The sequence below is a fragment of the Eurosta solidaginis genome, chromosome 3 (genome assembly GCF_040869045.1).
Source record: "Eurosta solidaginis isolate ZX-2024a chromosome 3, ASM4086904v1, whole genome shotgun sequence".
NCBI lineage: Eukaryota > Metazoa > Arthropoda > Insecta > Diptera > Tephritidae > Eurosta > Eurosta solidaginis.
The window spans coordinates 199111043-199183131 of NC_090321.1; the positions used below are offsets into that span (position 1 = coordinate 199111043).

The 72089-nt window shown below is 37.7% G+C and overlaps 1 protein-coding gene across 1 annotated transcript; it reads left to right on the plus strand.

Moving 5' to 3' along the window:
- The first annotated feature begins 11403 nt into the window (after window positions 1-11403).
- Window positions 11404-31570, plus strand: Or47b (Odorant receptor 47b). Its single transcript, XM_067777930.1, has 7 exons — window positions 11404-11426; window positions 19888-20076; window positions 20201-20372; window positions 30402-30949; window positions 31024-31228; window positions 31297-31455; window positions 31517-31570. Exons 1-7 carry the CDS (start codon window positions 11404-11406, stop codon window positions 31568-31570), a joined length of 1350 nt encoding a protein of 449 aa, XP_067634031.1.
- Window positions 31571-72089: the final 40519 nt, after the last annotated feature.

Below are 72089 nucleotides of genomic sequence, written 5' to 3' on the forward strand. Positions count from 1 at the left end.
CCCATATCGTACAAATAAATTCTAAAGTCACCCCTGGTCCACGTTTATGGTGATATCTCGAAAAGGCGTCCACATATAGAACTAAGGCCCACTCCCTTTTAAAATACTCATTAACACCTTTTATTTGATACCCATATCGTACAAATAAATTCTAAAGTCACCCCTGGTCCACCTTTATGGCGATATCTCGAAAAGGCGTCCACATATAGAACTAAGGCCCACGCCCTTTTTAAATACTCATTAATACCTTTTATTTGATACCCATATCGTACAAATAAATTATAAAGTCACCCCTGGTCCACCTTTATGGCGATATCTCGAAAAGGCGTCCACATATAGAACTAAGGCCCATTCCCTTTTAAAATACTCATTAACACCTTTTATTTGCTACCCATATCGTACAAACAAATTCTAAAGTCACCCCTGGTCCACCTTTATGGCGATATCTCGAAAAGGCGTCCACATATAGAACTAAGGCCCACGCCCTTTTTAAATACTCATTAATACCTTTTATTTGATACCCATATCGTACAAATAAATTATAAAGTCACCCCTGGTCCACCTTTATGGCGATATCTCGAAAAGGCGTCCACATATAGAACTAAGGCCCATTCCCTTTTAAAATACTCATTAACACCTTTTATTTGATACCCATATCGTACAAACAAATTCTAAAGTCACCCCTGGTCCACCTTTATGGCGATATCTCGAAAAGGCGTCCACATATAGAACTAAGGCCCATGCCCTTTTAAAATACTCATTAACACCTTTCATTTGATACCCATATCGTACAAACAAATTCTAAAGTCACCCCTGGTCCACCTTTATGGCGATATCTCGAAAAGGCGTCCACATATAGAACTAAGGCCCATGCCCTTTTAAAATACTCATTAACACCTTTCATTTGATACCCATATCGTACAAACAAATTCTAAAGTCACCCCTGGTCCACCTTTATGGCGATATCTCGAAAAGGCGTCCACATATAGAACTAAGGCCCATTCCCTTTTAAAATACTCATTAACACCTTTCATTTGATACCCATATCGTACAAACAAATTCTAAAGTCACCCCTGGTCCACCTTTATGGCGATATCTCGAAAAGGCGTCCACATATAGAACTAAGGCCCATTCCCTTTTAAAATACTCATTAACACCTTTTATTTGATACCCATATCGTACAAACAAATTCTAAAGTCACCCCTGGTCCACCTTTATGGCGATATCTCGAAAAGGCGTCCACATATAGAACTAAGGCCCATGCCCTTTTAAAATACTCATTAACACCTTTCATTTGATACCCATATCGTACAAACAAATTCTAAAGTCACCCCTGGTCCACCTTTATGGCGATATCTCGAAAAGGCGTCCACATATAGAACTAAGGCCCACGCCCTTTTAAAATACTCATTAACACCTTTTATTTGATGCCCATATCGTACAAATAAATTCTAAAGTCATCCCTGGTCCACCTTTATGGCGATATCTCGAAAAGGCGTCCACATATAGAACTAAGGCCCACGCCCTTTTAAAATACTCATTAACACCTTTCATTTGATACCCATATCGTACAAATAAATTCTAAAGTCACCCCTGGTCCACCTTTATGGCGATATCTCGAAAAGGCGTCCACATATAGAACTAAGGCCCACGCCCTTTTAAAATACTCATTAACACCTTTTATTTGATACCCATATCGTACAAATAAACTCTAAAGTCACCCCTGGTCCACGTTTATGGTGATATCTCGAAAAGGCGTCCACATATAGAACTAAGGCCCACTCCCTTTTAAAATACTCATTAACACCTTTTATTTGATACCCATATCGTACAAATAAATTCTAAAGTCACCCCTGGTCCACCTTTATGGCGATATCTCGAAAAGGCGTCCACATATAGAACTAAGGCCCACGCCCTTTTTAAATACTCATTAACACCTTTTATTTGATACCCATATCGTACAAATAAATTATAAAGTCACCCTTGGTCCACCTTTATGGTGATATCTCGAAAAGGCGTCCACATATAGAACTAAGGCCCATTCCCTTTTAAAATACTCATTAACACCTTTTATTTGATACCCATATCGTACAAACAAATTCTAAAGTCACCCCTGGTCCACCTTTATGGCGATATCTCGAAAAGGCGTCCACATATAGAACTAAGGCCCATGCCCTTTTAAAACACTCATTAACACCTTTCATTTGATACCCATATCGTACAAACAAATTCTAAAGTCACCCCTGGTCCACCTTTATGGCGATATCTCGAAAAGGCGTCCAAATATAGAACTAAGGCCCACACCCTTTTAAAATACTTATTAACACCTTTCATTTGATACCCATATCGTACAAACAAATTCTAAAGTCACCTCTGGTCCACCTTTATGGCGATATCTCGAAAAGGCGTCCACATATAGAACTAAAGCCCACGCCCTTTTAAAATACTCATTAACACCTTTCATTTGATACCCATATCGTACAAACAAATTCTAAAGTCACCCCTGGTCCACCTTTATGGCGATATCTCGAAAAGGCGTCCACATATAGAACTAAGGCCCACTCCCTTTTAAAATACTCATTAACACCTTTCATTTGATACCCATATCGTACAAACAAATTCTAAAGTCACCCCTGGTCCACCTTTATGGCGATATCTCGAAAAGGCGTCCACATATAGAACTAAGGCCCACGCCCTTTTAAAATACTCATTAACACCTTTCATTTGATACCCATATCGTACAAACAAATTCTAAAGTCACCCCTGGTCCATCTTTATGGCGATATCTCGAAAAGGCGTCAACATATAGAACTAAGGCCCACTCCCTTTTAAAATACTCATTAACACCTTTCATTTGATACCCATATCGTACAACCAAATTCTAAGGTCACCCCTGGTCCACCTTTATGGCGATATCTCGAAAAGGCGTCCACATATAGAACTAAGGCCCACGCCCTTTTAAGATACTCATTAACTCCTTTCATTTGATACCCATATCGTATAAACAAATTCGAAAGTCACCCCTGGTCCATCTTTATGGCGATATCACGAAAAGGCGTCCACATATAGAACTAAGGCCCACTCCCTTTTAAAATACTCATTAACACCTTTCATTTGATACCCATATCGTACAACCAAATTCTAAAGTCACCCCTGGTCCACCTTTATGGCGATATCTCGAAAAGGCGTCCACATATAGAACTAAGGCCCACGCCCTTTTAAAATACTCATTAACACCTTTCATTTGATACCCATATCGTACAAACAAATTCTAAAGTCACCCCTGGTCCACCTTTATGGCGATATCTCGAAAAGGCGTCAACATATAGAACTAAGGCCCACTCCCTTTTAAAATACTCATTAACACCTTTCATTTGATACCCATATCGTACAACCAAATTCTAAAGTCACCCCTGGTCCACCTTTATGGCGATATCTCGAAACGGCGTCCACATATAGAACTAAGGTCCACTCCCTTTTAAAATACTCATTAACACCTTTCATTTCACCTCCAGATCTTGCACCCCCAACTATTGAATTGATAAATCTGTCCTCTCCGAATCCCTTAGCAGTTCAACCATCGACATCGAATGCTCATTCAGCTGTATCTACTGTACCCTCCACAAAAAGGAACCAGGTTCCCCAAAACCCCTCTGCGGAATCTGAACCGCGGCTGGTAGATTGATTACTGTCCCGATTAAAAAGTCGATTTTCATTTCCAGATTCGAGAGAGACACTACAGAAGAGGACCTGAAGTCGTACATCATAAGTAAACTTAAATCTGAAAATGTGTCTATTCGTAAATTTAATTTTAATTATCCTAGAGACATTTCGTCATTTAGGATTGACGTATCAGCGCAACATTTTGAAACAATTCTGAATAATTCATTTTGGCCACCCGGAGCCTTTGTGCGTGAATTCGAGCATAAATATTCGTAATATTGCGACCGTTCCTCAAACCAATAATGCTGCAAAAAACTAAATATTAACCCTGTCTTTAATATATTTTATCAAAATGTAAGAGGCCTAAACACAAAACTAACAGAACTACACTTGAGATCATTTAACTGTAATTACAATATCATCGCTTTTACTGAAACTTGGTTAAAGCCTCATATTTTTAATTCGGAGATTCTTTGCAGTGATTACCAAATATATAGAAATGACCGCTTGAACAGAGTTGGAGGTGGAGTTTTGCTCGCGGTACATTCTTCTATACCTTCCGCTGAGGCAAATTTACCTGTCATTGAAGCTACGGAACTTAAGTGCATTAGAACCCAGCTGGGAATAGGTTTTACCTATGTTGCCATTTGCTATATCCCACCATCTTCAGATCCCTCGGTGTATATGAACCATATTTCGTTACTGAAAGATATCAGTTTATTGTTGAAGCCTATTGACTCGATAATTGTCTTGGGTGATTTTAATCTTCCGCACGTATCATGGACCACATCCGACCATGGTATTGTACCGGTTTCTTCAAAATTCTCCAGCATCGACTTTTTAGCTGAAATAACTGAACTTTGCCTAAGACGGATAAATATAGTTCCAAAAATGTACGGGAGGGTACTTGATTTGGTATTTGTTGATGATACATCAAAATCCATTCTTAGGAGGGGTGAACCTCTTACTGTACCTGAGGATCCTTACCATCCTTCGCTGGAAATAGTTTACGAATTGGAAGAAAGTTCTCGGAGTTGCGCTACCACAGAAAACGACTCTAGTTTTAGATTCGAATTCGCGAAGGCTAATTTTAATAAACTCAACCAAATTTTATCTACAATAGTTTGGCCCAAATACGGTGCAGATATTGACAAAAACGTTTCTGACTTCAACGCCGTCATTCACGCTGTTCTGGACAGACATGTACCTAAGCGTAAACGTGTTTTCACTGAACTAGTCCAAACATGGTACACCAAAGAACTGAAATCTTTAAAAAACAAAAAAACGCATTCCTTCAAGCTGTACAAGAAGACGGGGTCACACTCCGACTACTTGAAGTACTCTATATTGCGTCATAAATATTTTGAATTAAATAAAAAGTGTTACAATACCTATCTCTGTGCCATGAAAAAGAAAATAACTTGCAATCCGAAAGCTTTCTATAATTTCGTGAACTCTAAACGTAAGGTTAAAGGCTTTCCTTCTGCTATGAAATACCGTGATGATTTCTCTAGCGACGATCAAGTTATTGCTAATTTATTTGCACAATTTTTCAAATCTAACTATTCCGCTGAAATAATTTCTTTGTCTAGCGAATACCCGTATGAACTTGACTCACTTAACGCAATTAATATTCCATCAATATCACCAGAAGAGGTTCTTACATATTTAAGTTCTTTGAAGGAATCTTATAAATACGGTCCTGATCTAATTCCCACATGTTTTCTTAAAAGATGTGCAGAACACATTTATCTGCCCCTAACTGATTTATTTAACATGTCCCTAAAACATGGAGTTTTTCCTTTCGCTTGGAAGGAATCTTTTCTAATACCCCTCCACAAAAACGGCAGTAGGTCATGTGTAGAAAATTATCGAGGAATTGCAAAATTGTCTGCCATCCCAAAGGTGTTTGAAGCCATTGTTACTAATCAGCTAACATTTTCCATTTCTGCATTAATTGCAAACTCTCAACATGGATTATGTAGAGGCAAATCTACCATTACCAACCTACTTGAATTCACAACGCATGTTTCTAATGGATTTAGAGAAAATCTTCACACCGATGTTATTTACACTGATTTCAGTAAAGCATTTGACAAAGTTTCCCATTCATTGCTTATCCACAAGCTGGATCGACTTGGTTTCCAACCAGGTCTCACTCAGTGGATATCTTCTTATCTCTGCGGTAGAACGCAACAAGTAATTTTTAAAAATACTCTTTCAGAGGTAATTAATGTTCCCTCTGGCGTCCCACAGGGCAGTCATCTTGGTCCAATTCTGTTCTTGCTATTTATTAATGATATCTGTACCATAATAAAATATTCCACAATTTTAATGTATGCTGATGATGTAAAACTCTTTAGGTCTTATGAGTCTATTGAAGAACGTCCATTGCTTCAAGCGGATTTAAACTGCTTAGTTGCTTGGTGCAACGCGAATTCAATGCCGCTGAACATCAATAAATGTAAGTTCATGTGCCTCTCTCGGAGATCTTTGCCAGCAGCCTCTTACGTAATTGATAATTTTTGTCTTGCATCAGTAAATTATTTTGTTGACTTGGGAGTTACGATGGATGCTAAACTTAGTTTCAACCTTCATATTATGACTACTGCCAATAAGGCTAGAGGTGTTCTATCATTCGTGAAGAGATGGTCTAAAGAATTTAGTGACCCTTATGTAACCAAAGCCCTTTTTACCACATTAGTTAGGCCGATACTAGAATACGTATCAGTAGTCTGGAATCCGCGATATCAAGTTCATGCAGATAGGCTTGAGTCAATACAGAAGCAATTTTTACTTTTTTCTTTAAGGAATTTTACTATATATATATATACATAACAGTAGAAAATTATACATATAGTAAATTGTTAAATAAGTTAAGGATTTAGCATATAAAGATTTTTATTTTTTTTTTATTTTTATTTTGTTACGAGTTAAGATAGGATAGGACAGTTTTCCTTATGGTAAAAAGTGAATCTGTTATATCAAATGAATTCGAGTGAGAGTTAAAATCATAACACAAACACCGGAAAGGTTCATTTAATTCGAAGTTAGTTCTACACTGCCTCAAAAGAAGAGGTTTGTAATGTCTTGACACTCGTGATGGGACATTGAAGTTTACTTCGTTCAAAAGAAAGGGGCTAGAAATTAGTCCATTCAGTAGTTTAGCCATAAATAATACGCCTAGCATTTCTCTACGGCTAGCGAGAGTTGGAAGATTGATAAGCCTTAACCGACTAGTATAAGGTGGAAGATTATATGCAGAGTCCCAATGAAAATACTCATTAACACCTTTCATTTGATACCCATATCGTACAAACTAATTCTAAAGTTACCCCTGGTCCACCTTTATGGCGATATCTCGAAAAGGCGTCCACATATAGAACTAAGGCCCACGCCCTTTTAAAATACTCATTAACACCTTTCATTTGATACCCATATCGTACAAACAAATTCTAAAGTCACCCCTGGTCCACCTTTATGGCGATATCTCGAAAAGGCGTCCACATATAGAACTAAGGCCCACTCCCTTTTAAAATACTCATTAACACCTTTCATTTGATACCCATATCGTAAAAACAAATTCTAAAGTCACCCCTGGTCCACCTTTATGGCGATATCTCGAAAAGGCGTCCACATATAGAACTAAGGCCCACGCCCTTTCAAAATACTCATTAACACCTTTCATTTGATACCCATATCTTACAAACACATTCTAGAGTCACCCCTGGTCCACGTTTATGGCGATATCTCGAAACACCTTTCATTTGATACCCATATCGTACAAAAAAATTCTAGAGTCACCCCTGGCCCACCTTTATGGCGATATCTCGAAAAGGCGTCCACATATAGAACTAAGGCCCACGCCCTTTTAAAATACTCATTAACACCTTTCATTTGATACCCATATCGTACAAATAAATTCTAAAGTCACCCCTGGTCCACCTTTATGGCGATATCTCGAAAAGGCGTCCACATATAGAACTAAGGCCCACTCCCTTTTAAAATACTCATTAACACCTTTCATTTGATACCCATATCGTACAAATAAATTCTAGAGTCACCCCTGGTCCACGTTTATGGCGATATCTCGAAAAGGAGTCCACCTATAGAACCAAGGCCCACTCCCGTTTAAAATACTCATTAATACCTTTCATTTGATACCCATATCGTACAAACACATTCTAGAGTCACCCCTGGTCCACGTTTATGGCGATATCTCGAAAAGGCGTCCACATATAGAACTAAGGGCCACTCCCTTTTAAAATACTCATTAACACCTTTCATTTGATACCCATATCGTACAAACAAATTCTAAAGTCACCCCTGGTCCACCTTTATGGCGATATCTCGAAAAGGCGTCCACATATAGAACTAAGGCCCACGCCCTTTTAAAATACTCATTAACATCTTTCATTTGATACCCATATCGTACAAACAAATTCTAAAGTCACCCCTGGTCTACCTTTATGGTGATATCTCGAAAAGGCGTCCACCTATAGAACTAAGGCCCACGCCCTTTTAAAATACTCATTTACACCTTTCATTTGATACCCATATTGTACAAACGCATTCTAGAGTACCCCTGGTCCACCTTTATGGCGATATCTCGAAAAGGCGTCCACCTATAGAACTTAGGCCCACTCCCTTTTAAAATTATCATTAACACATTTCATTTGATACCCATATCGTACAAACAAATTCTAGAGTCAGGCCTGGTCCACCTTTATGGCGATATCCCTAAATGGCGTCCATCCATAGAACTATGGCACACTCCCTCTTAAAATAGTCTTTAAGACCTTCCATTTGATACACATGTCATACAAACACATTCCAGGGTTACCCTAGGTTCTTTTTACTACATGGTGATTTTCCCTTATTTTGTCTCCACAGCTCTCAACTGAGTATGTAATGTTCGGTTACACCCGAACTTAGCCTTCCTTACTTGTTAAATTTGACTTACAAAAATTTTTTTTAAGTGGGCGTGGTCGTTCTCCGAGTTTGCTAATTTTTATTAACCGTACATATAGTAATAGGAGTAACATTCCTGCCAAATTTCATCATGATATCTTCAACGACTGCCAAATTACAGCTTGCAAAACTTCTAGATTACCTTCTTTTGAAAGTGGGCGGTGCCACGCTCATTGTCCAAAATTTTACTAATTTTCTATTCTGCGTCATAAGTTCAACTCACCTACCAAGTTTCATCGCTTTATCCGTCTTTGGTAATGAATTATCGCACTTTTTCGGTTTTTCGAAATTTTCGATATCGATGGCGACCTTGTGAAAACATCCTCAGTGACAATACCTAGGTGAAAGGCTTAAAATGTAATAATATATCGATGTACCAAATTTTATTCAAATCGGTTAAGCCGTTTCCGATATGGAAGTGGATATACAAAGAAATATTAAAAAAGAAGAAGAAAAATGTCAATAGAAATGGGGGAAAAAATACTTTTCGCTTGGTACCGATATTGACATATCTCATGTAATGCCAAAAATTACCCCGGGTCCATCCGAAACCGGGGGCCCGATCCATAGTAATTCAGTCAAATATTTCCTTTCATAACATAGAAGTGAGACAACCACTTTTTGAACAGAAATAACTGCTGTTTCAATTTTGGCCAGCTAGATTGATCAAATAACCCCACCGTGCGATGGTTGATGTGGCCTTTTTCTGGAAATAAACCTTTTATGCTCTAATGCTATTGTTTCAAGAACGATGTGATGAGTGCACGTTGAATGTTCTAGATCAGTCCACTCTCTCCGTACGTGTACGTACCTATACATTTAAAGTTGAAGGTAACTTTCGCAGTGGTGTGGTTGGCGCATTTTCCGCTTACCATACCTAAGGTCCTGCGTTCAAGTGCAGCGCAAAGCAGTATTAATATTTTGAAAGAATTTTTTTCAAGTAAAAAAAGGTTTTCCAAGCAGTGTCGCTCCTTGGCAGGGCCTTGACAAAGGCTTCGAGTATATTTCTGCCGAGAAAAGCTTCATCTGATTTGCGGCTGCTGTTCGGAGTCCGCATAAAGCATGTAGGTCCAGTCCGCCAACTGTTAGGGAAAAATAAACAAGAGCACGATGTAAATTGAAATAGAAGCTCGGCCTTAAACTTTTCGGACGTAAATGTCGCCAAGTATTTACATTTTTTTTTCATTCAGAATATGCCAATTGAGTTTCTAAATTGCATACAAATTCCAAACCTGTAATTTTTCAATTAGTTGCGGACCCTTAAATAAAAATATTAGTATGTATATTAGGTATATAATGGATTAAACATATGCATTTTTAGTCTTATTCTTCTTTTGTTTACATACATTTGTGTTACAATATACTAATTTCATATTGGATAATTTGCGACGATGTTTACTTATGTGTAGGTATGTACTTGTAGTGAATGAATGCTGTGTTTATGTTTTTGATAGTGATATCGGTGGGTATATGTTCTTTTTGTCAAACGATACCAACTTGCGGCCTTTTGCCAGCCTTTCGCAGCATGAAGAATAGAAAAGCTCCAGAACCTGACGGAATACCCTCCGAGGTAATTATGTTAGCTGCAAATATCTGCAAAGCACTTTTGTTGCACATCTACAACAAATGTCTCGAAGCAAGAATATTTCCTACAAGATGGAAGATAACTCGACTAGTTCCTTCTTCGAAAGGCAAGGGGGACCCCAACCCACCATAGTCTTTCCGACCATGTCTATGTTGGGCACGACAGGAAAACTGATGGAGAGCCCCTTGAAACAACGTTTCACGGCAGTAAAAGAGAACGGGCGGTACATTCTTCTATACCTTCCGCTGAGGCAAATTTACCTGTCATTGAAGCTACGGAACTTAAGTGCATTAGAACCCAGCTGGGAATAGGTTTTACCTATGTTGCCATTTGCTATATCCCACCATCTTCAGATCCCTCGGTGTATATGAACCATATTTCGTTACTGAAAGATATCAGTTTATTGTTGAAGCCTATTGACTCGATAATTGTCTTGGGTGATTTTAATCTTCCGCACGTATCATGGACCACATCCGACCATGGTATTGTACCGGTTTCTTCAAAATTCTCCAGCATCGACTTTTTAGCTGAAATAACTGAACTTTGCCTAAGACGGATAAATATAGTTCCAAAAATGTACGGGAGGGTACTTGATTTGGTATTTGTTGATGATACATCAAAATCCATTCTTAGGAGGGGTGAACCTCTTACTGTACCTGAGGATCCTTACCATCCTTCGCTGGAAATAGTTTACGAATTGGAAGAAAGTTCTCGGAGTTGCGCTACCACAGAAAACGACTCTAGTTTTAGATTCGAATTCGCGAAGGCTAATTTTAATAAACTCAACCAAATTTTATCTACAATAGTTTGGCCCAAATACGGTGCAGATATTGACAAAAACGTTTCTGACTTCAACGCCGTCATTCACGCTGTTCTGGACAGACATGTACCTAAGCGTAAACGTGTTTTCACTGAACTAGTCCAAACATGGTACACCAAAGAACTGAAATCTTTAAAAAACAAAAAAACGCATTCCTTCAAGCTGTACAAGAAGACGGGGTCACACTCCGACTACTTGAAGTACTCTATATTGCGTCATAAATATTTTGAATTAAATAAAAAGTGTTACAATACCTATCTCTGTGCCATGAAAAAGAAAATAACTTGCAATCCGAAAGCTTTCTATAATTTCGTGAACTCTAAACGTAAGGTTAAAGGCTTTCCTTCTGCTATGAAATACCGTGATGATTTCTCTAGCGACGATCAAGTTATTGCTAATTTATTTGCACAATTTTTCAAATCTAACTATTCCGCTGAAATAATTTCTTTGTCTAGCGAATACCCGTATGAACTTGACTCACTTAACGCAATTAATATTCCATCAATATCACCAGAAGAGGTTCTTACATATTTAAGTTCTTTGAAGGAATCTTATAAATACGGTCCTGATCTAATTCCCACATGTTTTCTTAAAAGATGTGCAGAACACATTTATCTGCCCCTAACTGATTTATTTAACATGTCCCTAAAACATGGAGTTTTTCCTTTCGCTTGGAAGGAATCTTTTCTAATACCCCTCCACAAAAACGGCAGTAGGTCATGTGTAGAAAATTATCGAGGAATTGCAAAATTGTCTGCCATCCCAAAGGTGTTTGAAGCCATTGTTACTAATCAGCTAACATTTTCCATTTCTGCATTAATTGCAAACTCTCAACATGGATTATGTAGAGGCAAATCTACCATTACCAACCTACTTGAATTCACAACGCATGTTTCTAATGGATTTAGAGAAAATCTTCACACCGATGTTATTTACACTGATTTCAGTAAAGCATTTGACAAAGTTTCCCATTCATTGCTTATCCACAAGCTGGATCGACTTGGTTTCCAACCAGGTCTCACTCAGTGGATATCTTCTTATCTCTGCGGTAGAACGCAACAAGTAATTTTTAAAAATACTCTTTCAGAGGTAATTAATGTTCCCTCTGGCGTCCCACAGGGCAGTCATCTTGGTCCAATTCTGTTCTTGCTATTTATTAATGATATCTGTACCATAATAAAATATTCCACAATTTTAATGTATGCTGATGATGTAAAACTCTTTAGGTCTTATGAGTCTATTGAAGAACGTCCATTGCTTCAAGCGGATTTAAACTGCTTAGTTGCTTGGTGCAACGCGAATTCAATGCCGCTGAACATCAATAAATGTAAGTTCATGTGCCTCTCTCGGAGATCTTTGCCAGCAGCCTCTTACGTAATTGATAATTTTTGTCTTGCATCAGTAAATTATTTTGTTGACTTGGGAGTTACGATGGATGCTAAACTTAGTTTCAACCTTCATATTATGACTACTGCCAATAAGGCTAGAGGTGTTCTATCATTCGTGAAGAGATGGTCTAAAGAATTTAGTGACCCTTATGTAACCAAAGCCCTTTTTACCACATTAGTTAGGCCGATACTAGAATACGTATCAGTAGTCTGGAATCCGCGATATCAAGTTCATGCAGATAGGCTTGAGTCAATACAGAAGCAATTTTTACTTTTTTCTTTAAGGAATTTTACTATATATATATATACATAACAGTAGAAAATTATACATATAGTAAATTGTTAAATAAGTTAAGGATTTAGCATATAAAGATTTTTATTTTTTTTTTATTTTTATTTTGTTACGAGTTAAGATAGGATAGGACAGTTTTCCTTATGGTAAAAAGTGAATCTGTTATATCAAATGAATTCGAGTGAGAGTTAAAATCATAACACAAACACCGGAAAGGTTCATTTAATTCGAAGTTAGTTCTACACTGCCTCAAAAGAAGAGGTTTGTAATGTCTTGACACTCGTGATGGGACATTGAAGTTTACTTCGTTCAAAAGAAAGGGGCTAGAAATTAGTCCATTCAGTAGTTTAGCCATAAATAATACGCCTAGCATTTCTCTACGGCTAGCGAGAGTTGGAAGATTGATAAGCCTTAACCGACTAGTATAAGGTGGAAGATTATATGCAGAGTCCCAATGAAAATACTCATTAACACCTTTCATTTGATACCCATATCGTACAAACTAATTCTAAAGTTACCCCTGGTCCACCTTTATGGCGATATCTCGAAAAGGCGTCCACATATAGAACTAAGGCCCACGCCCTTTTAAAATACTCATTAACACCTTTCATTTGATACCCATATCGTACAAACAAATTCTAAAGTCACCCCTGGTCCACCTTTATGGCGATATCTCGAAAAGGCGTCCACATATAGAACTAAGGCCCACTCCCTTTTAAAATACTCATTAACACCTTTCATTTGATACCCATATCGTAAAAACAAATTCTAAAGTCACCCCTGGTCCACCTTTATGGCGATATCTCGAAAAGGCGTCCACATATAGAACTAAGGCCCACGCCCTTTCAAAATACTCATTAACACCTTTCATTTGATACCCATATCTTACAAACACATTCTAGAGTCACCCCTGGTCCACGTTTATGGCGATATCTCGAAACACCTTTCATTTGATACCCATATCGTACAAAAAAATTCTAGAGTCACCCCTGGCCCACCTTTATGGCGATATCTCGAAAAGGCGTCCACATATAGAACTAAGGCCCACGCCCTTTTAAAATACTCATTAACACCTTTCATTTGATACCCATATCGTACAAATAAATTCTAAAGTCACCCCTGGTCCACCTTTATGGCGATATCTCGAAAAGGCGTCCACATATAGAACTAAGGCCCACTCCCTTTTAAAATACTCATTAACACCTTTCATTTGATACCCATATCGTACAAATAAATTCTATAGTCACCCCTGGTCCACGTTTATGGCGATATCTCGAAAAGGAGTCCACCTATAGAACCAAGGCCCACTCCCGTTTAAAATACTCATTAATACCTTTCATTTGATACCCATATCGTACAAACACATTCTAGAGTCACCCCTGGTCCACGTTTATGGCGATATCTCGAAAAGGCGTCCACATATAGAACTAAGGGCCACTCCCTTTTAAAATACTCATTAACACCTTTCATTTGATACCCATATCGTACAAACAAATTCTAAAGTCACCCCTGGTCCACCTTTATGGCGATATCTCGAAAAGGCGTCCACATATAGAACTAAGGCCCACGCCCTTTTAAAATACTCATTAACATCTTTCATTTGATACCCATATCGTACAAACAAATTCTAAAGTCACCCCTGGTCTACCTTTATGGTGATATCTCGAAAAGGCGTCCACCTATAGAACTAAGGCCCACGCCCTTTTAAAATACTCATTTACACCTTTCATTTGATACCCATATTGTACAAACGCATTCTAGAGTACCCCTGGTCCACCTTTATGGCGATATCTCGAAAAGGCGTCCACCTATAGAACTTAGGCCCACTCCCTTTTAAAATTATCATTAACACATTTCATTTGATACCCATATCGTACAAACAAATTCTAGAGTCAGGCCTGGTCCACCTTTATGGCGATATCCCTAAATGGCGTCCATCCATAGAACTATGGCACACTCCCTCTTAAAATAGTCTTTAAGACCTTCCATTTGATACACATGTCATACAAACACATTCCAGGGTTACCCTAGGTTCTTTTTACTACATGGTGATTTTCCCTTATTTTGTCTCCACAGCTCTCAACTGAGTATGTAATGTTCGGTTACACCCGAACTTAGCCTTCCTTACTTGTTAAATTTGACTTACAAAAATTTTTTTTAAGTGGGCGTGGTCGTTCTCCGAGTTTGCTAATTTTTATTAACCGTACATATAGTAATAGGAGTAACATTCCTGCCAAATTTCATCATGATATCTTCAACGACTGCCAAATTACAGCTTGCAAAACTTCTAGATTACCTTCTTTTGAAAGTGGGCGGTGCCACGCTCATTGTCCAAAATTTTACTAATTTTCTATTCTGCGTCATAAGTTCAACTCACCTACCAAGTTTCATCGCTTTATCCGTCTTTGGTAATGAATTATCGCACTTTTTCGGTTTTTCGAAATTTTCGATATCGATGGCGACCTTGTGAAAACATCCTCAGTGACAATACCTAGGTGAAAGGCTTAAAATGTAATAATATATCGATGTACCAAATTTTATTCAAATCGGTTAAGCCGTTTCCGATATGGAAGTGGATATACAAAGAAATATTAAAAAAGAAGAAGAAAAATGTCAATAGAAATGGGGGAAAAAATACTTTTCGCTTGGTACCGATATTGACATATCTCATGTAATGCCAAAAATTACCCCGGGTCCATCCGAAACCGGGGGCCCGATCCATAGTAATTCAGTCAAATATTTCCTTTCATAACATAGAAGTGAGACAACCACTTTTTGAACAGAAATAACTGCTGTTTCAATTTTGGCCAGCTAGATTGATCAAATAACCCCACCGTGCGATGGTTGATGTGGCCTTTTTCTGGAAATAAACCTTTTATGCTCTAATGCTATTGTTTCAAGAACGATGTGATGAGTGCACGTTGAATGTTCTAGATCAGTCCACTCTCTCCGTACGTGTACGTACCTATACATTTAAAGTTGAAGGTAACTTTCGCAGTGGTGTGGTTGGCGCATTTTCCGCTTACCATACCTAAGGTCCTGCGTTCAAGTGCAGCGCAAAGCAGTATTAATATTTTGAAAGAATTTTTTTCAAGTAAAAAAAGGTTTTCCAAGCAGTGTCGCTCCTTGGCAGGGCCTTGACAAAGGCTTCGAGTATATTTCTGCCGAGAAAAGCTTCATCTGATTTGCGGCTGCTGTTCGGAGTCCGCATAAAGCATGTAGGTCCAGTCCGCCAACTGTTAGGGAAAAATAAACAAGAGCACGATGTAAATTGAAATAGAAGCTCGGCCTTAAACTTTTCGGACGTAAATGTCGCCAAGTATTTACATTTTTTTTTCATTCAGAATATGCCAATTGAGTTTCTAAATTGCATACAAATTCCAAACCTGTAATTTTTCAATTAGTTGCGGACCCTTAAATAAAAATATTAGTATGTATATTAGGTATATAATGGATTAAACATATGCATTTTTAGTCTTATTCTTCTTTTGTTTACATACATTTGTGTTACAATATACTAATTTCATATTGGATAATTTGCGACGATGTTTACTTATGTGTAGGTATGTACTTGTAGTGAATGAATGCTGTGTTTATGTTTTTGATAGTGATATCGGTGGGTATATGTTCTTTTTGTCAAACGATACCAACTTGCGGCCTTTTGCCAGCCTTTCGCAGCATGAAGAATAGAAAAGCTCCAGAACCTGACGGAATACCCTCCGAGGTAATTATGTTAGCTGCAAATATCTGCAAAGCACTTTTGTTGCACATCTACAACAAATGTCTCGAAGCAAGAATATTTCCTACAAGATGGAAGATAACTCGACTAGTTCCTTCTTCGAAAGGCAAGGGGGACCCCAACCCACCATAGTCTTTCCGACCATGTCTATGTTGGGCACGACAGGAAAACTGATGGAGAGCCCCTTGAAACAACGTTTCACGGCAGTAAAAGAGAACGGGCGACAACTGACGCCATTGGCGTATTTAACATATAAAACCACACATGGCCAAAGAAAGGTTAAGAAAACAGGCGAAGAAAACCCTTGGTTCGCTACTAGGCCCCGATATTTTGAATATTTATAACGACACTCTTCTTCTACGTGGCAACCGTCATAAAAGCATGAAGTTGCTACCTAATAACAGAGAGAGAGAGCGCGGGTCCTCACTATCAGCGATATGAGAGTTTAGGACCAGCAGATAGAAACACGGGCCTCAGCAAAATATCTGGGGGTGAGGCTTGGCAGCTAGCTTACCTTCTCGGATCACTTCAATTCAACTCAGAGGGGTACTGCGAATTACTTCAGCTTACTTCGCAGTCTTCGCAGAAACTGTCTTGGCCGTTGCACGCACCATTCCGATACATCTCCTTGCTCAAGAGAAAACAAATTTACGACAAATGTGCCACACAGGCGTGAGAAGAATCGGTCCGACCCTGGTAGTCACAGCTGAACAGTAGTACCGCGGGAAAGTGGACCAGGAAACTAATTCGGACTTCTACCTTATACAGCTTTTGATCGGACTCGGTTACTTCAGTAAATACCTACACAAAAGAGGAAGGGGGAAACCCCACACTACCTGTACTGCGGCAATAAAGACGATTTACACCACACCTTCTTCAAATGCGAACTTATAGCCCAACAATGAAGGACATTTGAAGAGACACTTGGCAACCTATCCCTGGGCAGTATCATCAGCAACATAACCTGCAAAAATGGCTGCTGGGATATAGTCAGCAGATATATGAGGCACACTCTTTTCGGCAAACGATAAAATGGATGCTTAGAGTAGCCCTAGAGCTCACGTAGCGCGCACGGGACGGGTATGTAATGCTGCATGCTGTACCAGGTAGAGGACATTTGGGGGCCATGGTAGGTTAGATTTTAGAGTGTAGTCCTTCAAATGAAGAAGAAAGTCCTATACTCGGATAGTCTCACAGTGAGACTATAACACCAGCATCAATGCATACAGATTTTCTCCTTTCACGAAACTTAAACAAATAATAGTTTTAGCTACACCAGCACTATTGGTGACTGACGAAGATAAAATAATATTGAATGCGAGTTAGGACGCATACGGATTAGTCACTGGTAAGTCGCGATGTGTGTAGACCCTTTAGTTCCCCAAATTTGCTGATTTTATATTTAACTGGTAAGCTCTGGGTAGATTAGGTTGAACTGGCCGGTCCATGAGCACCTCACATAGACTGAATGAGCTCGTAGTGTTACCAGAAGTTTGTTTAACGACCAAACCGAAAAACTTATCAAAAACCAGGTCCTATATTATAAAATAGCAATAAATACTAGAAGCTTTCTAGGACCTATGCCACTTACTGCTTCTACATCTGACAGCTGTATCACTCGCAATAGCTGGAGCCTTAGCCTGTAAAGCATGAGCACAAAACGTGTTCGATCGTTTCCTCCCCCAACACGCACCTCCTACATCTGCTATCACTGACCATGCAGTGTCCAATCCGAATATCCGTCATGAGTCTACAGTCCTCTCTTTTCAATGATAGAAGCAACTTTGTTAGTCTAAGGATGTAATACCTACACATAAACTTCACCACTTTATAGTTGTTGTTGTTGTTGTGGCGATAAGGTTTCTCTCCGAAGGCCTTGGGGATGTTATCAATTTGATGGTCCTTTGCCGGATACAGATCCGGTACGCTCCGGTAACACAGCACCATTAAGGTACTAGCCCGATCATCTCGGGAACGATTTATAAGGCCACATTAAACCTTCAGGCCCCTAGTTCCATGAGGAAACAGGATTCGCCACGGATAGGTGAGGTTGCCCTGGCAACCTGAAAGGGTTGCGCTACACAGCCCCTTGAATCTGGTATTTTAGTCGCCTCTTACGACGACACTTTACATTCCTGCACTTGTATTCCCGCCTTTCCGGCTTGGTCTATCAAGTGCACCTCTCGACTTCTCTTAATCTCACCAAATATTATTGGGACGTCAACAGAGCCAGCTTCAAAGATGTGCCCTTGTTAGCTAGTTCATTCGGTTGTTCATTCCCATCTATTCGCATATACCCTGGGACCCAACATAGATGTATGCTTTTCCACGTCCCAATCTTTCCAGGGATTGCTTAGACTCCAACCTGCTTTTAGATGCTGCGCTTTGCGAGATTATTGCCTTAATTGCTGCTTGGCTGTCAATTTAAAAGTTAACACGGCTGCAGTTTCTTCCAGTGTTTCTACTGTTTTGGTTACGGCTAATACTTCCGCTTAAAAGACGCTACTTCCGCTTAAAAGACGCTTGTAGGATCTGTTCATTTCTGGACCGGCATAGTATACCGCCGACTCTACTCCTTCCACTACTTTGGAATAATCTGTGTCCACATGTATCGCCTTTTCCGCCATTTGAGCACCCTTAAGCCAACCATCCACCTTTATTGTGGCTTTTAGAGCCCGCTAGAAGCGTAGATAGCGAATCAGGGACTTACTTCACTCCTTGCAATAAAACTTGGCATTCTTCAACTTTAGAATTTCTTCTCAATTAATACCTTTCTCAGAACGCGGTAGGGAAGCGTATTTTCTATTTAAGGAGAAACAAAATCGGAACTTTTCTTCCACAGTCTGTATTTATGTAGGTATGTATCTTTATCTTGCACTCCTACAGAAAGAAATTTCATTTCCATTTCTTCGTGCTTTTTCTGCAAACAGCTACATACTTTCGGTCACCTCCCATTCTCATTAAAAATTCTGAACAGAAACTTGCAGGTGTTCATTTGAAGTAATTGAGACATGTGGCCAATGGTATGTTCCTCCGCAGATAAATATTTATGCTAATTTATGGTCTAACAACTGCGGGAAATTACGCAACTCAAATGCCAAACAAATGATTCCATTAGAATGTGATATAAAAGGAGTCATACATAATCAAAACTCATACGTTTAACCGACTGATCGGCGTCTAAAACTGTGATTAGCGCTGTCCAACAACAGGTTCATCCTGTTGCGAAAGTGAGCAATAACAGATGCTCTTCTGCCCAATAACAACCAACCAAAGCGTCAAGAACCGTTGTATTATTTCACTCGATTAAATGGTCATTAGCCAGTGGCTTACCGCTAACCAACAGCGCGAAGTGCTTTATTAACTGCTGATAAGAGCCTCAAACAAAGTCACGATGATTCTGTACTCAAACGCCAAAGAAAATATCAGCAACACAATTTCTAGCTATAATTCTTATCTAAACAACAACAAAGGCAACACTGGTTGGAGTAAAATCAGCACTGCAGGCAAGTTGCACAGCATTATAGCGCCATATCGTGTGTTGAGGGAGATGTTACGTATCACCGAGGCGGTACATCCACCGCATACTTGTTTGTATTATTGTGGTGTTTATATGCGGTAAGAAGAGGAAGAAGAAGCGTTGATGAAGGGGAGAATGAAGTTTACTCCAACCGTGTGTGTGCGAACTACGTGCAACTGACTAATTATGCCATAATTTTTGCTTTTTGTTCTTTACGCACAGTTTGCTTGGACTTTGGCCAGCTCAGCGTGCTGTCGAGCATCCATTGTACTACGCTTATAATATGCTGATTATGACGCTTTTTAGTTTTTTTGTGACAACCATAATATGTGATCTTTATGAAGCGAGCGCTGATTTTGTGGTGTTGGGGGAGGACTTGGTAGTCGCCTTGGGTGTAAGTATTAATTTATATTAGAGTTGGATTTTTTAGTTCAATGAGAAGATTAGTTCACTTCTAGTCCGTTCAGTCCATCGATCTAGTTGTTTTGGCTCTTAGTTCGGCCACCTAATTGAACTATTGTTCAACCAATTGGACTAGTACAATAGTTCAATTCGGAAGTCAAATCTATTCACTCCCTGATTTAAACATCATATATGCCGCCAGCAACACTTATGGAAATTCGGCAGTACGTGCATTTCATTTTGATTTCTTCACGGCTTTCTTTAAAGGGTTTCCATATTTCACTTCGCTTTGGCATCTGAAACAAATCATTATGTATTAAGCACACATTTTTATACTCAGCTGAGCAGTGCTCACAGAGTATATTAACTTTGTTCGCATAACGGTAATCTATAACGGCATAAACTAATCGAAATAGATATAGACTTCTATATATCAAGATGATCTGGGCGAAAAAAGAAATTTATTTAGCCATGTCCGTCCGTACGTCCGTAAACACGATAGCTTGAGTAACTTTTGAGGTATCTTTATGAAATTTAGTATGTAGGTTCCTGGGCACGCATCCAGATCGCTATTTAAAATGAGCGAAATCGGACTGTAACCACGCCCACTTTTTCGATATCGAAAATTTCGAAAAACCGAAAAAGTGCAATAATTCATTACCAAATACAGATAAAGCGATGAAACTTGGTAGGTGGGTTGACCTTATGACGCATAATAGAAAATTAGACAATTTTTTTAAAGTCAAATTTTAACAAAAAATTGAATATTTTTACAGTATATAAGTTAATTATGTCAACATTTAACTCCAGTAATGATATGGTGCAACAAAATACAAAAATAAAAGAAATTTACAAAATGGGCGTACCTCCGCCCTTTTTCATTTAATTTTCCTAGAATACTTTTAATGCCATAAGTCGAACAAAAATTTACCAATCCTTGCGAAATTTGGTAGGGGCATAGATTCTATGACGGTAACTGTGTTCTGTGAGAATGGGCGTAATCGGTTTAAGCCACGCCCAGTTTTTATACACATTCGACCGTCTGTCCTTCCGCTGGACCGTTAACACGATAACTTGAGCAAAAATCGATATATCTTTACTAAACTTAGTTCACGTACTCATCTGAACTACCTTTATCTTGGTATAAAAAATGGAAGAAAACCGACTATGACCACGCCCACCTTTTCGATATCGAAAATTACGAAAAATGACAAAGATGCCATAATTCTATACCAAATATGCAAAAAGTAATGAAACATGGAAACATTGGATTGGTTTATTGACGCAAAATATAACTTTAGAAAAACTTTGTAAAATGGGTGTGACACCTACCATATTAAGTAGAAGAAAATGAAAAAGTTCTGAAGGGCGAAATCAAAAGCCCTTGGAATCATGGCAGGAATAGTGTATACTGGTACTACATATATAAATAATAGCGTTTTCTTTTCTGGCTAAAGTGTTACGCTTTTTGTACGCCACGCAAGGGTTGTTGTTCTATTCTAAAAAACAGGCAACGCCTTTACGGGGTATTTCGTTCTTTTGTGAAAATTGTTGCCTGCTCGCAACGCAAAAGCGTTACACTTTTACCCTGTATAAAATAGTGGTGTGGCAGTGCAACTCTCTGAAACTCTCAATTCGCTCTTAAGTTCCACATATACTCTGTTCATATGTTACCCAGATTGCGCATTCACGAGTTCAAAATTGCTTCGTTTTGCGCAACTACGTCACAGTTGACTGTTGGAGTGAATGAAAGAAAGAGAGAAAAAAAACAAGAGCCAAGAGCTAAAGGAAAATTACGTAAGAATTGCCCATAAAAGAGCTGACTTAATGCTTACATTCGCAATGCGCAATCTTCTTGTGTGATTGGTGATATGAGTGAATATGGTGAGTTGAAATATTCTTTGTATGCACTATAAATGCTGACAATTTTCTGGGGCAGGAGTAATTCTATTAAGGCTTTACCATTTACTCAGGCAACAATTTATTTCAGAAAAGAAAACGCTATAAATTAGCGGTACCCGACAGATAATGTTCTGGGTCACCCTGGTCCACATTTTGGTCGATATCTCGAAAACGCCTTCACATATACAACTAAGGGCCACTCCCTTTTAAAACCCTCATTAATACCTTTAATTTGATACCCATATCGTACAAACACATTTTAGAGTCACCTCTGGTCCACCTTTATGGCGATATCTCGAAAAGGCGTCCTCCTATAGAACCAAGGCCCACTCCCTTTTAAATAATCATTAACACCTTTCATTTGATACCCATATCGTACAAACACATTTTAGAGTCACCTCTGGTCCACATTTATGGTGATATCTCGAAAAGGCGTCCACCTATAGAACTAAGGATCACTCCCTTTTAAAATACTCATTACCACCTTCATTTTAGTACATGGTGATTTTCCCTTATTTTGTCTCCAAAGCTCTCAGCTGAGTATGTAATGTTCGGTTACACCCGAACTTAGCCGTCCTTACTTGTTCTAGTTAAATTTATGAAAGCAAAATGAAAACACTTACTATAGCATTTAAGAGACTAAACTTCTAAAATAAATTTTAAAACTTCACAAAATGAAGATATGGCTGTAAAAATCGCGAAATTCGATCAGCTGTTTTAATTTTGACAAATAAGTGAGTTGCCATACATTTTGAAATTTCTTCCGTTCTTTAGTTCAATAGATCCCCAAGTCTAATTTATATGTATGTGTGTGATTTGTGAGGAGCTCATTGTCAAAGTTGAACTCAAGGGGATGTTGTCTGCGCTTAAGTGGTGTCAGGTTGGGTTAAGTTGAACTGGTTGGTCAATAAAGACCCCAAATATACCTACTGTGCAACTTGCGTTTGAAGGACAATGAATTGAGGGCATGCACCTGGAACGTCCGCTCCCTGAATGGGATTGGTGCAGATGCCCGGCTGGTTGATGTCCTCGTCAAAGTAAAATCTGACATCACCGCCATCCAAGAAATGCGTTGGACGAAGCAAGGAAGAAAGAAGATCAAAAATTGTGACATATATTGGAGTGGCCATGCGAATAAGCGCAGTTTCGGCGTCGGATTCGTGGTGGGAGAGAGACTTAGTCGCCAAGTGCTGGCGTTCACGCCTGTGGACGAGCGTCTCGCCGCTATTCGAATAAAAGCAAAATTTTTTAATATATCATTCATCTGCGCCCATGCGCCGACAGAGGAGAAAGACGATGAGGTGAAAGACACTTTTTATGAACAATTAGAACGCACATACGAGCGCTGCCCCCGTCATGATATAAAAGTCGTGCTTGGCGACTTTAACGCCAGGGTGGGCAAAGAAGGTGTTTTTGGCCCTACAGTCGGAAAGTTCAGCCTACACAATGAAACTTCTCCTAACGGACTGAGGCTGACTGACTTTGCCGGTGCTCGAAACATGGTCATATCAAGCACGAGGTTCAAGCATAAAAAGATACATCAAGCTACATGGCTGTCTCCTGATCGAAATACTCGCAATCAGATCGATCACGTTGTGATAGACGGACGGCATGCCTCCAGTGTTTTAGATGTGCGAACGATCCGAGGACCTAACATCGATTCGGACCATTATCTCGTTGCGGCCAAAATACGCACCCGCCTCAACGCGGCTAAAAACAAGGAACAAAAAACACAAGGAAAGCTAGACGTCGGAAAGCTTCAATCTCAACAGACTGCCAATGATTTCGCAACTCGACTCTCACACCTGCTCTCTGAGGGCACAACTCATCCTGAAGGAATACAGGAGCAGTGGGAGCATATCTCCAAAGCACTTCATACTGCCGCCGAGGAAAAAATTGGTTACCGGCGGCCACGAAAAAACAACTGGTATGATGAAGAATGCCGCGTTGCAACCGAAAGAAAAGACGCTGCCTACAGGGCTACGTTAAAAGCGAGCGCGACAAGAGGAGTGTGTGAACGCTATCGTGAGTTGAAAAGGGAAGCGAGACGCCTTTTCAGGAAGAAAAAAGCAGAAGCAGAAAGGCGTGAGTGCGAGGAGCTTGAGCTGCTAGCCACCAGGAATAACGCCCGAAAATTCTACCAAAAAATACGGCGACAGACGGAAGGTTTTAAGACCGGGGCAAACTCCTGTAGGAATGAAAACGGCGACCTTGTAACTGATGTCCAGAGAGTGCTTAGATTATGGAGGGAACACTTCTCTGCTCTCCTAAATGGAGGCAGCAATTCACCGCGCAGAGATGAAGAACCCGATCCCGCAATCGATGATGATGGAATATATGTCCCCCCGCCCGATTATGACGAAGTTAGAATAGCAATAACCAGATTGAAAAACAACAAGGCCGTGGGCGCTGATGGATTGCCTGCGGAGCTATTCAAGTTCGGCGGCGAGGAGTTGGTAAGGCGCATGCAGCAGCTTCTTAGCAAAATATGGGCGGACGAAAGCATGCCCGACGGTTGGAATCTAAGTGTTCTTTGCCCAGTCCACAAGAAGGGGGATACTGCAAAATGCACCAACTATCGTGGAATCAGCCTTCTTAATATCGCATATAAGGTCCTTTCAAGTGTATTGTGCGAAAGATTGAAGCCCACCGTGAACCGGCTGATTGGACCTTATCAGTGCGGCTTCAGACCTGGTAAATCTACCATCGACCAGATTTTCACAATGCGCCAAATCTTGGAAAAAACCCGTGAAAAGAGAATCGACACACATCACCTCTTCGTCGACTTTAAAGCCGCCTTCGACAGCACGAAAAGGAGCTGCCTATATGCCGCTATGTCTGAATTTGGTTTCCCCGCAAAACTTATACGGCTGTGCATAATGACGTTGAGCAACACCATCAGCTCAGTCAGAATTGGGAAAGACCTCTCCGAGCCGTTCGAAATTAAACGAGGTTTCAGACAGGGTGACCCCCTATCGTGCGATTTCTTTAATTTGATGCTGGAGAAAATTATACTAGCTGCAGAACTTAACCGCACTGGAACAATATACTATAAAAGCGTACAATTACTGGCATATGCTGATGACATTGATATCATCGGCCTAAACACCCGCGCTGTTAGTTCTGCTTACTCCAAGCTGGAAAAAGAAGCGGTAAAGATGGGTTTGATGGTGAATGAGGACAAAACGAAGTACCTGCTGTCATCGAGCAAAGAGTCAGCGCATATGCGCCTTGGCAACCACGCTACTGTTGGCAGCCATAATTTCGAAATAGTAAAAGACTTCGTTTATTCGGGAACCAGCATCAACACTAGCAACACCATCAGCACTGAAATCCAGCGAAGAATCAATCTTGCCAATAAATGCTACTTTGGACTAGGTAGGCAATTGAAAAGTAAAGTCCTCTCTCGGCGAACGAAAATCATACTCTACAAGTCACTTATCGTACCCGTCCTGCTATATGGGGCAGAAGCATGGACCATGACAACAGCAGATGAAGCGGCTTTGGGAGTGTTTGAGAGAAAAGTTCTTCGAAAGATTTATGGACCTCTACGCGTTGGCGATGGCGAGTACCGAAGAAGATTTAATGATGAGCTGTACGAGCTATACGCAGACATCAACATAGTCCAGCGAATTAAAACGCAGCGGCTGCGCTGGCTAGGCCATGTTATGCGAATGAAAGATGATGCTCCGGCCAAGAAAGTGTTTCTATCGGAACCCGCCTATGGAAGCAGAGGTAGAGGGCGGCCCCCACTCCGTTGGAAGGACCAGGTGGAAAACGATTTAAACTCCCTTGGTGTGACCAATTGGCGCCGGTTGGCGGAGCGAAGGAGCGACTGGCGCGCCTTGTTGGACGGCCATAACCGTTTAGACGGTTAAGCGCCAATTAAGTAAGTAAGTAAGTAAGCAACTTGTGTTAGCAGAATTTTAACCAAATGAAAACATCAAATTATTACCAGGACCACGTCCTGTAGCAGGAACTTTATCCTATTTCGACAAATATAAATTGAACTATTAGTCACAAAACAATTACTTATGATGACGTTGCAGGGGAGTTCAAGAGGTAGCACAACTTTCAGCTCCTTCAACCCATTTGCAACCTCAGGTGAGGCTCTAGCACTCTTCACGGAAGAAGGAGGGTGGCCAGGAAAGTGCAACGCTGTCATAAAATATCTTTCCAGCAACGGTGGGGTTGCAACCTTAATGGTACTGTTCCCTCAGAATGTACTATATCAATATCCGACAGAGAACCATCAACAAAACCTTCGGGGAGTCCCCTAAAAGCTACAAGAAGAAGAAGAAGATATATCCGAAGCTTTAACCTATGGTTTGCTAGATAAGGGCAGAGAACGTTTTGATATCCAAATTAGTAACTAAAATACGGAAGCTTATGAAGCAGACTTGGATCAAAATTTTATTTTGCATTGTCGAGAGAATTTTGACACTTTGTTAAAGCATTCATCCATTGATTTCCCAGAACAAGGATGATCACTTTTGGGATAGAAAAAAGTAGCTGGGTGATAGTATACAGATGGGAGGCAGTGGAGAGTTTTGAGCAGATATGGTGATTGTTACCATGGAGACTGTCTCCCAACGGATGAAAGGCCTAGACCGTTTCCGCGTTAAGATTTACATGCAATAGGAGGGACTAAGATCCGCGGACGCGTTGGTTTGAGAAAACAAAGAAAATCCTTCACATCGGACAAAGGACTACAGTCCATAACCCTCTTTTAAACTTTCAAAGAGCAATATTTCAGTCAATAATTATAATTTGAAATTTATGTATTCATCTAAATTACAGTCTTCACCGAACTAGAGCTTAGATGAAGTTTTCGAGCCACACAGTAAAGCTCTATATACAAGAAAGCCCTGACCGTAATTGGCAATGTAGAAGATCAAATACACAACGTGAGCGCTCTTTGCTGCTCAACCTGGCATTTTCTCTACATGGGGTTATATAGACTTCCATTTTGGAAATATCTCCGGTACATTTGTGGATTGCTTTCGAGATCGATTTACAGTTTTTTCGAGAATATCTTGTCAATGTCTTCATATAACTTCATAATCATTTGGAACCATTTGGAAATCAAATAGGAACTATTTCGAGACTATCACCAAATCATATATACAGGCACTGTCTTAAGTGCTTTTCGATATTGTTCAAGGGACCATTTCGTTACTAAGTTTGTATTTTGTTCGAAAACAGTAAGAAATTGTTTTTGTAATTCTAACGGGACTATTTTGCACTCTTTTAAAATCATTTTACTCAGAACTTCGTAACAGTTTTTAGTTAATTTCGAGATTGTTTTCAGGATACTTGCGGAAATGGTCTCTGATAATTTTTGCAGTACTTTGGTATGATTTTGGGCTTATTTTCGAGTTGTTTTGATAGTACTTCGGGATCTTATCAGTATTGTTTTGGGAATAATTTCGGGTCTATCGCGGCATTGTTTTAAGCCATGCCTCAAGCCAATTTCGAATTATCTTTGTATTTGAGATAATATCAAGATTATTTCGGGACTCATACTATGTGTGGATAATTTTGGGAATATCGTGGAAGTATTTCGCGATTATTTTGGTTTTGTTATCATTTTTCAAATATTCAACTTACAACTATAACTGTTAAACTATCGCTATCACTGAATTAAAAAAAAAAAATTGTGACATCTATTGGAGTGGCCATACGAATTAGCGCAGTTTCGGCGTCGGGTTCGTGGTGGGAGAGAGACTTTGTCGCCAAGTGCTGGCGTTCACGCCTGTAGATGAGCGTCTCGCCGCTATCCGAATAAAAGCAAAATTTTTTAATATATCATTCATCTGCGCCCATGCGCCGACAGAGGAGAAAGACGATGAGGTGAAAGACACTTTTTATGAACAATTAGAACGCACATACGAGCGCTGCCGCCATCACGATATAAAAGTCGTGCTTGGCGACTTTAACGCCAGGGTGGGCAAAGAAGGTGTTTTTGGCCCTACAGTCGGAAAGTTCAGCCTACACAATGAAACTTCTCCTAACGGACTGATGCTGATTGACTTTGCCGGTGCTCGAAACATGGTCATATCCAGCACGAGGTTCATGCATAAGCTACATGGCTGTCTCCTGATCGAAATACTCGCAATCAGATCGATCACGTTGTGATAGACGGACGGCATGCCTCCAGTGTTTTAGATGTGCGCACGATCCGAGAATCTAACATCGACTCGGACCATTATCTCGTTGCAGCCAAAATACGCACCCGCCTCAACGCGGCTAAAACCAAGGAACAAAAAACACAAGGAAAGCTAAACGTCGGAAAGCTTCAATCACAACAGACTGCCAGTGATTTCGCAACTCGACTCTCAGACCTGCTCTCTGAGAGCACAACTCATCCTGAAGGAATACAGGAGCAGTGGGAGCATATCTCCAAAGCACTTCGTACTGCCGCCGAGGAAAAAATTGGTTACCGGCGGCTACGAAAAAACAACTGGTACGATGAATAATGCCGCGTTGCAACCGAAAGACAAGACGCTGCCTACAGGGATACGTTAAAAGCGAGCGCGACAAGAGCAGTGTGTGGACGCTATCGTGAGTTGAAAAGGGAAGCGAGACGCCTTTTCAGGAAGAAATAAGCAGAAGCAGAAAGGCGTGAGTGCGAGGAGCTTGAGCTGCTAGCCACCAGGAATAACGCCCGAAAATTTTACCAAAAAATACGGCGGCAGACGGAAGGTTTTAAAACCGGGGCAAACTCCTGTAGGCACGACCATGGCTAGGCCATGTTATGCGAATGAATGATGATGCTCCGGCAAAGAAAGTGTTTCTATCGGAACCCGCCTAGGGAAGCAGAGGTAGAGGGCGGCCCCCACTCCGTTGGAAGGACCAGGTGGAAAACGATTTAAACTCCCTTGGTGTGACCAATTGGCGCCGGTTGGCGGAGCGAAGGAGCGACTGGTGCGCCTTGTTGGACAGCCATAACCGTTTAGACGGTTAAGCGCCAATTAAGTAAGTAAGTAAGTAATACAATTTATTTTCTTTTACCACTAATAAAAATAGTACAAATTTACACCAACAATAAGTTCCGTTTTTTCATTTCGATTTTAAACTCCATTTAAAGTTGACTAAAGTTTAATTCTTCCACTTCTTCCGCTTTGGCAGAGATGAGCAACAACATTTTATCTTATCTAGCAAATTGGCAAGGTTAAACTCTAGTCAACATAAGCTGGAGTTCAAATTCGTACTAGAAAACCTGGCCTAAGTCACAAATCAAACTTCACGCAAATTCCAACCTTTGCTAACGCTAACATTCCATCGCCAAAAATATCTTAAACAGTATCAAGTGCGCGGAAAAGTATGCACGATGCAAAAGTATAGGAGTTATTTTGTTATTCCTGGTGGCCATATGGTACTAAATGTATATACTTTTGGCGGTGGAGTTTTAGCGTTAGGGAAGGTTGGAATTTGGGTGCTGGTCATTTGGTCTTACTAAACGCCATCTTCTTATAGTTGAGGGAATACCATAGCAGATCTATTGATAATTATTTCATCGATAATTTGACTTTTCTAAACCGTGGAAAAAGTCCCAAACATTTATTATTTTGCACTGCTCAAGATGAGTTTAGGAGCTATCCTTACATAATGTCAGAAGCAAAATATTGTAACGAATTTAAGGAAATTCCGCTTATTTGAAACCTTCTGCAAACGTTCGAATCGCTAAACTGCTGAATAAATCACTCCAATATTCAGTATTGCAAGACTGGTTTTCATTTAGGTTACTTTGGGAGTAGTACTTCACAATTATACTTCGCAACCAATAGCGTGTTTAAATCAAAACTGATTAGTTATTACTCAGCTTGGGCTGCTTTTATACTCTCGATTTCCTCGTTCACCCATTCCTCCTAAGGTCTAGTAATTTCGCAAACAGATGTATGTCATGCTTGGTTAGTTACCAGCTATATACATGTATATCTGTAGCCATATGCGTGTGTATGTGTGAGTAACTACTTCGGCTGATTACTACATGTTTGTGTGTGTGAGATATCTCTTCGTCGCCTTCTACATAAGATTGGCTGCTTGTTGTTGTGCATTTATATAGTAGCAGCTTAGTGATGTGAAAAATTTATTTTCTCTTGGCTTCTATTTTCAGCTTGTTTTAATTCTCTTCAAAATGTTACTATTTCGCGCAGGAAAATCCAAAACCGAAAGCATAATACGCAAATTTGATTTGATTTATGCGAAATATGCCAATATTTCATCCAATACTGAGCTAAGTCGCCGCATACGTCAATGTCAACGTAACTTTTTCGTACACGATGTTTTTATAACAACGGCTTTTATTATACTTAGTCTTTTGCTTTTCGCTGCAATGAGCTTACAACCGTTATTTTCACAACAAGCATTGCCATTTCGATCGAAATTTCCATTCGCTTGGGATAATCCCGATGAACATCTGATTGCTTTTGTTTGCATTTATGCTTTTCAATGTTTTTGCGTACTCTATATGTTGGTTTGTATTGTTGTAATGGATGGATTAGGTGGCAACTGTTTTAACCAGACCACTTTGAATTTGAGAATTTTATGCGAAATTATTCGGAATTTGCCCAGTACTGGGGATGGTAATGGAGACTTTAGTACGGAAATAATTATTTGGCAAGAATTAAGAGAGGCTGTTAAATTTCATCAGATAATTATTGAGTGAGTTAAAATATTGTTTATTGATCTAAACAAATGTTTTTTTTTTTTTGCAAATCTACATAATCTTTTTTTAGGCTCATCGATACTATAAATCATACATTTTATTGGAATTATGTATCACAGATGGGTGCCAGTACTTTTATGATTTGTTTGACAGCGTTCGAGGCACTTTTGGCACACGATCAGCCCATGGTTGCATTAAAATTTCAAACCTACATGTTCTCTGCCTTGATGCAATTGTTTTATTGGTGTTTCATGGGCAATAGGACTTATTACGATGTGAGTGAAACAATTTTTTATTAATTATAATTAAATTTTATAATTACATAAGCTTAAATATTTGACAGTCAATGGAGGTGGCCAGAGCAGCTTTTGAGGTAAACTGTTGGTATGAGCGTTCGCCGCGTCTACAACGCAATCTTATGTTTATAATAAAACGTGCTCAGAAACCACTGGTGTTTCGTGCTAAACCCTTCTTCGGGTTCACATTTGAATCATTTGCGAGTGTAAGTAAGCTTTTTGGAAACACTTTTTTAAGCAATTTTATTTTTCAAAATTTTTTTACAGATCTTGAGCACCTCGTATTCATATTTCGCTTTATTGCGTACAGTAAGTGATTAGATTGTTTATGAATTACTCGAAGAAATTTAGGGGCATGTAATGTACACCGCAGCGAGTCGTACTTTCTCGTATGAACGAGAACTCGTATGATATATGTAAGAGCATTCATTCATCTTAGTGAGTGATAGTAGATAAAGTTGATTGCCTTTGTGAAATTTTTGAATGTGTGTCACGGCGTTATACATAATCTGACCCTAAATAAGTCAAAAATTTAAAGCTGTGTAAAATTTGTTCGGAAAAGCTTTTTGAGAAAATTACTGTCACAAATCACTCCTGACAATTATGCACGAATAAAGATAACCACTGAAAGATAGTTTCTATTTGCAGCATATTTATACATTTTTTTTTGCGGGTAGGGATGTGAAATGCCTAATGCATTATAATTGCTGCTATCGCAGCAACCACTTTGGAACCTTTGCTGGTCCAGCACCGCTATTGCATGACTTCGGAGGTGGCGTTCCATATTTATTAAAGAGCTTAAGGTTGTTGTATTAACAGTGCTTCGCCCCATTCAATGGGCACGGCCAGTCACAAATTGTCATCAAAATCCTCTAACGAGAGTTCAAGGAAACTGGCTGTTTTAACAGGGGCGGACCATAGGGAGATGGGTGTTAGAGGCGTAGGTTCCACATTACAATTGAAAAGATGGTTGGTGTCATGTGCGAACACATCACATGCAGGGCATACATTACGTATGTCGGGGTTGATTCTGGACAAGTAAGAGTTTAACCTGTTACAGTATTCCGAGCGAAGTTGGGCCAGGGTGACTCGTGTTTCCCTTGGTAGTGTGCTTTTTTATTCTGCAAAGGTGGGATATTGCATATTAATAACGGGGTTCACCGGGCGCGTCCTGACAAAGGCGTTTACCGATTCCGTGTGGATTTGGCTAAGGGCCTGCTTATGCTTGCCTTGATCAAACGGCAGTGTTGGCAGGTGCCGGATCTCGTCATAGTGCTTTAGGAAATGTTCCCTTAATCCCTGTGCAGGCGGTGCTAAATCAAGCAGTTGTTTGCTAGGATGTTCTGGTCAATTAAGCAAGAACTGTTTGTTCAGCATTTCATTGTGCTCTTTAATATTAAGCTCTTTGGCCTCACTATGTAGATGGTGACATCCGGTGGCAGTTCTGATTGCAGCATTTTGACAGGCCTGTAACCTTTTCCAATGTGTATTTTTAAGAACAGGTGACCAGACTGGTGACGCGTAGCTCATAAGCGGCCGGCCAATTGCTTTGTACGTGGTTAGCAACGTTTCTTTATCTTTTCCCCATGTGCTGCCGGCAAGCGACTTGAGGATTTTGCTGCGACTTTGTACTTTAGAAACAATCTCGGTGACATAAGCCTTGAAGGTTAGAGTATTATCGAACGTTACCCCTAGAATCTTTGGGTGACTGATAGTCGGTAGTGTAACACCATCGACGCGTACGTCCAATATTTGCGACATCTGTTCCTTCCACGTCGTAAACAGGGTGGCCGTTGATTATGTCGGTTATAGTGCAAAGTCGCGCGAGGTGAAAAACCGGAAAGATGGGGAGATAGCTGTTTATTTCATAGCCAATTCATCAACTGAAGGGCCAGGTCCTGTAGCCATAATCGTCCAGTCGTCAGCATAGGAAATGATTGCGACTCCTTCTGGTGGGGAAGGGAGTTTTGATATGTAAAAATTAAACAGAAGCGGGGATAGGACACCACCCTCTGGAACCCCTGTTTGATTTTTTTAGGTTTAGAAATTTCGTTCCTAAATTCAACCGACGCCTGCCGACCACTCAGGTAATTAGCAGTCCATCTTTTTAGAAAAGCAGGAAGGTGTGAGCCCTCTATATCTTGGAGTAGAGTGCCGTGGTTGTCTGTGTCAAAAGATTTCGACAGGTCAAGTGCCACGAGCACCGTCCTGTGATGGGGTTTTTGCTGATTTAACCCGTAATTAATTTGAGTGTTTCTCTCTCAAAGAGCCTAAGGTTGTTTTCGCGTTCCGCTCCCACTTTTTGCTCTAAGTGCGGTTGCAACGAAGATCCTGATTTTTTCCCATTAAGTATATTTGCTATAACATTATCGATAATGATTTGGCCGATTCTTTGCTCAAGCATTTGTCGTGTCTAGCTCCATCGCGAGGATTTGAAAATGTGTGGTCAGCATTATCCCCGTCTGCATCGCTGTAAGCACTCTGATAACCTTTAGCATTTTTTATTCCGTACAGATATTTTTTGAAGAACCTACGTATGTCCAGAGATCATTTGGGTTACATCATAATTTACTTTGCCAAAGCTTCACTTTGTTGGCCATCTGCCTCGCCCTTAATTTTTCCATCATTTTTGCCACAGACTACTTGACTTACGACTTTAATGCCGGCTTCAGATGTCTACATGTTTTGCCTCCCATAACCTTCTTGCCACCGCAAGTAGGTCCATGGGGACTGTTCCAGTGATCACATGGATGGCTGGTCCTGACTCAGTGCGTTAAACGGAGGTTGTTCGCAGAGCTTCTGTTCGCCGCACAGATTGAAGAAGTACATTGTACATTGTACTTAGTACCTGTGAGTGTACACGAAATCAAAACCGTAGTCCGGCTACGGCGTCAAGAACTTACGCGAAAATGGAAAGTAGTACGAATGCGGTAACTAAAAATGTGAGATACACGACTGAAGATTAGAAAACGGTATAAACTACTCGGCACTGAAAGTATAGCACTACCAGACCGTAAAAGGCAGCTAGCAAGTGGAGACCTCCAGACAGCCAAAGATCAGAGCGGATATTTTAAATTTTGCGATTCAATCATGCCAGAATGGCCGAGCGCATTTGGATGACATTTGAAACAAGGATCAGGAGTTTTCCTTTGTGCCTCAATTATGCCGGAATAGTGCATTTGATTTGGAAGAAGGTTGATGAATAAGTTATATCGGGAGAAATGTACTGCTTCAGTGTTGGGGAGAAGGGGTGTGGGTGGCGAGGGGAGGGCAAAGAGGATGCGAATAGTTTTCCATCGCTCTAAACAGCTCTCAAGGACACCTCTGGTTTAAACGATTTTGGCCGTCCAATAAAACGCGCCGGACCATTTTTGCTACGCTTCCTCGTGCTAATTATTAACACAAAGTCAGATAAGGAGCATCTCCGTTCACACTATGATGGCTTAAAATATTTTATAAAATAACCATTTACTTTTGAAAGGCACGGAAAGACCAGCAGTCCAATCCACACAGTGTAGGTGAAGTCGCTTGCTGTGTCACCCCCGTGAGTTCCGTTGTGGTAGGCAAATACCAAACTCTTGCAGAGGAAGAAAGGAGAGTTACAACAACAACAACAGCTTATGGAGTCATTCGTTTCCGGCTTCGATATCGAAGTTTCCCCGTTAGTTAACATCTCAATCTATCGAAAAGTGCACAGGAGCCAGCAATAAAAATATTCGAGAGTTTGTGAGAAGTCCCAGAAGTGTTGCATTAATTTAAACAAAATGTCAGCCTTATGATCCATAGCTTCCATTTGGCACAATTGAACAAACCAGCTTCCCTCTTCTAGTGAATTTCAACGACTCATTTATTTTCACTATCATTATTTTCCATTTTATCGTCCTCCACTCTTTTGTCTCTCTATTTTTATATCTCCCTGTCGTTAATCTTTTTTGCATTTTCAAGTTAAATGCGTTTTCGTTGAGAAGCTTTGCATAACAGAAATACATTCACACATGCAAATAATAGAACAACTCATTGTCACACCTTTATACAACGTAATTAAAAACAAGTAAGGAAGGCTAAGTTCGGTTGTAACCGAACATTGCATACACAGCTGAGAGCTTTGGAGACAAAATAAGGGAAAATCACCATGTAGGAAAATGAACCGAGGGTAACCCTGACATGTGTTTGTATGACATGTGTACCAAATGGAAGGTATTAAAGAGTATCTTAAAAGGGAGTGGGCCGTAGTTCTGTAGGTGGACGCCTTTTCGAGAAATCGCCATAGAGGTGGACCAGGGGTGACTCTATAATGTGTTTGTACGATATGGGTATCAAATTAAAGGTATGAATGAGGGTTTTAAAAGGGAGTGGCCCTTAGTTATCTGTCGGGTACCGCTAATTTATTTATATACATATGTAATACCACGAACAGTATTTTCATTTTCCTCTACTTAATATGGTAGGTGTCACACCCATTTTACAAAGCTTTTTTTTTGCTTCATCCCTTTTGTCGTATTTGGTATAGAATTATGCCATTTTTTTTAATTTTTCGAAATTTTCGATATCGAAAAAGTGGGCATGGCTTCAACCGATTTCGCCAATTTTCACAGAATACAGTTATCGTCATAGAAGCTATGCCTTTACTAAGGGTTGGTTCTTGTTCGACTTATGGCATTCAAAGTATTCTAGAAAAATTAAATGAAAAAGGGCGGAGCCTCGTATATATTAAATTTTTTGTTAAAATTTAGCTTTTAATTTTTTTTAAGTGGTGTGTTCCTCATCCGATTTTGCTATTTTTTATTTAAGACACATACAGCAATAGGAGTAACCTTCCTGCCAAATTTCATCATGATATCTTCAATGACTACCAAATTATAGCTTGCAAAACTTTTAAATTACCTTTTTGTAAAAGTGGGCGGTGCCACGCCCATTGTCCAAAATTTTACTAATTTTCTATTCTGCGTCATAAGTTCAACCCACCTACCAAGCTCCATCGCTTTATCCGTCTTTGGTAATGAATTATCGCACTTTTTCGGTGTTTCGAAATTTCCGATATCGAAAAAGTGGGTCCGGTTTCGTTCATTTTAAATAGCGATATGAGTGCCCAGGAACTTACATACCAAATTTCATTAAGATACCTAAAAATGTACTCAAGTTATCGTGTTAACGGACAGACGAACGGACGGGCAGGCTAAATGAATTTCTTTTTTCGCCCAGATCGTTTTGATATATAGAAGTCTATATCTATCTCGATTAGTTTATGCCGTTACGGGGAACCGTTATGCGCACAAAGTCAATATACTCTGTGAGCTCTGATCAGCTGAGTAAAATAATATAAGTTTAAAACAAACTTCGGAACGAGCGTAACCGCATTCGTGAGCTTTGATTTATTTCTATAAAGAAGCAAAGTGAGGAAAATTTGGCTGAACGCCAAAGTTGGGCAAAACTTATAGGGAAAGGACAAATGCGATGTGAAAATTTTTCCCACATACCATTGAATGGGAGCATTGATTTACTCACTTCTAGCTCTGTCTTCAAGTTTTGTCAAATCGAATTTATTTCTTGTTTATATTTACTGATGTAACTTGAAGAAAATAAAAACCTTGACGGACTTGGACACTTTTGCACACATTACTAAGTCAAGTAGACAGCGCCAGAAGACATTTTCTATTCTATAGGTAACCAATGGCTGGATACGAAGAAGGTACTAACACCACACATACACAAAGACCTGAAACTTCAAAGCGCCGTTATCCTAAAACTATTTGAGCAAAATAATAGCTGGCGTAACATTTGCATTTTTTTACTGAACTGCTTTGAATGATTTTTTCCATTTCCCAAGTCTTTTTGTTGAAGCACCGACAATCTGCCAGAAGCCAACCAGCGTACGAGCTGAATGCCAATGAACCAGAACAATTTTATTTTATTCCATGTTTTTATTTTAACTTCATAGTAATCCAATAAATAACAAATGCACGCGCTGCCTTTTAATCTACATCGCACAAACACTGGCGCACAGGAGAGATGGGAGATGGCATAGAGTAAAAAAGAAGATACCAATCCTGATTAGCAGCTACTCAACACACACATGCGCTACGCAAAAGTGACGTTAAACATATAGGACAAAAACAAAAACAAAAGCTGTTGAAGCTAGCTAGCATAAGAAAAGGCAGGGATTGCGAATAATTTTTATGTGTCATTTAAATCAAAAGGAAATGTACTGAAAGGTTAGTCTCATCTTTATGGGAAGTATTTTCCTTGTTACACAGACTATCGATAATTGACAAAAATTAATACTATCTAAGATTTTTATTTCACTCGGAGAATAACAGTTATGTTGTGAGCTTTTTAATTCGGTCGAAGTAGAACAGTTATTTTTTTGATTTCGGTTGAAAGTTATTGTTATTTTCAGAGTTTTTTATATCGCCCGGAAAATAATAATTGTTTTTTTAGCTTTTTTCCGAACGCTAAATACCAGTAATTTTTCGAGTTTTTATAGCCCCTCGGATTGCAACAGATATTTTGTGTGCTTTTTACTTCGCTCTTAAAGTAATGGTTTGTAGCCATATTTCGGCGGCTTGACGGTGGATGTGTCCTTTTAACATTAGCTTGCATGTGGCCAGGGGCATACCTAAGCGTGGTTGGGCTGGTTGTACCCAGCCTAGCGAGTTCATCTGCAATGCGGTTTCCATCGATGTTCCTACACACTGAAAGAAAAGGACTGGTAAAATCAACCGAAATACGAGTCCATATATATATTTTGAGGTTTAGTTGAGTTTACCTCGCAAAACTCGGTAAAATGACAAAGTTTAAACGATTCAAGTTTTAACTAACTTTATTTAATTAAACAAACTTAAAACTTAAAGAAATGAAATGTTTTATATCGTTGTTCAGATTTTTGTATCAGCAAGCACGTCCGATCAGGTTGGTTGTTCGCAAGAAAAAGGAAAGATGGAAATTGCTAGGGATGCCAGATCGGAATTTTTTATTTTCCACTGGTACATCTTTGAAGGGTTGTATTGAACTCGTTGGTAATCGAAGTGCTACCACAATACTCCCCGCCTAGACGAAACTACCGGTATCGTAAAGGAAAATTTACTTGCCTGCCACAACGCGTAGATTTCGTCGATGCAGGAGGCCGTGTCTCCATTCGATCATGTTCAGGAGGAACATGGCTTGTCTTTGAGGTGGGGTCCGGTGTATCCGAAGGTTCTTCTGGCTGTATACTATCCCTTGTCGTAGGAATGGGCTCGGGTGTATTCGTCGATGTTTCCGTATCAGGAGTATGGCTTGAATTTTCATAGTCGTCGCTGGCTAAGAATGCGGGCTTTAGGCGATCAATGCTTATGTTGTTGTGTCGTCCTCGTATGAGGAGTTTGTAAAATTTTGGCGATCTCTTAATGACTCGGAAAGGTCCGTCATACGGATGCGTTAGCGATGGGCGGATCGAGTCGTTCCGAACGAAAACGTGAGACGCAGAATGTAATGCGGGTGACGCAAACACTTTGGGCGATGAATGGTGTGTTGTTGTTGTCGGCCGGATTTTTTGCATTGATGACCGAAATTGTGATACCATATCCTGAGTTACTTGTTTCGTATTAGTAGTTTGGAAAAATTCGCCTGGTAGTCGTAACGATGAACCATAAACAAGCATAGCTGGGCTTGCGTGTATGTCGGGCTTGTAAGCTGCACGAAGGCCAAGTAGAATCGATGGCAAGTGATGCACCCACTAGTTCTGGTCGAAGCAAAGTATGGCAGCTTTAAAACTTAGATGCCATCTTTCAATAATGCCGTTGGACTGCGGGTGGTATGGTGTTGTGCGAAGGTGAACGGTACCAATCGTACTCATCAACTCGGTGAAAACAGCAGAATCGAACTGCCGACCACGATCTGAAGTGATTCTTGCTGGAACGCCAAATCGCGAAATCCAATGCGAAATGACTGCTTTGGAGACCGACTCAGCGGACATATCTGGAATCGGTGCTGCTTCTGGCCAGCGAGTGAAGCGGACAATCATTGTTAGGCAATAGCGTTGTACTTCGCAAAGGGGGAACGGACCAACAATGTCAATGTTTACATGCGCAAAACGTTCTTGTGGCGGTACGTAGCTCGCTGGTGCAGATGTTGTGTGTCGATGGATTTTCGATCTTTGGCATGGTTCGCAGTTTCGTACGAATATTGTTGTATCTTTCCTTATGCCTGGCCAAACAAACCTTTCAGTCATGAGATTGATGGTTGAGCGAATGCCTGGGTGCGATAAGCCGTGAATCTTCGCCAACAATGGCGTACGAAATTCGTGTGGTATGTAAGGGCGAATGTTCGATGTTGAGGTATCACATACGAGTTTCGCCGTGCTGTTAGGGATATCAAAATAATTTAGTTTAAGTGAATTACTATTCGTACCTGGTTCGTTAAGAAGCGTTTGTAAATGTAAATCAGCTTGCTGCGCTGCTGCAACCCTTACGTAGTCAATCTCCTGGCCGACTAATTGTATGCGTGAGAGCAGGTCTGCTGTGGAGTTTTCAGAGCCGGGTATGTGTCGGATGTCGGTCGTGAATTGGCCGATGAAGTCCAATTGCCTTACTCGACGAGGTGAAGCTTTTTCTAGCTTTTGACGGAAAGCGTATACTAGCGGTCGATGATCGGTGACGATATGGCATTTGCAACCTTCAACCATGTGCCGAAAATGACACATACCTTGATATGCTGCTGTGAGCTCGCGGTCGTATGTACTATATTTACGTTGTGAGTTCGTCAGTTTTTTTGAATAAAACCCGAGAGGTTGAAGTTCCCCGTCTACAATTTGATGTAATGCAGCTCCCACGGCTGTATCTGATGCATCAACATGGAGTGCTAATTCTGCGCTGGATGACGGATGAACTAACAGTGTCGCGTTTGCCAACTCGGATTTGCAACGATCAAACTCAGCTTCGGCTTCCTTGTTCCATTTAATGATGGTACGATCGTTTTTCTTATTGCCTGTAATGAGTTGTTGTAGATGTGACTGGTACTCAATGGCGTTGGGTAAAAACTTGAGATAGAAGTTTACCATTGCGATGAAACGTTTTAGCTCTTTTGCTACTGCCGGCTTGGGATAATCGCGAATAACTACTATGCGCTCGGGTAGAGGACGGATGCGTTTCGCGTCGACGAGATGCCCCAAAAATTTGAGCTCTTTTTTACCAAATTCGCACTTTGAAACGTTTATTGCCAAATTATTATCCCGAAGGCGTTTGAATACTTCGCGTAAATCTTTTTTATGTAGTTCGGGCGACGAAGAACCGATGCAGATGTCATCGATGTAAGGGAATACGTAGTCGACTTCATTTAGCAAGACTTCATTTATCAACCTTTGGAAGGTCTGCGCGGCGTTGCAGAGGCCGAAGGTCATAAACTTAAATTCGGACATCCCGAATGGCGTAGTGATAGCGGTCTTCGGTATATCATCCTCGTGAATCGGAACTTGGTGGAATGCACGTTGTAGGTCGATCTTCTAGAAAACTGTCTTGCCTCGTAAATTGCACATGAAATCGGTTAGAAACGGTAATGGGTACCTGTCAGGTAACGTTTGAGCATTGAGCGCGCGATAGTCGCCGCAAGGCCTCCAAGAGCGATCATTCTTTCGCACCATATGTAGCGGGCTGGACCAGTTGCTACTGGAGGGTTGACAAATGCCTGCCTTTAGCAGGAAGTTGAATTCGTTACGTGCGGCTACGAGCTTGTCGGGAGCAAGACGTCGTGGTCTAGAAAAGACTGGCTGACCTGTAGTCAAAATACGATGGACGACTGTTGATTTTGTTAAAGAACCGTGAGGTGCAAGCTTCGTGATTTGAGAAAATTCGGAGGGAAGATCAGCGAATGGGCCTGTTGCGCCGAACGTCTTAATCTCAGTAGCCTTACACAACGTTGGAGCAGTTACAGATGATTTTAATTTGGTTAAATTGTCGATGAGCCTGTTGCGGCGCATATCGATTAGCAAATCATAAAATCGAATAAAGTCAGCGCCGATTATCGGCGTTGTTACGTCAGCGATAATAAAGGACCAGGGAAAATCTCGACGCAACCCAAGGTCCAGGCTAATTCGCGTTTCTCCAAAAACCTTGATGGCAGAACCATTTGCTGCGTACAATTTTGTGGCCGTTGGTCGGATGTCGAATAATTTTGAGGTTATGGGAAGCACGGATACATCAGCACAAGTGTCAACGAGAAACTTTTTCCCGGTTTGTCGTTCGTGTACTTGTAGACGAAGTACGTTGCGTTCGATGACAGGGCCTTCGTTGCAACCTGCCACGCGCTTTGACAGTCAAGAAGATTCTGATGTTATTGATTGGGTGTGCTTGCCATGACGACATTTTTTGGCATTGCTACCATATTTTTGGTGATACCAACAGTCTTGGGAGGTTGATGATTTTCGTGAGGTATCAGCACGGTCGCGAGTCTTTGAATTGTGTCGAGAGTGTGTTCGCCTGCGGCTACGGGATCGTGAACGTATTGTGAGTTTGTCGAATTTCTTACCAAGCTCCATGACGACAGCACGCAATTCATCAATTTCGCTGGATGTTGCTGATTTGATACGATTTAGCTGATGCGGAGCGATCGCATCTACGATGGTGTCTGCTTTTTTGTGAATTCGGAGGCTAAACCAGAAGAGGCTGCAATTACTGGCTGTGCAAACTCAGGTAATCGCTTGATCCATAGACTTTTGAGAGCGGCATCGCCAAGAGTGTTGCCTGCGATGCGCCTCATCTCGAAGAAAAGCTCGGGAGGCTTTTTATCGCCAAGTGGTAGTTCAGATTAAACACGATTAAGCCGCCGCTGTTCACTGTCCGCAAACTGCTCGATGATTTTTTGTTTGACAAAGTCGAATCTGTCGTTTTGTGGTAGCGCTGTGATGACGTCACCCAATTGGCTTAAAACATTGGTTTCCAGAGCTGCTAGTATTGTTGCAGTTGTCTGCTTATCAGCAGTGATGCCCGAAGCTGTGAACCAAAATTCCATAGAGATAAACCATGCCTCTATGTTTGTGCTTGCCAATGGTGGAATTGGCAGGCGCGCGTATACTAATGCAACGGAATTCGCCGGAGCTGTCGTTTCTGATGCATTTTGTGTTTGAGCTGGTGCAATCGCCGCTGGTACACCACTTCCCACCATTTTGAACTACTTACGTTAATATGTAGTTAAAGATTTATTCTTGCGCTGCACGTACTTGCCGATCACGTCGGGGTCACCAGTTTGGAGGTTTAGTTGAGTTTACCTCGCAAAACTCGGTAAAATTACAAAGTTCAAACGATTAAAGTTTTTACTAACTTTATTTAATTAAACAAACTTAAAACTTAAAGAAATGAAATGTTTTATATCGTTCAGATTTTTGTATCAGCAAGCACGTCCGATCAGGTTGGTTGTTCGCAAGAAAAAGGAAAGACGGAAATTGCTAGGGATGCCAGATCGGAATTTTTTATTTTCCACTGGTACATCTCTGAAGGGTTGTATTGAACTCGTTGGTAATCGAAGTGCTGCCACATATACGTAAATATGTGAATACATAAATACGCATGCTTGCTATATATATACTTGCTACATACATATTCACACACGCATTAGTACATGTTCTAGCGAAAATAACGGCACTGCACCGTTTGTTAAACCACATTGGCGTCGGTTTCAAGAACTTTATTTTAACTTTTTCTTTAAAAATTTTCACCATACTGTTATATTATAATTATATTTATATTTGTGTACACACATTTGATATAAAATGTTTCCATTTTCTTTGATTTTAAAACAAAAATCGGACAAATAAGTAAATATATACATAAATATAAATACACATACATACATATGTGTAATTACTAACCGAACTTCTATTGGGCGTACATCAAATATGTTGGCACACATTAAACATTATGCACTTTATTACTTTGTTTTATTAAACGCACCTTCACCAAATAAAATTTTTTATAATTTATTAATTTATAGTTTTGAACTTCGTAGTAGTCACGAAACTGATTCTCAGTTATTTCAATTGCAGCTCATTCTCAATTTCTGCTCTCGCATGTAGAGTTGCCACACTTGATTGTTTCGAACAAAACTTGTAGTATAGAAGTTTGACATAATATTTTAAATAGAGAACTTGTAAGTTATAGAAAAGTAAAGAATCAAATCGCGGAAATTCACCACTGGAGTAATTTTACATGTAATTCAGCAAGTTTAGTTCTCGTAACACTTTATTTTGAAACGATTACAAAACAACTCCAACTTTTATGCTGTCGGAAATATTTAATATTGATGTTTTATTATCTTATTAGATTCGTTCGCGTGAGTGAAAATTCGTAAAAACTTGAACAAAATGTTACTAATTTTGGAAAAATCCTGTTCGTTCAAACAAAACTTTTGCAACAAGAGGGCGCAATTTTGCATTTCGCTTGGTGGAGAAGTTGCAAAATTGTACTCGATAAATAGGTGTCCCGGTATCTTATAATTTTTTGCACAGTAAATTCAAAAAAGGGTTTTTTCGTTTTGTATTGATAACTGAAAAACTAGTTTTTTGTTGTTTTCCCAATTTGTGTTTTTTTTCGATTTGGTGGTCTTCTTATTTTGGTGTTTTTTGTTTTTTAACAAATGGCACCATCGACATAAGAACAAAGTAGAGAGCGCAGTGAGCGTGAAATTCTCTTTGAAATTTGTTCATGCATTGACTGTTGTTCGCTGTTGAAATGACCAGTGGGATCAGTTGTGTCAACAGAAAGATCAGTTATATTGATTAGTAATCTGTCAATTTTACAGAATTTTGTTAACTTAAGAGCGACAATTCCTCTTCTGTTGACTGACTAAAGTAATTTGTTCGCTTGACAAAGAACTCGGTCGAATTAACCATAATTTGATTAATTTCACCGAATCACTGTTACCATTTCTTTCAGTGCAAGGACCCCTGTGAGGTGTACAAGGCTCTCTTGAAGATATCGGTGACAGTTTAGTGTTAGTTCAGAATTGAACGAGTAGGAGCCAAAAGATATTATGGCAGCCTGGCTGCCGCTGAAAATAAAGATTTCTTTGCCGATATTGTTTGTCCCTATACTAACGGCGACTTCCATGATGGCTGAAACTTCTGCCTGGAATACGCTGCTGATCGGGTAGTTTGAAGGACAGCTGGAGGTTAAGGTCCCTTGAGTATACTCCACCTACAACTCTACCGTTTAGCATAAAGCCATGCGTTTATATGGAAATTCTGCCGTCAATAGCAAGGTATATATCCGACTCCGTCCAATCATCCCTAATGGGAATATTTATCATAAACTTGGTTTCCGCAACTGTTGTGGTCGCACAACGATCCGGGCTAGGATGCTTAGTATGCTAGAGTGTCCTGTGGTCTTGTTGTTCCAACAGGACAACTCCCTTAAGCGCAGGGCGGAAGTTGTCGACGCTCGAGAACCAGTTAGATCCAATGAAAGGATTTCAAGAATGATCTAAATCATCTGCTCCGCCTAATTATATTAGTTTTTATTTCGGTCGAAAAATAACAGCTATTTTTGTTTTTTTAATATCGATTGGAAAATACCAGCTATTTTCTGAGCTTTTTATTTCATTCGGATGGCAACAGTTATTTTGCGTCTTTTATTTTGATAAAAAAAAAAAAAAAAAATTATGTTTTGAAATTTTTACTAGTTTCCGAACGAAAAAAAAATCTCAAAACATAATTATTAAAAATCAGTTTTTATAGTAAAATTTATAACTGTTACGATCTCTGCTAAAAATAAGCCTCAGCAGAAAGCGGCTGTTGCTGCCGTAATCAAGCTGCTCTTAATATGACCAAACTTTGCAGAAGAACCCAAACCACACGCTGTCTAATGCTGACCGATCACAACCAGCCGCCACAAAACAAATTTTCAATCGATAAAAATACGAGTAAAATACGAGAATCACTCGCTGGCCCACATGTTTCAAATGTAGACAAGCTGTGAGCTCACTGGTTGGTCTGTCGTTTGGTTTGGCATGTCATCGTCGTTTGCTGTAGCTCGTTGATATTGTGCGGGTCGTATAGGCGTCTGGGCGGCCAGTTTACCTGGCTTTTTGCTGCTGACAAAGCTGTTCAAATGCACGCTCAGCTGGACATGTGTCAGTGGTTTTTGCGTACCAATACCAGTCGCACCGGACACATAGTTGAACAAAACCACAAGACAAGTTAATAGAGGCTTCCACACACTATTGGCTTTTTGATACTGGGTCACGGCAAAAGTAAACATCGAATTGGATCATAATCCGCAATACAAATTTTCTGAATTTATTTGATCACAAAGTCAAGTTCAGTTGTTGGGAGACCTCGAAAACTCGAGTTATTGTTGTTTTAGCGATAACGACACTCCCCGGCAGCCTTGGGGAGTGTTAAAGATGTGGATAGTTCTTTGTCGGATGCAGATCCGGTACGTTCCGGTACCAAGCCCGACCATCTCGGGAACGATTTGGTATGACCACATGCGACCTTCTAGGCCATTCTGCCCTCCAACCACCTAAATCCATGAGGAGTTCGGGGTCGCCAGAGCCTCGGCTGTTAACGAAAAAGGATTCGCCACGGAATTCTAGAATCAATTGAGCGGCCTTTATGGACGCTAAACCATTAGCAAAAACGAAAGTTTTTGCTTAGGAATTTTTTTTCTCTCTTCTCTAAAATTGGAATTAAAATAATTAAGGAAAATTAGTTGAAAATTTTTTTAATAAAGTACATAATATATTAAACTAATTTGTTAAAAGTTGAAGTAAAATTCTTGTAGAAAAAGAAGAAGCGAAAAAGTAAAAATTTCTTATTCAAAAAAAAAAAAAAAAAAAAAACTAAAATGCTAAAAATCTTAAATTAAACTTTTATACAAAAAAAAAAAATTCTAGTAAATTGGAATGTTTAGAAGACTTCTGTAAAATAGTAAATCCACTTCGGACAGTTAACCTATCCTCTAAGAAAAGCCATAGAACAATTTAATAAGGGTTAAAAATCAAAATCACCATAACTACTAAAATGCAAAGAAACTCCTCAGATCTTCCTCTCTATTGGTGGGACGAAAATACCCGACACACTAGGGACCTACCCAAAGAGTTAGAAGGCTTAAAGGAATTGTGGAAGATAATAGGAATGAAAAGGGAACCCACAATAGAGGACATTATAAACCCCACTACCAGGGAGGAGGAAATAATTAGAATGATGAGGAGAGTGTTCCCTGAAAATTCTATATGTTAAGCTATAGTAGCGCCTAATAATTTTTTTGAATAAAAATTAAATAAATACAATCATTTATTACCTAGGTCTCATAAGATCATATTTTTACATATTAGGAAAATACTTTACTTTAACCCCAATAAATTAAAAATATTAATAGGAAAATATTTTTACTCTAACCCCCAGTAGATAGATAAACAAAAAACATTTTACGGTAACTCATATACATAGAAAAATCTCTACAGGAAAATAGTGCGGTATAATTTAGAAAATAATGATAAGAACAATAAAGGTAAGGAAATAATAGTCCACACATTCATAACTTAGAGCAAAGAATCATTCCAATTAACTCAATTTGGAAAAACATGCCGATTTTTAAGTGAGTCGACGCTCTTAAAAACCGGCTATGCAAAAAAAATTAAAAAACAAAAAAAAAAAAAAAAAAAAAATTCTCTATATGTAAAAATTTAAAAAATTTTTTTGAAAAAGAAATTATACAAAAAAAAAAAAAACCAAAGAAAGTATATGTAAAATGTAAACATTTTTGAAGAAAAAGGGGTATGCATAAAATGTGAAAATATCAAGGTCAGCAAATCAGAAGCAAATCAAACAAACTATCACTACAATATCAGGTACCAGTAAAATATCAAAATCATTAAAAATACGACAAAGAGTCTTATACAATTGTTCACAAAACAATTATATAACACTCTTTTTCTAAGGCGGATGGTGTAGCATTATGCGTAATACCCATCTATGTAATACGCTTGCGGCATTACGCATCATGAACCTCCATGCCAAATATATTTTAATAGCAATCATATTACAATATTATACAACATAAATTATTGAACTAACCCAGACGGTTAACTAACATCAATGGAATGCCGAATATGAAACCCGTGTCCGTTCACAGCTAATAAATTTTGCTTATTATTTACATACAACCAATTATGGGAACTAACCAAATTCCCGCATTTATCTGCTTAAATTGCGAGACAGGCATACAAACTTACATATATGCATAGCATTCACCAGACGTTGTGAGACAGGCATACAAACTTACATGTATGCCTAACATTAACCAAATTACTTGCATTGATCTGCTGACGTTGCTAACAACGTATACAAACCTACATGTATGGAGTCATGCATACAATTCTACATGTATAAAAAGACTGTATGCAAACTTACATATATGCATACCCCATTTCCAATGTACATATTTTTAGTTTATTAGTATGAAGATTATTATGAATGTATAGGTTAAGTAAATTACTATAAAAGAGTAAGCAATTATTTAATAAAGAAGATTCATGTTTTGACTACGAACGTCTTAGCTTCTTTCATTTTTAAAATTAAACACTTTTCACCATCCAGCCATTGCATCGTATTTTAAGCCAAACTAACAGTCAAAATGAGGACCTTCGTTGGCTACTTTCTACGAATACCACATCCGGAGCAATTTACTCAGACAGTCAAACACCGATCAAAGTCACACAGGGGTTCATCGAAAGTTGCTATAAACTGCCAGCGTGTCCTGTCCTCTCAGTGCGTCACAGCGTTGATAAGACCGCAAAGCCAAAGTGGTATACCTGGAATTGCGGTGCCAAATAAGGCGACGAAAGCAACTGCAGACACCGAAATAAAACAGATATGTGACATCGCTGCTTCTTATCTAATGAGAGTACATAGTGAATGCATGAATGAACTCCAACGAATGATTTCTGTCGGCGTTGTACGGAGGAAGGAGGCATGGCAAAAGTTGAGCCCTTTCTTTGCAAATGATTTGCTGCTATCAGGGCACGTTGGACGGAAAAATTGTTTCTATTTCCAAAATACTTACAGCGGAAAGGGCTCTAGGTCATCTAGTGGCATCAATAAGGGACAGCCGGTCACTAAACCTCTCCAACCTTGTCGAATCCACCATCGGCAGGCTGTCGGAAAAACCGTGCGCTCAGAAATATGAAGCACTTTGCACGGGAGATCAAGAGAGAGGGTAATAAATACACTTCACATCCTTTTGATTCTGACTGCTTCTTCTGCAAAGGGAGCTTGCTAGACCATCGTCAAAACATCTATGCGATAGAACAGTGTACGCTAACAGAGCTGTTGATTTTTAGAAGAAAGCTCGCGCTTTCCCTTTCCAAACATAACCCAGTGATGGTCATATGAAGATATCTACTTGTCTTTACCCATTTCTGAGAGTTTCCTGGTCGCTTCATTCTTTCAATTTTGTGACCGGGAAACTAGCAAAGGGAAATACTCAATGGATACCAGAGAAACTCGACATCTCCGTAATATATCCGATTTTATTAATTTACATTCAGACGCTTTTAAGTTAGCTTCGTAATTTAAACAAGTTCTTAAATTTGGTCTCTAAGCTATGCTGTCCTGTATCTTTCAATGTCATGGACCTCTTCCTGGAAGACACTAAAAAAGTTGTTACGACTGATTGATTCGTATATGCATGGAATTAAGTCCAGGCCCAGTTTGATCTTTCATTTTTAAGCAGATCGCCTTCCTTTTTGGGTGCCAACATAACCATTATCCTCGGTATATAATTCAAGCAACTGTATAGTCTTGCCGATCATCAAGGGCCCTGGAGCTGGCATCCGTTTGTACGCTTTTCTAGGCACCTTCAATACCGAGGAAGCCTGTCAGGACGTACTCCTTGAAAATTGCACTGCACAAGACACAACCACGAAACCCATTTCCCCCAGCGGGTTAGGGGGTCAGAAAATACCCGCGGTAGGTATGCCTGTCGTAAGAGGCAACTAAAATGCCAGATGCAAGGGGTTGTGTAGCGCAACCCATTAAGGTTGCCAGCGCACTATATAGCTCCCCCAAACCCAATTGTCAACCTCACCTATCCGTGGCGAATCTTCTTTCATTAACAGCAGAGGCTCTGGCGACTCCGAACTCTTCATGGATCTAGGGGGTCGGAGGGCGGGATGGCCAAGAAGGTTGCATGTGGTCATAACAAAGGCCTTCGGGGAGTGTCCTTATCGCTACAACAACAATAACAACAACGAAACCCATTGGATTTCAAACCAAATTTGATACCGGATCCCAGCACATCGAAGACTTTGCAATCTTCGTTTCAATAATCTTACATATTATTTTAACTTTACAAATGGTAGTATTAAGTATTTATGGACGATGGAGTCTGAACAAAACTGCGTTTAATATGTTAGTGAAGCGATCAATTGGTATATATGCAGGCATGTCGGTTTGCTGAAGAGATATCGCGCGCCCACTGTCTTAACCTGATTCTTGCAGTGGATTGCACAATACAATGGTGACATATACACACACGCGCATAGCATAACATATTTGAATAACTGAATTCTAAAATTGCAAGTCAAAAAACGCGGCAACTACAACTTGCTGCTGTTCTTCTTGTTCACGTCAATGTCGTGGCGATGATCGGTCGCGATCGCCACTGATATAACTTCAACGACGTAACTGTGCGTACTGTGCCTTGCCACACTTACATATGCATCAACTTACTTATATATTTTTACGGCAGCGCTCCAAATATAATCAACAATCCTGCGGGCGCAGCTGAAACGGGTTCACGGGGACGTACATTCCGAGACGCCAATGTATATTCATATGCATACTCTTTTCTGTATCTATTTGGAGGAGCTATGTAACATCTCATTGCGAAATAGTTATATATGTTTTTGTGCTGTTTGCCGTTATTATATTATGCTGGTGTTGTTATTGTTTTTCATCTATATGTTACATTATATTGATCGAAATGATCCAGTTAAAGCGATGTTCAAAGCAGCTTGCAAAGCTGCTTGGTGGCCTGCTCATCGGCGGATTGGCGCGCCATCAGAAGTTTGGCAACGACGAGGAGGAAATCTTTTATGTATGCAGTCTCAACCATCGGGACATGGCTATGCATATTTTACGGATATCGATCATTGATCGTACTCGCTGCGCTGATTTGACATGCCCATTGCAGTAGCGCGCGCGCGCTTCTTACCTTGGCCATTGTGATTCTAATCTATGCGTAATAAATATTTGACCTCCGCCTTTTTGGTATTTTGGCCATGGCAGTTGTGTGCCAAATTGGTACAAATTTGTAGGAATCGATTGGCAAAATGCGCACAATGATGGCCATATTTGTGGAAAATTGGGGTTTTTAGTAGAAAAAATTTAGAAGGCAAACATTTAAATATAATGCAACTTAACATAATGATCGTGAGATACGCAAATCGGCTTTTTCTGGAAATTGTGTGCTGGAAAGTGGAGTAACAAAGTTAATGGAGAGGAAAATTGAAGCAAAATTGTCATCAGTATCTTAGATTTATTAAACATTGAAATTATCGATTAATCGGTATGTAAAAAATTTTTGGTTATTACCGTTACTAAGTTTTTTATAGCCATCTGTGATAGTAGTGTAGCTTAGAGGTATGCAATGAGAGGGCTAGAGTTCAGTATGAATGGCATGAAATCTTGTGTTTTAAACTATGGAAGAAAGTTGAAAATAAAAACTGGTCCTACCTAAGCGATTTTTAAGATAAATATAAAATACAAAAATAGGTACGTACTTTGTGTGAGGATGCAAGGTTTCACGATTTGTGTGGTCTGCATGAAAAAGCTATGACCATGAATTATTTATCTCAATAATATATGACGTAATGGTAAGTATTTGATGAAATTTAAAACTCCTAGCCGTTAAAAAAGGAAGAAATGTCAATTTAAGTGGGGTATATACTATACTAGCAGGGTACCCGGCTTTGCTCGGGTTGGGCAGATGCAAATCTAAATAAGAAGGTGTATATTAACGCATTCCTTCCCGTTACTCAAATCAAGCAATCAGTATATAAAATTGTATTGATCTTCTTCAAAATGCATCTCCCAATTTGTCTCATTCTTACCCTTAATAATTTCCTTATCTCTCCCTCTTCTTTTTGTACACCCTCTTCCCCACTCATTTTTTCTCATTACTCTAATTTATCATTCTTTGCTTTATTTTTGTACTCAGCTGAGCAGAGCTCACAGAGTATATTAATTTTGTTCGCATAACGGTAATCCGTAACGGCATAAACTAATCGAGATAGATATAGACTTCTATATATCAAAATGGTCTGGGTGAGAAAAGGAATTTATTTAGCCATGCCCGTCCTTCCGTCACGATAACTTGAGTAAACTTTTGAGGTATCTTAATGAAATTTTGTATGTAAGTTCCTGGACACTCATGTCAGATCGCTATTTAAAATGAACGAAATCGGACTATAACCACGCCAACTTTTTCGATATCGAAAATTTCCAAAAACCGAAAAAGTACGATTATTCATTACCAAAGAAGGATGAAGAGATGAAACATGGTAGGTGGTTTGACCTTATGGCGAAGAATAGAAATTAGTAAAATTTTGGGCAATGGGCGTGGCACAGCCCAATTTTAAAATAAGGTAATTTAAACGGTTTTCAAGCTGTAATTTGGCAGCAGAGTATGTAATGTTAGGTTACACCCGAACTTAGCCTTCCTTACTTGTTCAAATTTTATTTTATCACACACAACTCATACTCAAATACTCATAAGTTAATCGAAATATTTTAGGTGCAAAATTTTTGTCTATCATCTCACATAAACAGCTATTTTTACAATGGAATGCTTAAATTTAATAAAAACTTTTAAATCACTCAATGCAATCGCTTTACCTTTTTGTGAATTCAATGCTATGACCAAATAAAAGTTCTGCACGTGCAAGTACGTACATGGCGTATGAGTAATTTTTGCGGACATATAAAATTTGTAGCACCACCTAGTGGCGCACTTGAAATTAAAAAAAAAATTTAATTTAAGAATCTTAGTTCTGAAATATGAAACACCTTCGCCTTAATCGAAGGAATCTATAGCCAAAATGTTGTGATGATTGGAGTGTGGAAAATACGTTTCCATAGGGAACACGCACACACAGAATTTGATTTTTATATATGGTGTATTCCATCCCATTTCGAAAAATTTTGAACCCGACCCCTTTAGAATTGGCTGAAAGTTTTTCTTCTTTTTCTAGCTTACGAAAGACGTTTTTCAGAAGTTTTTCAAATTTTTTCACCCAACTCAAAAAAAGTTATGAATTTTAAAAAAACACCGTTTTTGTATTCAAAATGCTATAACTTTTTCAAAAATTGACCGTTTGGGATAATTTTTTTTTTAAATATGTTTTTAAATGTACTTTTCGGAAAAAATTCAAAAAAATTTCTAAAGTTTTTTTTTGGTAATTTTTCAGTTTTTCGAGATTTTTCAAATTTCGCCCTTCTTTTTCTTTCTTTTTTTTCTCATAAAAAACTTCAATCAATTCTGCAATCATCCCCACTAATCCCGGAGTGGGCCGAAAATTTTTTTTCTTTATTTAATTGAAAAAAAAAACTTAAACTTTTTTTTTGTATTTTTTCCGAAAAGTACATTTAAAAACATATTTAAAAAAAAAAAAATGATCCCAAACGGTTAATTTTTGAAAAAGTTATAGCATTTTGAAAAAAACACCGTTTTCCAACTCAAAATAAGTTTTAAATATTTTGAAAAAAACGGTGTTTTTTTCAAAATGCTATAACTTTTTCAGAAATTGACCGTTTGGTATCATTGTTTTTTTTTAAATATGTTTTTAAATGTACTTTTCGGAAAAAATACAAAAAAAATTTTAAAGTTTTTTTTTTTCAATTAAATAACAAAAAAAAATTCTCGGCACACTCCGGGATTAGTGGGGATGATTGCAGAATTGATTGAAGTTTTTTATGAGAAAAAAAAGGGCGAAATTCGAAAAATCTCGAAAAACTGAAAAATTATAAAAAAAAAACTTTAAAAATTTGTTTGAAAATTTTCCGAAAAGTACATTTAAAAAAATTAAAAAAAAATTTTCCAAACGGTCAATTTTTGAAAAAGTTATAGCATTTTGAAAACAAAAACGGTGGTTTTTTTTAAATTCATAACTTTTTTTGAGTTGGATGAAAAAATTTGAAAAACTTCTGAAAAACGTCTTTCGTAAGCTAGAAAAAGAAGAAAAACTTTGAGCCAATTCTAAAGGGTTCGGGTTCAAAATTGGTCGAAATGGGATGGAATACCCCATATACACTAGAAGACTCGGCAGATGTTGACCTGCCCTAAATTTGGCTTATCTGCATACATTTTAATAAGACTTGCCCTCTGTCTGACTTGCCCTCCCCCTTTCAATCTCCTTTTCCTTCTTTCTTTTCTCATCTCTCAATTTCTTCTCATTATTCTGCATCCCTTATTGCCGAGTCTCAGTCTCAGTCCTAGTCCTAATCCCACCCCCAATCCGTCTCTGGATAATATATTACTCTGTACTAAAGCACTAATCAACAGTTTTCATTTGATATCCATATTGTATAAACACTGTCTAGACATTCACTGGCCCACGTTTTGGCCTATATTTCGAACCCAGGGGTATGAAAATTACCCTCTACACAACTAAAGACTCTCCTGAATTAAAAAAAATGTCATAGTACCTCTAAATCGCGGGCCCCCTTGAAGCTTCTAGCTGTTAAAATGGGCAAGATATTACAAAAAAACTCTTTCCTGAAAGTGGCCGATCCTGTCTTATCCGACGCCAAACTATACCCTTGACATAATTTTATCAAGATATCTCGAAAATTGAAGGACTAGCTTGCGTTCAAACAGACAGAAAACGGATTTGTCTAAATCAACTGAGATTATCATTCTGATCAATTCGGTATACTTATTGCTTGGCCCATTCCTTCTGCTGTAAGGAGTTACAATTTTGAAATTTGTGACAAGCTTAATATAGCATTTCATTTTTATGAAAAGTATAAAAATTCGCTGCTTGGCCATAAGCCTTATGCGTAAAGGAAGCACTACACAACATCTCCCTATCACAACTCATTTGTACAAAAATATGAAGAACTCTGCTTCTGAAGTCTCTCCATGACTCAGAGCGTTCCAGTTAGAATTGGGCGTGAAACGGAGCTAGAAAATCACTGGATCATGGCAAATTTTTTCCATGATCTCTGATTATGTGAGAGGTTACATGTTTGTATCTCAATGGGAAGTTGCCCAAAATTTCATCGCGAAATTATCCGTTTAGTACCAAAGTAAAAAATTGGAAAGTGTGTCCACTTTTCTACAACTTTTCATATCAAATTGTGGCAGGAGGTTAAATAATATTGTTATTGCAGTTTTTTGTATATTCAAGTTTTTAATTTGTTGTCACCAAGAAAAGAGCACAATTGCAGCCACACATCCTGCTATGCCTACAACATTGACTCTTATTATGATTATTATTATTATTTCTTACACATCGGAATTTGAACATTAGAAATGCCATAAAAAATTATTATCAAATGTACATTGTTATTGTAGCTTTTATTGGTTGAGACGAACAAAAGTGTTGACAAAAATGCAATATCAACAACAACAAGAATACTTGCATTTATTATAGCCAAAAGTAGATTTCATAGGATTTTATAGAAGTTTTTTATATACATACACTTGCGAGTAAAATAATAACAGAAAAAATTAATAGCGTATTTTAGAAGCCAAGTCCTTTAATTTTTTGAAATTTGAAAAGCAAAATTGAGGGAAACCTCGTTTTTAAAAATTTCCAAAATTTATAAAAAGGCGCTTTTTACAAACTTATTGATAATAAAATGTTATAGTCTATCAAAATTCGTTTTCGCATTCGCACGATTTTCTAAAACTCCTAACAAGAATTTGGAAGTTCTAAAAATTTCACGAGTTTCCGTGTTTTCCGAAAGTTTTTGCGGTAAAATGCTATAAATTAATAAAAAATTTTCCTGAAAATTTCTTATAAAGATTAAAAAATTTGGAAAATGTTTTTGAAATTATCGTCCGATATTTATTTAAGTTTTTTCAAACTAATGAAAATAAATAATAAATAATTTTTGCAAACAATTTTCTACGATTTTCACAAAGCTTTCGAATTTTTTCGTAAATGGTTTTGAAACTTTGTGGCATAGTTTCTTAAAATTAAAAAATTTAAATCAAATAATAGTTTTTTTATCATAATTATTTTTGTTATGCGAATGAAAGATGACGCTCCGGCCAAAAAGTGTTTCTATCGGAACCCGCGGAGGTAGAGGGTGGCCCACACTCCGCTGGAAGGACCAGGTGGAAAACGATTTAAACTCCCTTGTTGTGACCAATTTGCTCCGGTTGGCAGAGAGAAGGAGCGACTGGCGCGCCTTGTTGGACGGCCATAACCGTTTAAACGGTTAAGCTCTAATTAAGTAAGTAAGCAATTATTATTTTTGAGGAATTTTTTTGGTCTCAAGTGAAAAATTTTTGTTTACGAGTTTTAAAAATATAAAAAAAAAATCCCGAACTTTCAAACTTTGTTTAAAGACTTTTAGAAACATTCCGAACTCTTCGGAAATTATTAAAAGATTTCAAAAACATTTTTTCGAAATTATTATTTTTTGAAATGTTTTCGAAAATAGTTTTGAAACTTGTTTGCATAGTTTCCATTCAACGTCATTAATTAGTGGTACCTCGATTAAGCGATTTTAATTTGAACACGCTTTTTTATATAATTTCTGTTAAGGACTTCATTAAAATGTTTTTAAAATTAAAAAATATAAATAAAATAATTATTTTTTCATTATATTAATTATAATTTTTTGCCGAATGTTTTTACTCCCAAGTGAAAGCGTACACAAAGTTTTTAAAATATTTACAAGATTTTTCGAATTTTCAAATTTACTACGAAAATATTTTTTATAGATTTATGAAAACTTCTCGAACTCCACGGTATATATTAAAAGATTTTCAAAATCTTCGAGATTTTTTGAATTTTTCAAACTGTTTTTGAAAAGCTAAAAAAACTTTAAGAATGTTGCAGTTTTTAAAAAAAGTTTTTAAAATGTTCTCACGCAGTTATATAACATTTTTTCCTTTATAAATTTGCAAAAATAAAAAAACTAATAGAAATAAAAAGAGTTGTTGTCTTTTCTCATAAATTCGCATAAAATTTATTTTAATTTTTGTTGAAAAATTTTCACCCGCAAGTAAGTATATGTGCTTATACAAATTTAAGAGATTTCTAATTTCCAAATTATTTGGAAAACGTTTTAAAGTTTTTTCAAAAATGATTTCGAAATTTCAGCACTTTTTCGTCAACAATTACGAGAGATTTTTAAAAACTTCTTGAATTTTTTTGAGAATGTTTTTGAAGTTTTCGAAACTCTAAAGTTTTTTCGAAAATTTTTTGAAATTGATGTACAAAATTGTCTTTATATAATTTATATATTTTTAGTAAAGTCTAATATTTATATGTGTGTGTGGCACCATGTATTGGAATCATGCATCTTCTTCGAAACGCGTTTTTGTTCAAAACATTATCTTCCTTTTAATTAAAAAAAAGAAAAGATTTGGTAATAATTTTTGCTGCATTATTTTAACCGCAAGTGTATTACATACGCCTATGGAAGCTGAGGAAAAGAGCGGCCCATTTAGCCCAACGATGAAGCGACTGACGCGCCTTGCTGGACGGTAATAACCTTTTAAACGGTTAAGCGCCAATTAAGTTAGTATGTATGCTTACATAATTGAAAGAGATTTATAAAACCTTCTCGAATTTTTCAGAAAATTTTTTTAATGTTTTCTAATTGTACCGAAAATGTTTTCAGAATTTTATTATCTCTTCAATTGTTTTTATTTTTCTAATTAAGTTAATAACATTTTTTTCCTAATTTAAAAATAATTTTTTGTTAAATTTTTTACTCGCAAGTGTGCGCTCATGTGTATATATTTGTGCATGTAAACATTTACGGGGATCATGCACGATCATCCAAAAGTTAAATCAAAAGCTAAGCCATGAACCAAAGCGACGTTAATATCTTCAATACTCAACAATAAAGAATTGAGACAAAACAATACACAATGCAATTTGGTATAATTGTTGCTAACACTACTAGCGCGCTGTTGTTGTGCGTTATGTTGCTGTTTTATTGAAGCTGCGATTGTAGCAGCTGTTATCTTTCAGCTGCTCGAAACCGTTTTGCAATGAAACGGTAAAATGATTTACCACATCTTACCGCGCGTGCGGCTCATACGGTTACTCCTCATCCTGCTTGTTCTTCTTCTTATTTCTCTTAAGTATTTCAGCAGCATTGTTGCTACCGTTTAATGTGTCATCAATAAAAGTGTAAACAATTACAACGGCACATTGCAACAAGCACAAGCAAGTAAGTATAGCAACAACAATAGCAATAATGCAAACAAATAAAGAGTTCAATTTAATGCTGTTGCACATTGGATTATCTTAAGTGTTGTTGTAAGTACAACAGCAATTATTTTACAACTGTATCAACGATTTGTGTTGCAACAACGTCGTTTTTTCAACACATCAACAGCAAACATAGCCACTTAAGTATTTACTTGTTGTTATTGGTTGGTTTGTTGTATTCTCCTTGTTCACTTTAACCTGTCCTAATCCGTGCCGCAAGTCGAATAATGCATCTCCTTTTGACAGCTTCTATTCGTTAGCTTTTCTTATCTGTTAACATTTTTGTTTACCATGTTTGCCATTGTTGTTGTTGTTATTATTGTTGCTTGTGATTGATTAGATTTTGTTTTATACCTATTTTTCTTAAGAATACCGTCAGTTGTTTTTGATGCTGCGACTTCAACATCGCCGCATAAATTAAAATGTTCCAGTGTGATGGATTTACTTTAAATCAGTGCAACGGTGGCTCATGTAGCCAAGAATGATTTTAAGTCAGAAAGAAAATATCATCACGCATCAAAAAATAATGAATATTAATTTTTTATCCCTCTTCATCCATTTACTTAAACCAGCTAGCGAAGTCCCTCGTCTTTTTATACGCTGTATATCTCTTTGTAATGCCTGTAAAATCTACCTATAAATCTCCTGCGATACTTATCGATCTGTAACCTGAGTGTTATCGATTTGTTATCGAAAATTTATTGATTTATCGATAAGCTATAGATTCCTTATCGAAAAATTACCGTTTGTTATATAAAAGATATCAAAACGTTATCAATTTTTACACGGTGTACTACCAATTGGTTATCGTCGTGCTATCGATTTGTTATCCACAACTCATTGGTTCAATATAAAATCGGTTACACGTCTGTAACTTGTCGTCGAAAAGCCAATAACAAACCGGCGATTCCAAATGTATTGATTTCAGAAAGTGGTTCTATAGTTGGTACAGCAAGGGTTTGATACCATATTAGGTTATCAAAGTGGACACATAGAAATCGAAAACCAATACTTTCACAGACTTTCCAATATCCGTCAGGGAAATATTATTGAAAGCTCTTTCAATGTCAAGAAATGCACCGAAAACGATTGATTTCTTTCAGTTTGACAACCATATGTAGAGCTTTTTTAATTGACCTGCCTTTGTAATAGATATATTGCGATGCTCATGACCTATCCGAATTTTTCAACAGGAAGACAGACATATTGATGGGAGTAAAGATGTTTGGAGAAACGTGGGAGCCCCAAGGTTTCTGCGTCTGCACAGAAATTATAATGTTATGCCTTGAAGACTTGTGCGGCTTGAAAGAGCTAATATCCCCGAGACAACCAATTCTGGCATCGAAAAAGTGAATATCTATAAGAAACTTCAAGGACTCCTCATCGTTCATTACTCTACTAACTTCATCCCCTATCAAATACTTCAATGACCTCTGTTCTTCACCTCGCAAACTCTCTCATAACTCATCTGATGACTGACGGTTCTCTTTTGTTTTTGGATGAGTAAATATCTTTGACAACATTGCAGCGTTTCAAGTCTGAGGGTTGTTTACTAACTCTTACATGTTAAAAACCCATCTGCTAGAAGCCCTTCCGTTCCACGCCGAGGTTTTCCCCTGTTGCTTTGGGTTTCAGCTTTTGAATTACGTACACTCCAGCATTTTGACCGGCTTCGAATTCAACATTGGCAAGACAGCCTACTGTGCGTCGGGTTTGCTCCTGTGGAGTGGGAAATTAGTATGGAGTGGGTGCCTGGTATGGACAGCCGCTGTGGCGTGGTGGTAGCGTGATGCGCCAACCACATCGAAGGTCCTGGGTTTCATTCCCGGGCAATGTAACAAGAAAATGAAATCAAAATGATTTTTTTTTCAGCTGGAAAACGTTTTTCTGATCGTGCTCGCCCATTGAAAGTGATTTGGCAAACACTCCGTGTATATAAATATGTAGTTCCGGTTCCGCCAATTCATAGGGAAAGTTAATAGGAGCACGAGGGTAATCGGAAAGAACCCCGGCCTAAGATTCCTCGCGGCAGGTATATATATTTATATATATATATATACATATATATATGGGTGTCTGGTGACCCTATTCAAGGATGGATCCAGGTTAGTTGGGGTTGAGGCTGCCCGATCCCTGGAGTATCTTCCACAGATAATTTAAAATATAAAAGCGCTAAACTCCGTCTGAACTTTTTGATACAAGTTATGTGGGGGCCAGGGCATAACAATATCCCTGGAGTCTCAATGTGTTTATTAGTGGAGACTTTGAGATTCTGATAACTTGCTCTCTGCTCTCGGCCAGGTGGGTCTCGAGTCAACCTATTCAACCCTGGGCCCGTATTACGTGTTACGATCAGTGACTGAACACCATTTTCACTCAATCGATAACTATGCAACTGCCAAGCGTTTTCTAAAAGTTATAATAGGTTATGAATCTAACGAGTATTATTTGTCGCTACTTCAAGTATGCCATTAATCCGATCACCCATTTCAGAGTTTTTGTGATTTAAACTATGAGTTTCGATCACGGATACACGTAACACGTAATACGGGCCTTGGACTGACACCACCTCATGTCGGGTACCGGAATCTTTCTGGTCCGCGGAGTTTTTAGATTTACAAAAGCTCAACTATCCATGTATGGTTGTTGGTGTATTAACAGGACATTGGACAAAGGAAGCACATGCGTTACGCTGTGTTCGCTGTATGTAGAACAAAGAAGTGGACGTATCAAGTTAATTTATGCTCAGCTGCCTAGCCTTTGCGACGTATTCGATTCTACGGAAGAAGCTTACAAGATCGACGTGTGTCTTATTCGTAGCTTTATCGTTGCGGTACATTGATTTTTGAAATAACTGAAGGCTAGTTTCACCGTTAGCATATGTGGTAACAAAACGGACCAACATAAAAGTGTGTAAGTGAGCTGTTCCTTAGCAGAACAGTTGCAATCAACACTGATAAACACTATTACATGCTAGAGCACCAATGACAGTTTCAGATGACTTCGAATATGCTAACGATTCCACCAGTCCCAGTTTGCACGCCTGGAATCCTTGAAAGGAATTTTGCTGGAGCGTTGTTCATCAATGCAGTACTAAATACATCTGTGATTGGAGAAAAAGCGCTCCGTAGGTAAACTCCATAAATCCTGCATTTATAACAAAGGAAGCAGACATTCACTCCCCTCCTGCGTTGATATCCGATCTACCACACACAACATGATGAGAATAAGTACTCTTCTCTGCCTCGCATCAGCTATGATCTAGTTAATGAATGCCGGTGGCGGACCTCTACATCGACACGGGCCATATATTTCAAGTTCAGGTAATTTTTCTTTTGCCGTCATCTATACAGAGTCTATATTCCAACTGTGCTTGCACTAGAAAAGTTCAAAGAAGGTAAGTTACATGCAGTAGAAATTGAGTGTGTCAATTGATGATGGTAGTTGGATCACCTGCTTACATACATACTCTCCTTTCTTTTTTTGAAAATCTGTAAATGACGTATTACACACTTAGCAAATAGATGTTTGCGTTACAGAATCACACAATTGTTCAATATCTCATCACCACCTAGAGCAAGCCTTAAGCCACTCATACCAATTACTTCTTAACGGTCACCTTATTTAGACGAGCTTTCACCCAAACATATATGCACTCATGTACCTAACACACAAGCAGCATCACCAATCAGAAAAATTGAGTTGTCCTATAGGCATGACATTTTTATATGTATAATCCTTCAAATTGCAATGCTACCAAATTGATGGATAAACATTTATTAATTTCAGATATTTGCATGGCCATAAACGCCCCGCAGCTGGAACCGGTAACGCCCAAATGCAACATGCGCCCACTCAAGTAGCGTGTGGCATGTGGCAAGTATGTGCAGTAGGCAGCATGCGGCATGCTAATATTAACAACAGAACTTAAGCTGCAATAAGTGGCATGTAGGAAGAGGTTATTGCTTTACGTTTACTTTAATGGACTTCTGGAATCATTGGTTCTTATGTGTAAATATTGGATGCTGAAACTAAAGGGGTGGTGTGGCGCCTGTGGGAATATTTGTTTTTAGCCTTTAATTGCTGCTCGTAGCCAATGGATATGATAAAGTTAATGGAATAGGATTTTTTTTTGGGTAAACTTGAAAGGCATATAGCAGTAGCCATAACGAAAACAAGAATAACAAGCTTATAATCAGTAGAAATAGCGCTGACTCCGCTACTGAGCATATAAATGCACAGCTGCGTGTGTGTGCTTGGTTGCACCGATGTGCCACACATAGAACAAATAATGCAACGCTGCTGCGCATTGAAATAATCAGAAAACATTTGCAATAAAAAATTGTAAAAAAATGGTGAACATACATGCTCGTTTATTTGTAAGTGTGTATGTATACAATAAATAATGCGAGAAAAAAACAATAAATAAAATTGTGTACAATCCAGAAAAGCTAACGTTTTAAACCTGATAGTACCGCTCCAGAAAAGAATGCCGCTTTCAAATGTGGCAGCAAATGGCAGGTAGGCATTCCTGATTCTGGATTCTTAATTCCAGGTGTTTTTTTCTTCTTACTTACTTGTTGCAAATGCTTTTGATCTTTTTATACTCAGTTGAGAGGAGCTCACAGAGTATATTAACTTTGATTGCATAACGGTTGGTTGTACAGGTATAAAGGAATCGAGATAGATATAGACTTCCATATATCAAAATCATCAGGATCGAAAAAAAATTTGAATGAGCCATGTCCGTCCGTCCGTCCGTCTATCCGTTAACACGATAACTTGAGTAAATTTTGAGGTATCTTGATGAAATTTGGTATGTAGGTTCCTGAGCACTCATCTCAGATCGCTATTTAAAATGAACGATATCGGACTATAACCACGCCCATTTTTTCGATATCGAAAATGTCGAAAAATCGAAAAAGTGCGATAATTCATTACCAAGGATTGATAAAGCGATGAAACTTGGTAGGTGAGTTGAGCTTATGGCACAGAATAGAAAATTAGTAAAGTTTTGGACAATGGGCGTGGCATCGCCCACTTTTAAAAGAAAGTAATTTAGAAGTTTTGCAAGCTGTAATTTGGCAACCGTTGAAGATATCATGATGAAATTTGGCAGGAACATTACTCCTATTACTATATGTATGCACAATAAAAATTAGTAAAATCGGAGAACGACCACACCCACTTTAAAAAAAAATTTTTTTTTCAAAGTCAAATTTAAAAAAAAAAAGTTAATATCTTTACAGTATATAAGTAAATTATGTCAGCATTCAACTCCAGTAATGATATGGTGCAACAAAATACAAAAATAAAAGAAAATTTCAGAATGGGGGTGGCTCCGCCCTTTGTCATTTAATTTGTCTAGAATACTTTTAATGCCATAAATCGAACAAAAATTTACCAATCCTTCTGAAATTTGGTAGGAGCATAGACTCTATGACGGTAACTATTTTCTGTGAAAATGGGCGAAATCGGTTGAATCTACGTCCAGTTTTTATACACAGTCGTCCGTCTGTCCTTCACCTTGGCCGTTAACACGATAACTTGAGCAAAAACCTATATATCTTTACTAAACTTAGTCCACGTACTTATCTGAACTCACTTTATTTTGGTACAAAAAATGGACGAAATCTGACTATAACCGCGCCCACTTTTTCGAAATCGAAAATTACTAAAAATGAAAAAAATGCCATAATTCTTCACCAAATATGAAAAAAGAGATGAAACATGGTAATTCGATTGGTTTATTGAGGCAAAATATAACTTTAGAAAAAACTTTGTAAAATGGGTGTGACACCTACCATATTAAGTAGAAGAAACTGAAAAAGTTCTGTAAGGCGAAATCAAAAGCACTTGGAATCTTGGCAGGAATACTGTACGTGGTATGACATATATAAATAAATTGGCGGTACCCGACAGATGATGTTCTGGGTCACCCTGGTCCACATTTTGGTCGATATCTCGAAAACGCCTTCACATATACAACTACCACCACCCCTTTTAAAACCCTCATTAATGCCTTTAATTTGACACCCATATCGTACAAGCACATTATAGAGTCACCCCTTGTCCACATTTATGGCGATATCTCGAAAAGGCGTCCACCCATAGAACTAAGGCCCACTCCCTTTTAAAATACTCATTAACACCTTTCATTTGATAGCCATATCGTACAAACACATTCTAGAGTCACCCCTGGTCCACCTTTATGGCGATGTCTCGAAACGGCGTCCACCCATGGAACTAAGGATCACTCCCTTTTAAAATACTGATTAACACCTTTCATTTGATACCCATATCGTACAAACACATTCTAGAGTCACCCCTGGTCCATCTTTATGGCGATATCTCGAAAAGGCGTCCACCTATGGAACTAAGGCCCCTCCCTTTTAAAATACTCATTACCACCTTTCATTTGATACCCATATCGTACAAACACATCTAGAGTCACCCCTGGCCCACCTTTAGAACTATGGCCCACTCCCTTTTATAATACTCTTTAATACCTTCCATTTGATACCCATGTCATACAAACACATTCCAGGGTTACCTAGGTTCATTTTCCTACATGGTGATTTTCCCTTATTTTGTCTCCAAAGCTCTCAGCTGAGTATGTAATGTTCGGTTACACCCGAACTTGGCCTTCCTTACTTGTTATTGTTGTTTTTTGTAAATCTTCATTTACTTCATGTTAGTGAGTGCGATTGACCGACGACGGTATTACAACAGCATACAAATAAGATCAGTTCAATGACGGCTATAATGAAAAAAAAGATAGGGATCGCAACAGTTGAAATTTTAAAAACTGAAAAATTCGTTTAAACAAAAAAAATGTTTTGTTTTTATCAGCCTATTGATAAAGGACTCCGCGTTCGGTTCAAGCTCAAGGCCTATAACAAGGCTCATTCCATTTACAGACACCCGGTCCGCGCAGGACATGATTTTTGATTTCGATGAAATTTTAATATGTTGTTCTTTGGTCAAAATAATGAAGCACGTGTATTTGTTTTCGCCTCAAAAAAATTGTATTTTCGGATTTATTGGCAAGTGAATTCCATAAAATGCAGTCGGTATTTTATTCACCTATTTATTCAACTGTCAATAACTTTGTCAAAAATTAGCCGATTCTCATCATTTTTTCTTTGAAATGTTCGTTATTACTTTAGTTTTTATATAAATTTATAAACAATTGCATATAGTTAAAAAAAAATTATTTTTTTAGTATTTAGTAAAAATTTATGACTTTCTTCTCAAAAATTAATATTTCAAATAGCGGTTATTGTTTTTTTTTTATTTTTTATATCGCGAGAGCAGTTTATATTTCTACTTGGGTAAATATCCATTGACCAACGCTCATTGTTTTCGTTGTTGAATTTTTTAATATTAATCTTTTTTCCCATATATTAATGCATTACATATCAGCATACAAAGCGATCAATGCCAAATGCTTAAAATTAATTAAAATATCACATTTATTATTGAAAACATTCATTTGTTGTTATTTTTCAGAATATGGCAAAATATTTCACTAAACCTACAATGACGTCACAAGAGCCTTTGCCATGACCTGTTACAAAATCACTGAAAATGTTTAATATTCAAAAATTCATATCTCGAAAACAACAAGTTTCGGCTAATAGGCATTTGGCAAAGATGAAATATGAACTGTTCGCTCAATATAGAAAAAGTTTAAACAAAAAAAGTAACGTTTTTTGAGAAATTAATTTTTGAAAAATGTCATAAATTTTTACTAAATACTAAACAAACATTTTTTTTAACCTGTATGCTATTGTTTATAAAGTTATGTAAAAGTAAATATAATAACGAATATTTCAAAGAAAAATTCACGAGAATCGGTTAATTTTTGACAAAGTTATTGACAGCTGAATAAATACCGACTACATTTTATGGAATTCAATTGCCGATAAATCCGAAAAAAATTTTTTTTGAGGCAAAAAAAAAAAATACACGTGTTTCATTATTTTGACCAAAGAACAACATATTAAAATTTCATCGAATTCAAAAATCATGTCCTGAACGGACCGGGTGTCTTGAAATGGAATGAGCCACAATAATTTTTATTATAATTATTGTTTTTTTTTTTTTCGTTGATGTTTCTATAATTTAAAAATTTATTTTTGTTTTGGAATAGAGCAGCTATAAAAAATAGTTTGAAAAAAAAAAAAAAATGTTTAATTCGAATAATTTTTTTTTTTAATTGAACTTTAACAAAAAGGATTAAAACTTGGGTACATTTTTTCGTGTTATATAAATTGAAAATATAAAATTAGTAAGTCGAAAACAATTTTAAAAAAACTTTAATTTGACTTAAGTTTTTATACCCTGCAAAAATTTAAAGAAAAATTAAAAATAACAAATTTTTTTTTAATTAAATGAATGAAAAAAGGCATGGCCCACATAAATTCATCCAACATAAACAAAAAGGTTAAAACTTGAATCTGAAAAAAATTTTAAATCGGCTTAAATTTTTTTTAGTTTAATTTTGAAAACAAAGATAAAAGCTTATATTTTTTCAACAAAAATTAGATAAAAAACATTAAAATTTTAAAATCATTCAAGTTTTACTTAAGTTCTGACATATTGCAAAAACTAAAAGGGAAGTTAAATAAATAATTAAAAACAAGTAAAAGTGTCTAAGTTCGGGTGTAACCGAACATTATATACTCAGCGTGAACTTTAGTTGTACATTTCATTTCAGATAAATTATTTTTCTACTTAGTACGTGGCACTGCCCGTTTTAAAAAAAATTTCTTCCCATTTCCTCTTACAATAAAACTTGATAAGTGTAATATCATTGATTAAAAACTATTATTTGCTTATAACAGCTTATTATTCTAGTCTACGACTTTGTAAAATTTTTTTATATCTAAGTTGCCGTGGTCTTTAACTGATCCCGTCAATGTTTACTAGAAATATTTTCTATTATAGGGAAAATTTGTGTACCCAATTTTATTACGACGATCCGTTAATTTTTCTTCGAGGTATGGCTCCCGAAACATAGAAAATTGCTTAGTCATAAAAGGGGCGGTGCCGCGCCCATTTTTTAAAATTTGAAGTTTTTCCTCTTTATTGCTATAAGTCCACTTCCATTGATATAAAGCTCTTTTTTACAAAGATATAGCTTATTTCATTCGTCCACGACCCTTTTAGCAATCTTTTATACAAAAGTGGGCGTGGTCCTTCATCGATTTCGTAAATTTTTCTTCAAAGCATTCCCTGTAGTAAAGGCAACCTCTCTGCCGAATTTTGTTACGATAGGTTTAACGATTTTTGATTTATGATTAATAATATTTGTAAAATTGATTTTATCATAAGTGCGCAGTGCGACGCCCATTTTAAAATTTTTTTTTTCAAATTTTGATCAAAAGTCTAAATATCAGTCCACACGTCAAATTTCAACATTCTAGGTGTATTATTTACTGTATAATCAGGTTTTTTGTGTTTTCCAAAATGTTATATATATAAAAGGTGGGTGTGGTTATCATCCGATTTTGCTCATTTTCAGAACCAATCTATTCTGGGCCCAGATAAGCTCGTGTACCAAATTTGTGTTAACGGACAGACGGACGGACGGACGGACATGGCTCAATCACATTTTTTTTCGACACTGATGATTTTGATATATGGAAGTCTATATCTATCTCGATTCCTTTATACCTGTACAACCAACCTTTATCCAATCAAAGTTAATATACTCTGTGCGCAAAGCACGCTGAGTATAAAAATTTAAGTTTGACTAATATTTGAAAAAAGAAAATGAATAAGTCTTTGGTTTGCTAAAATGAGCATTTGTGGCTATACATTGTTCCCGACGCGTTTCGACGTTTACCTTACGTCTTCTTCTTTGGGGATCTATTTAATGTTAAATATATAAAATTAAATACATTAAACATTATACATTAGATTATCTAATAATAAACATGAAACTGACACATCATTTAACACTTATTTTGCTACTTACATTAATATTAACATTAATAATTATTTGATTCGAGTACTAATACAATTTGTTGCACAACATTATTCACACATTAAATGACATTTGTTTATTTTTTTAACATTCTGTTTCATCTCTGTACAACAGCTGAGTGGACGCTGCTTATATTGTCAAAATCTTCTTTGAAGTTCATCGTGTTTTGTAATTGTGTATTGCTATGTGTGTGGGAATGTTTGTAAAAAGTGAAATTACGTCAAATGATATAAGTATTTCGTCATCATCAATATTAATATTTTTCAATCTTTCTTTTAATTGGAACGCATTTTTACATTATAATCATCAGATATTATGTTTTTCAGTATGGCACCGGTATGTTTAGCTAACCTATAGCAAGGTACTTTCGTAGATGATGATATCGGCCTCAGTGGCATGTTGTCCTTGTGGATTTTCGGTATACCGTATAATCTGGGCGCGACAGCCGCAGTACATGATAATTGAAATTTTTCTCTTGCATTAATTTTATTTTGTTTGTATAGCTCGTTAACGATGGTATTGTTTTTCCTCATTAGTTGTTGCGTTGGTTCCTTCGTAATTATTTTGTAGACTTTCCTGTCGCTTAGTAAGTCTGCCATTTTTTCCTCGTACTCGGTTTTATTTATTAATACCGTTTTGTTACCTTTATCCGCCTGTGTTAATATTATTTTGTCCTTGTGTTGACGTAAAAACTTCTTTGTGTCTTCGAAAGTTCTCATAATTAGCTTATCTTTTGGGTTCTGGTTGATTCGTCTTTGGTAGCTAGTGATTTTTTCAGCTATAGTGCTTCTTATTGCGTCCTTACTTTTTTCGTCTTCGATCTCATGTAAGCCTTGTTCCAGTTGCGCGATAAGATGTATTGGAGAAAAATTATCTTTTGTGACCGGTAGTGCAAATTTTGTGCCAAGCGAGAGTAATAAGCAGCTTTCTTGAGGTACGTCGATATTCGTTTTGTTTATGAACCAGTCCTCGTTGAATCGTATGCCAAATTTATCGATGTTTTTTGTTATTTGTGTTTGGATCTTCTTTTGGTGTGTTTCTTCCGTGGCGTTGATGAAGTAGTTTGTGAAATGTTTTTGTTTTTCCACAATATTATCATAGTCGTGTTCATTTAATTTATGTTTTAGTGTATTATTTACGTATTTTAATTCGTCTTCAATTATTTTAATGTTTATATTTGTTTCCTTAATTTCTAAGTTTAATATTTTTAGTAAAAAACCGGTTTCCAATTTTTGTAGTTGGGTGCGGGTAGACTGGTGTTTAAAGGAGTTTGCTAAGAATCTAATTTTACCTCGTAAGTGTGGTGGTGTGATGCCGTAGCTCTTGCATTTGAGCAGAAATTTAAGCCTTTCTTTTTGTTTCGCGATATTTTTTGATTTTTTGTTAAATTTATTAATATTATGTTGTATTTCTTCATTCTTCACGCTGACGCTGGAAAGTATACGCATTCAACAACAATTACAGAACGCGATGAACTTCAAAGAAGATTTTGACAATATAAGCAGCGTCTACTCAGCTGTTGTACAGAGATGCAATAGAATGTTAAAAAAAATAAACAAACGTCATTTAATGTGTGAATAATGTTGTGCAACAAATTGTATTAGTACTTGAACAAATAATTATTAATGTTAATATTAATGTAAGTAGCAAAGAAGTGTTAAATGATGTGTCAGTTTCATGTTTATTGTTAGATAATCTAATGTATAATGTTTAATGTATTTAATTTTATATATTTAACATTAAATAGATCCCCAAAGAAGAAGACGTAAGGTAAACGTCGAAACGCGTCGGGAACAACAAATATACCCTGTTTCAATTTATGGCCACAAATGCTCATTTTAGCAAACCGAAAACATTTGATTTTGAAACAAATTTTAGGAACAATTTTTAATTTTGCTCAAGTTTTATTATGGTCCAAAAGTAAAGACCTAAAACTTGGTCTATGAAAAACTTTCAAAAAAATTTCAAATTTTAAATAAATAAAAAGCTTCATTTGAATTTTGAAAAAAAGCACAGAAAAAACTTAAATTCTACATCATAATTTAAATATAAAACATTTGTTTTCGAAGTGAGTATTTGCCTGAAATTTGTTTAGAAATGAAGTTTTGAGCTTTGTGTATAAAGCTAAAATTATAATTTAAGTTTTTTCAGTCATAAATAAAATTTGATTTGATTTTTTTAGTCAAAAATAAATATAATTTTCTGTTTTTTTTTGAGTTGAAAATAAAACTTAAATTTTGATTTTCTATTTTTCAACCTGGGCCGGTATTACGTGTTACGATCAGTGACTGAAAACCATTTTCACTCAAGCAATAACTATGCAATTGTTAAACTTTTTTTAAAAATTATAATAAAGAATGGATATAACGAGTACTATTTGTCGCTAGTACAAATATGCCATTAATCCGATCCACCTTTCAAGAGCTATTGTGATTTAAAAAATGAGTTTCGATCACTGATCGTAACACGTAATACGGACCCTGAAATAAAATGTCTGAATTTGACTTATTTTGAGTCAAAATGAAAAAAAGCTAACAATATTACTTTTACGTGAAAAATAAATAATTTATGTTTAAATAAATTTTTCAAGTTTATTACTTGACTTTTATTTATTGCTCAAGTTAAAATTAAATAATTTTTTTAAGTCATATGCTACTTTGATTAAAAAAGATTTAACAAGCACGGGCAGCGGAATTGAATTCCATCTAAATAAGAGCAATGAAACTGGTCCCTACTGTTAGATGGGTACGTGCACTAGCAACAGCTGCAGTGACAACAACAACAGCAAATCAAATTATATAAATGTAGCAATTGCTGTTTGCGTCCCGTAATGCCAATAGCAAAGGTTGCCCCAGCAATAAATATGTACGTACTTACATGCAACAAAACGGCATTTATTTGCTATTTAATTGTGAACAGTTGGTGACACACACGCATGTGCGCGCATACATATGTATGTAGACCATTCTTGTAGCCAGGGTTGCCACTTTGGGTCCATTTGGACCAAAAATGCTCCTTCCAATCCCATTTGGTCCACTGGTCCATTTTCTTCAATTTTGATCATTTTTAAGCAGTTGTCACGATTTTGGTACTTTTCTTTCTTTTTCACTCAGGTAAAAATAAACAATATTGCACAAAAAACTTGCAGCACATTCGTTAACCCACATATAATTTTGAATTTACTTGAATGGATTTCTCACCACAAAAAATTGCTCAGTCAATAAAAATGTAAAAGAACAGTGACATTTCACCTAGGAAATAATTTAGGCGAGGCATTTAAAAGAAAAGTGTTGGCAAACACACTGCCGTTAATTGTTGATGAAACAGCCGGCTTATGAAAAAAACTCTTGTTTAATATTAATAATAATAATAATGACTAGATATTTCCATTGGTTATTGAACACTTAGTGAAAGATTTTTGTCACTAGTAGAGCTAAAAATATGTATTTCAAATGCACTTGCGCGTCTAAGAAATTTGACAAGGCTTGCAACTGATCAAGCGTGGAGTTTAATGAATTGAAAACTAAGTAAAATAATAAAACTAATTTATTTTGTATTAAGTGTACTTGCCACTACCGAGAGATATTGAGACTTTGTGGAGGCACGTCGATATTTAAATCTTTTTCACCCAGCACAAGAAATATTTTAACTGAATGGCAGAAATACTTCTTGAAGTCGATAACTTTATAAAAGTACAACGAATTAGATTAAAAAATTATATTTTTATATTCAGCTTTTGAAGCAAATGCAAAAGATATTTGATTTTGGAAGAAAAATTTTGTGCAAAATTATCCCCGTAGGTGCTAGCATTAACCCCTGATGCCAGGTATCAAAACTCACACTTACTGAATCTAGGCTATCATATAAAGTTTAAAGGTTAAGAGAAAAAGTAAGCATCTATAGAAATAGAACTAACAAAATTGCTTAGTTTCATTTATGCTCTACTGAGTTTTCCACATATTTCGACCAGAACGCAAATTTTGGAACCTTTACTTACTAAAATTTAACTCCGCTATACATTTTATTTCATTGCAACCAACAACATAATGCTGGAACTGAAAGCTTTGTGAGCAAATCTAGGTTCATCACGTTAGGTTGGTGAACGACATACACCTATTCTAGAAATGTGAAAATATAATACCATGAACTACATTTAATTTTTGTTTGTTCCTTGAATTTAAGCAAAGTATTTATTATGTCCAGTAAAATTGTATATAGGAAACCATGGAAACATCCTAAAGTTTTGTATTTTACAACGAATACGACCTCCTTATATACCAATAAAATAAAACAAAAATGTGGTCCTTTTTTTTCGTGAATCTTGGTCCCAAATGAAAACATGGTGTGGCAACCGTGCTTGCAGCGTTCTACGTACTAGTGAGTAACTGCTTTGTTAGATCGAGGTATTTGAAATGT

Bases quoted from the DNA above. Each gene is read 5' to 3' on its own strand.
- Or47b (XM_067777930.1), top strand. From the start codon at position 11,404: ATGATTTCTCTAGCGACGATCAA. The intron at 30,950-31,023 runs GTGAGTTAAAAT...ATCTTTTTTTAG, and splicing joins TTTCATCAGATAATTATTGA to GCTCATCGATACTATAAATC. The intron at 31,456-31,516 runs GTAAGTAAGCTT...ATTTTTTTACAG, and splicing joins CATTTGAATCATTTGCGAGT to ATCTTGAGCACCTCGTATTC.